We start from the raw sequence: 70762 nt of genomic DNA on the forward strand, positions 1-70762 counted from the left end.
AGGAAGAAAACCAGACCGCGAGGAACAAAAGCAGCCCTCGAGGAACAAAAACAGGGCCCGAGGAAAAAAAGGAGGGCCCGAGGAGCAAAACAAGAGCTGGAGAACAAAAACCAGACATCGAGGAACAAAACTGGAGCCCGAGGAACAAAACGAAGGCCCAAGGAGCAAAACCAGAGCCCGAGGAACAAAACCAGAGCTGGAGGAAAAAAAGAAGGCCCGAGAAACAAAACCAGAGCCCGAGGAACAAAACCAGAGCCCGAGGAAAAAAAACAGAGCCCGAAGAACAAAACCAGGGCCCGAGGCAGAGAACCAGAGCCCAAGGAACAAAACCAGAGCCCAAGGAACAAAAGGAGGGCCTGAGGAGAAAAACCAGTGCTGGAGGAATAAAACCAGGGCCCGAGAAACAAAACCAGAGCTAGAGGAAAAAAACCAGAGCCCGAGGAACAAAACCATAGCTAGAGGAACAAAACCACAGCTCGAGGAACAAAACCAGGGCCCGAGGAACAGAATCAGAGACCGAGGAAAAAAACCAGAGCCCGAGGAACAAAAGGAGGGCCTGAGGAACAAAACCAGAGCCCGTGGAACTAAACTAGAGTGCGAGGAACAAAACCAGGGTCCGAGGAACAAAACCAGAGCCCGAGGAACTAAACGACAGCCCGAGGAAGAAAACCAGAGCCTGAGGAAGAAAACCAGAGCCCGAAGAAGAAAACCAGAGCTGGAGGAAGAAAACCAGACCGCGAGGAACAAAAGCAGCCCTCGAGGAACAAAAACAGGGCCCGAGGAAAAAAAGGAGGGCCCGAGGAGCAAAACAAGAGCTGGAGGACAAAAGCCAGACATCGAGGAACAAAACTGGAGCCCGAGGAACAAAACGAAGGCCCAAGGAGCAAAACCAGAGCTGGAGGAACAAAACCAGAGCTGGAGGAAAAAAAGAAGGCCCGAGAAACAAAACCAGAGCCCGAGGAACAAAACCAGAGCCCGAGGAAAAAAAACAGAGCCCGAAGAAGAAAACCAGGGGCCGAGGCAGAGAACCAGAGCCCAAGGAACAAAACGAGAGCCCAAGGAACAAAAGGAGGGCCTGAGGAGAAAAACCAGTGCTGGAGGAATAAAACCAGGGCCTGAGAAACAAAACCAGAGCTAGAGGAAAAAAAACAGAGCCCGAGGAACAAATCCATAGCTAGAGGAACAAAACCACAGCTCGAGGAACAAAACCAGGGCCCGAGGAATAGAATCAGAGACCGAGGAAAAACACCAGAGCCCGAGGAACAAAAGGAGGGCCCGAGGAACAAAACCAGAGCCCGTGGAACTAAACTAGAGTGCGAGGAACAAAACCAGGGTCCGAGGAACAAAACCAGGGTCCGAGGAACAAAACCAGGGCCCGAGGAACAAAACCAGAGCTAGAGGAAAAAAAACAGAGCCCGAGGAACAAAACCAGAGCTAGAGGAACAAAACCACAGCTCGAGGAACAAAACCAGGGCCCGAGGAACAGAATCAGAGCCCGAGGAAAAAAACCAGAGCCCGAGGAACAAAACCAGAGCCCGAGGAAAAAAACCAGAGCTCGAGGAAGAAAACCAGAGCCCGAGGAACAAAAGGAGTGCCCGAGGAACAAACCCAGAGCCCGAGGAACAAAACGACAGCCCGAGGAACAAAACCAGAGCCTAAGGAAGAAAGCCAGATTCCGAAGAAGAAAACCAGAGCGTGAGGAAGTCAACCAGTTACCGCGAGGAACAAAAGCAGCCCTCGAGGAACAAAAACAGGGCCCGAGGAAAAAAAGGAGGGCCCGAGGAGCAAAACAAGAGCTGGAGGACAAAAACCAGACATCGAGGAACAAAACTGGAGCCCGAGGAACAAAACGAAGGCCCAAGGAGCAAAACCAGAGCTGGAGGAACAAAACCAGAGCTGGAGGAAAAAAACAAGGCCCGAGAAAAAAAACCAGAGCCCGAGGAACAAAAGGAGGGCCTGAGGAGAAAATCCAGCGCTGGAGGATGAAAACCAGGGCCCGAGGAACAAAACCAGACCCCGTGGAACTAAACCAGACCCCGTGGAACTAAACCAGGGTCCGGGGAAAAAAACCAGAGCCCGAGGAACAAAAAGAGAGCCCGAGGAAAAAAACCAGAGCCCGAGGAACAAAAACAGAGTCCGAGGAAAAAAAACGAGGGCCCAAGGAACAAAACCAGTGCCCAAGGAACGAAACCAGAGCCCGAGGAAAAAAAACAGAGCCCGAAGAACAAAACCAGGGCCCGAGGCAGAGAACCAGAGCCCAAGGAACAAAACGAGAGCCCAAGGAACAAAAGGAGGGCCTGAGGAGAAAAACCAGTGCTGGAGGAATAAAACCAGGGCCCGAGAAACAAAACCAGAGCTAGAGGAAAAAAAACAGAGCCCGAGGAACAAAACCATAGCTAGAGGAACAAAACCACAGCTCGAGGAACAAAACCAGGGCCCGAGGAACAGAATCAGAGACCGAGGAAAAAAACCAGAGCCCGAGGAACAAAAGGAGGGCCCGAGGAACAAAACCAGAGCCGGAGGAACAAAAGGAGGGCCCGAGAAACAAAACCAGAGCCTGTGGAACTAAACTAGAGTGCGAGGAACAAAACCAGGGTCCGAGGAACAAAACCAGGGCCCGAGGAACAAAACCAGAGCTAGAGGAAAAAAAACAGAGCCCGTGGAACAAAACCAGAGCTCGAGGAAGAAAACCAGAGCCCGAGGAACAAAAGGAGTGCCCGAGGAACAAAACCAGAGGCCGTGGAACTAAACTGCAGTGCGAGGAACAAAACCAGGGTCCGAGGAACAAAACCAGGGCCCGAGGAACAAAACCAGAGCTAGAGGAAAAAAAAACAGAGCCCGAGGAACAAAACCAGAGCTAGAGGAACAAAACCACAGCTCGAGGAACAAAACCAGGGCCCGAGGAACAGAATCAGAGCCCGAGGAACAAAACCAGAGCCCGAGGAACAAAACCAGAGCCCGTGGAACAAAACCAGAGCTCGAGGAAGAAAACCAGAGCCCGAGGAACAAAAGGAGTGCCCGAGGAACAAACCCAGAGCACGAGGAACTAAATGACAGCCCGAGGAACAAAACCAGTGCCTGAGGAAGAAAGCCAGAGCCCGAAGAAGAAAACCACAGCGCGAGGAAGAAAACCAGACCGCGAGGAACAAAAGCAGCCCTCGAGGAACAAAAACAGGGCCCGAGGAAAAAAAGGAGGGCCCGAGGAGCAAAACAAGAGCTGGAGGACAAAAACCAGACATCGAGGAACAAAACTGGAGCCCGAGGAACAAAACGAAGGCCCAAGGAGCAAAACCAGAGCCCGAGGAACAAAACCAGAGCTGGAGGAAAAAAAGAAGGCCCGAGAAACAAAACCAGAGCCCGAGGAACAAAACCAGAGCCCGAGGAAAAAAAACAGAGCCCGAAGAACAAAACCAGGGCCCGAGGCAGAGAACCAGAGCCCAAGGAACAAAACGAGAGCCCAAGGAACAAAAGGAGGGTCTGAGGAGAAAAACCAGTGCTGGAGGAATAAAACCAGGGCCCGAGAAACAAAACCAGAGCTAGAGGAAAAAAAACAGAGCCCGAGGAACAAAACCATAGCTAGAGGAACAAAACCACAGCTCGAGGAACAAAACCAGGGCCCGAGGAACAGAATCAGAGACCGAGGAAAAACACCAGAGCCCGAGGAACAAAAGGAGGGCCTGAGGAACAAAACCAGAGCCCGTGGAACTAAACTAGAGTGCGAGGAACAAAACCAGGGTCCGAGGAACAAAACCAGACCCTGAGGAATAAAAGCAGAGCCCAAGGAACAAAACCAGAGCCCGAGGAACAAAACCAGAGCCCGAGGAACAAAAGGAGTGCCCGAGGAACAAAACCAGAGCCCGTGGAACTAAACTAGAGTGCGAGGAACAAAACCAGGGTCCAAGGAACAAAAGGAGTGCCCGAGGAACAAAACCAGAGCCCGTGGAACTAAACTAGAGTGCGAGGAACAAAACCAGGGTCCGAGGAACAAAACCAGGGCCCGAGGAACAAAACCAGAGCTAGAGGAAAAAAAACCACAGCCCGAGGAACAAAACCAGAGCTAGAGGAACAAAACCACAGCTCGAGGAACAAAACCAGGGCCCGAGGAACAGAATCAGAGCCCGAGGAACAAAACCAGAGCCCGAGGAAAAATAACAGAGCCCGTGGAACTAAACTAGAGTGCGAGGAACAAAACCAGGGTCCGAGGAACAAAACCAGACCCTGAGGAATAAAAGCAGAGCCCAAGGAAAAAAACCAGAGCCCGAGGAAAAAAACCAGAGCCCGAGGAACAAAACCAGAGCTCGAGGAAGAAAACCAGAGCCCGAGGAACAAAAGGAGTGCCCGAGGAACAAACCCAGAGCACGAGGAACTAAACGACAGCCCGAGGAAGAAAACCAGAGCCTGAGGAAGAAAACCAGAGCCCGAAGAAGAAAACCAGAGCTGGAGGAAGAAAACCAGACCGCGAGGAACAAAAGCAGCCCTCGAGGAACAAAAACAGGGCCCGAGGAAAAAAAGGAGGGCCCGAGGAGCAAAACAAGAGCTGGAGGACAAAAGCCAGACATCGAGGAACAAAACTGGAGCCCGAGGAACAAAACGAAGGCCCAAGGAGCAAAACCAGAGCTGGAGGAACAAAACCAGAGCTGGAGGAAAAAAAGAAGGCCCGAGAAACAAAACCAGAGCCCGAGGAACAAAACCAGAGCCCGAGGAAAAAAAACAGAGCCCGAAGAAGAAAACCAGGGGCCGAGGCAGAGAACCAGAGCCCAAGGAACAAAACGAGAGCCCAAGGAACAAAAGGAGGGCCTGAGGAGAAAAACCAGTGCTGGAGGAATAAAACCAGGGCCTGAGAAACAAAACCAGAGCTAGAGGAAAAAAAACAGAGCCCGAGGAACAAAACCATAGCTAGAGGAACAAAACCACAGCTCGAGGAACAAAACCAGGGCCCGAGGAATAGAATCAGAGACCGAGGAAAAACACCAGAGCCCGAGGAACAAAAGGAGGGCCCGAGGAACAAAACCAGAGCCCGTGGAACTAAACTAGAGTGCGAGGAACAAAACCAGGGTCCGAGGAACAAAACCAGGGTCCGAGGAACAAAACCAGGGCCCGAGGAACAAAACCAGAGCTAGAGGAAAAAAAACAGAGCCCGAGGAACAAAACCAGAGCTAGAGGAACAAAACCACAGCTCGAGGAACAAAACCAGGGCCCGAGGAACAGAATCAGAGCCCGAGGAAAAAAACCAGAGCCCGAGGAACAAAACCAGAGCCCGAGGAAAAAAACCAGAGCTCGAGGAAGAAAACCAGAGCCCGAGGAACAAAAGGAGTGCCCGAGGAACAAACCCAGAGCCCGAGGAACAAAACGACAGCCCGAGGAACAAAACCAGAGCCTAAGGAAGAAAGCCAGATTCCGAAGAAGAAAACCAGAGCGTGAGGAAGTCAACCAGTTACCGCGAGGAACAAAAGCAGCCCTCGAGGAACAAAAACAGGGCCCGAGGAAAAAAAGGAGGGCCCGAGGAGCAAAACAAGAGCTGGAGGACAAAAACCAGACATCGAGGAACAAAACTGGAGCCCGAGGAACAAAACGAAGGCCCAAGGAGCAAAACCAGAGCTGGAGGAACAAAACCAGAGCTGGAGGAAAAAAACAAGGCCCGAGAAAAAAAACCAGAGCCCGAGGAACAAAAGGAGGGCCTGAGGAGAAAATCCAGCGCTGGAGGATGAAAACCAGGGCCCGAGGAACAAAACCAGACCCCGTGGAACTAAACCAGACCCCGTGGAACTAAACCAGGGTCCGGGGAAAAAAACCAGAGCCCGAGGAACAAAAAGAGAGCCCGAGGAAAAAAACCAGAGCCCGAGGAACAAAAACAGAGTCCGAGGAAAAAAAACGAGGGCCCAAGGAACAAAACCAGTGCCCAAGGAACGAAACCAGAGCCCGAGGAAAAAAAACAGAGCCCGAAGAACAAAACCAGGGCCCGAGGCAGAGAACCAGAGCCCAAGGAACAAAACGAGAGCCCAAGGAACAAAAGGAGGGCCTGAGGAGAAAAACCAGTGCTGGAGGAATAAAACCAGGGCCCGAGAAACAAAACCAGAGCTAGAGGAAAAAAACCAGAGCCCGAGGAACAAAACCATAGCTAGAGGAACAAAACCACAGCTCGAGGAACAAAACCAGGGCCCGAGGAACAGAATCAGAGACCGAGGAAAAAAACCAGAGCCCGAGGAACAAAAGGAGGGCCCGAGGAACAAAACCAGAGCCGGAGGAACAAAAGGAGGGCCCGAGAAACAAAACCAGAGCCTGTGGAACTAAACTAGAGTGCGAGGAACAAAACCAGGGTCCGAGGAACAAAACCAGGGCCCGAGGAACAAAACCAGAGCTAGAGGAAAAAAAACAGAGCCCGTGGAACAAAACCAGAGCTCGAGGAAGAAAACCAGAGCCCGAGGAACAAAAGGAGTGCCCGAGGAACAAAACCAGAGCCCGTGGAACTAAACTGGAGTGCGAGGAACAAAACCAGGGTCCGAGGAACAAAACCAGAGCCCGAGGAACAAAACCAGAGCCCGTGGAACAAAACCAGAGCTCGAGGAAAAAAACCAGAGCCCGAGGAACAAAAGGAGTGCCCGAGGAACAAACCCAGAGCACGAGGAACTAAATGACAGCCCGAGGAACAAAACCAGAGCCTGAGGAAGAAAGCCAGAGCCCGAAGAAGAAAACCACAGCGCGAGGAAGAAAACCAGACCGCGAGGAACAAAAGCAGCCCTCGAGGAACAATAACAGGGCCCGAGGAAAAAAAGGAGCGCCCGAGGAGCAAAACAAGAGCTGGAGGACAAAAACCAGACATCGAGGAACAAAACTGGAGCCCGAGGAACAAAACGAAGGCCCAAGGAGCAAAACCAGAGCTGGAGGAACAAAACCAGAGCTGGAGGAAAAAAAGAAGGCCCGAGAAACAAAACCAGAGCCCGAGGAACAAAACCAGAGCCCGAGGAAAAAAAACAGAGCCTGAAGAACAAAACCAGGGCCCGAGGCAGAGAACCAGAGCCCAAGGAACAAAACGAGAGCCCAAGGAACAAAAGGAGGGCCTGAGGAGAAAAACCAGTGCTGGAGGAATAAAACCAGGGCCCGAGAAACAAAACCAGAGCTAGAGGAAAAAAAACAGAGCCCGAGGAACAAAACCATAGTTAGAGGAACAAAACCATAGCTCGAGGAACAAAACCAGGGCCCGAGGAACAGAATCAGAGACCGAGGAAAAACACCAGAGCCCGAGGAACAAAAGGAGGGCCTGAGGAACAAAACCAGAGCCCGTGGAACTAAACTAGAGTGCGAGGAACAAAACCAGGGTCCGAGGAACAAAACCAGACCCTGAGGAATAAAAGCAGAGCCCAAGGAACAAAACCAGAGCCCGAGGAACAAAACCAGAGCCCGAGGAACAAAAGGAGTGCCCGAGGAACAAAACCAGAGCCCGTGGAACTAAACTAGAGTGCGAGGAACAAAACCAGGGTCCGAGGAACAAAACCAGGGCCCGAGGAACAAATCCAGAGCTAGAGGAAAAAAAAACAGAGCCCGAGGAACAAAACCAGAGCTAGAGGAACAAAACCACAGCTCGAGGAACAAAACCAGGGCCCGAGGAACAGAATCAGAGCCCGAGGAACAAAACCAGAGCCCGAGGAAAAATAACAGAGCCCGTGGAACTAAACTAGAGTGCGAGGAACAAAACCAGGGTCCGAAGAACAAAACCAGATCCTGAGGAATAAAAGCAGAGCCCAAGGAACAAAACCAGAGCCCGAGGAACAAAACCAGAGCCCGAGGAACAAAACCAGAGCTCGAGGAAGAAAACCAGAGCCCGAGGAACAATAGGAGTGCCCGAGGAACAAACCCAGAGCCCGAGGAACTAAACGACAGCCCGAGGAAGAAAACCAGAGCCTGAGGAAGAAAACCAGAGCCCGAAGAAGAAAACCAGAGCTGGAGGAAGAAAACCAGACCGCGAGGAACAAAAGCAGCCCTCGAGGAACAAAAACAGGGCCCGAGGAAAAAAAGGAGGGCCCGAGGAGCAAAACAAGAGCTGGAGGACAAAAGCCAGACATCGAGGAACAAAACTGGAGCCCGAGGAACAAAACGAAGGCCCAAGGAGCAAAACCAGAGCTGGAGGAACAAAACCAGAGCTGGAGGAAAAAAAGAAGGCCCGAGAAACAAAACCAGAGCCCGAGGAACAAAACCAGAGCCCGAAGAACAAAACCAGGGGCCGAGGCAGAGAACCAGAGCCCAAGGAACAAAACGAGAGCCCAAGGAACAAAAGGAGGGCCTGAGGAGAAAAAGCAGTGCTGGAGGAATAAAACCAGGGCCTGAGAAACAAAACCAGAGCTAGAGGAAAAAAAACAGAGCCCGAGGAACAAAACCATAGCTAGAGGAACAAAACCACAGCTCGAGGAACAAAACCAGGGCCCGAGGAACAGAATCAGAGACCGAGGAAAAACACCAGAGCCCGAGGAACAAAAGGAGGGCCCGAGGAACAAAACCAGAGCCCGTGGAACTAAACTAGAGTGCGAGGAACAAAACCAGGGTCCGAGGAACAAAACCAGGGCCCGAGGACAAAACCAGAGCTAGAGGAAAAAAAACAGAGCCCGTGGAACAAAACCAGAGCTCGAGGAAGAAAACCAGAGCCCGAGGAACAAAAGGAGTGCCCGAGGAACAAAACCAGAGCCCGTGGAACTAAACTGGAGTGCGAGGAACAAAACCAGGGTCCGAGGAACAAAACCAGGGCCCGAGGAACAAAACCAGAGCTAGAGGAAAAAAAAACAGAGCCCGAGGAACAAAACCAGAGCTAGTGGAACAAAACCACAGCTCGAGGAACAAAACCAGGGCCCGAGGAACAGAATCAGAGCCCGAGGAACAAAACCAGAGCCCGAGGAACAAAACCAGAGCCCGTGGAACAAAACGAGAGCCAAAGGAACAAAAGGAGGGCCTGAGGAGAAAAAGCAGTGCTGGAGGAATAAAACCAGGGCCTGAGAAACAAAACCAGAGCTAGAGGAAAAAAACCAGAGCCCGAGGAACAAAACCATAGCTAGAGGAACAAAACCACAGCTCGAGGAACAAAACCAGGGCCCGAGGAACAGAATCAGAGACCGAGGAAAAACACCAGAGCCCGAGGAACAAAAGGAGGGCCCGAGGAACAAAACCAGAGCCCGTGGAACTAAACTAGAGTGCGAGGAACAAAACCAGGGTCCGAGGAACAAAACCAGACCCTGAGGAATAAAAGCAGAGCCCAAGGAACAAAACCAGAGCCCGAGGAACAAAACCAGAGCCCGAGGAACAAAAGGAGTGCCCGAGGAACAAAACCAGAGCCCGTGGAACTAAACTAGAGTGCGAGGAACAAAACCAGGGTCCGAGGAACAAAACCAGGGCCCGAGGAACAAAACCAGAGCTAGAGGAAAAAAAAACAGAGCCCGAGGAACAAAACCAGAGCTAGAGGAACAAAACCACAGCTCGAGGAACAAAACCAGGGCCCGAGGAACAGAATCAGAGCCCGAGGAACAAAACCAGAGCCCGAGGAAAAAAAACAGAGCCCGTGGAACTAAACTAGAGTGCGAGGAACAAAACCAGGGTCCGAAGAACAAAACCAGATCCTGAGGAATAAAAGCAGAGCCCAAGGAAAAAAACCAGAGCCCGAGGAACAAAACCAGAGCCCGAGGAACAAAACCAGAGCTCGAGGAAGAAAACCAGAGCCCGAGGAACAATAGGAGTGCCCGAGGAACAAACCCAGAGCCCGAGGAACTAAACGACAGCCCGAGGAAGAAAACCAGAGCCTGAGGAAGAAAACCAGAGCCCGAAGAAGAAAACCAGAGCTGGAGGAAGAAAACCAGACCGCGAGGAACAAAAGCAGCCCTCGAGGAACAAAAACAGGGCCCGAGGAAAAAAAGGAGGGCCCGAGGAGCAAAACAAGAGCTGGAGGACAAAAGCCAGACATCGAGGAACAAAACTGGAGCCCGAGGAACAAAACGAAGGCCCAAGGAGCAAAACCAGAGCTGGAGGAACAAAACCAGAGCTGGAGGAAAAAAACAAGGCCCGAGAAACAAAACCAGAGCCCGAGGAACAAAAACAGAGCCCGAAGAACAAAACCAGGGGCCGAGGCAGAGAACCAGAGCCCAAGGAACAAAACGAGAGCCCAAGGAACAAAAGGAGGGCCTGAGGAGAAAAAGCAGTGCTGGAGGAATAAAACCAGGGCATGAGAAACAAAACCAGAGCTAGAGGAAAAAAAACAGAGCCCGAGGAACAAAACCATAGCTAGAGGAACAAAACCACAGCTCGAGGAACAAAACCAGGGCCCGAGGAACAGAATCAGAGACCGAGGAAAAACACCAGAGCCCGAGGAACAAAAGGAGGGCCCGAGGAACAAAACCAGAGCCCGTGGAACTAAACTAGAGTGCGAGGAACAAAACCAGGGTCCGAGGAACAAAACCAGGGCCCGAGGAACAAAACCAGAGCTAGAGGAAAAAAAACAGAGCCCGAGGAACAAAACCACAGCTCGAGGAACAAAACCAGGGCCCGAGGAAAAAAACCAGAGCTAGAGGAAAAAAAACAGAGCCCGAGGAACAAAACCAGAGACCGAGGAACTAAACTAGAGTGCGAGGAACAAAACCAGGGTCCGAGGAACAAAACCAGGGCCCGAGGAACAAAACCAGAGCTAGAGGAAAAAAAACAGAGCCCGAGGAACAAAACCACAGCTCGAGGAACAAAACCAGAGCCCATGGAACAAAACCAGAGCTCGAGGAAGAAAACCAGAGCCCGAGGAACAAAAGGAGTGCCCGAGGAACAAACCCAGAGCACGAGGAACTAAATGACAGCCCGAGGAACAAAACCAGAGCCTGAGGAAGAAAGCCAGAGCCCGAAGAAGAAAACCACAGCGCGAGGAAGAAAACCAGACCGCGAGGAACAAAAGCAGCCCTCGAGGAACAAAAACAGGGCCCGAGGAAAAAAAGGAGGGCCCGAGGAGCAAAACAAGAGCTGGAGGACAAAAACCAGACATCGAGGAACAAAACTGGAGCCCGAGGAACAAAACGAAGGCCCAAGGAGCAAAACCAGAGCTGGAGGAACAAAACCAGAGCTGGAGGAAAAAAAGAAGGCCCGAGAAACAAAACCAGAGCCCGAGGAACAAAACCAGAGCCCGAGGAAAAAAAACAGAGCCTGAAGAACAAAACCAGGGCCCGAGGCAGAGAACCAGAGCCCAAGGAACAAAACGAGAGCCCAAGGAACAAAAGGAGGGCCTGAGGAGAAAAACCAGTGCTGGAGGAATAAAACCAGGGCCCGAGAAACAAAACCAGAGCTAGAGGAAAAAAACCAGAGCCCGAGGAACAAAACCATAGCTAGAGGAACAAAACCACAGCTCGAGGAACAAAACCAGGGCCCGAGGAACAGAATCAGAGACCGAGGAAAAACACCAGAGCCCGAGGAACAAAAGGAGGGCCCGAGGAACAAAACCAGAGCCCGTGGAACTAAACTAGAGTGCGAGGAACAAAACCAGGGTCCGAGGAACAAAACCAGACCCTGAGGAATAAAAGCAGAGCCCAAGGAACAAAACCAGAGCCCGAGTAACAAAACCAGAGCCCGAGGAACAAAAGGAGTGCCCGAGGAACAAAACCAGAGCCCGTGGAACTAAACTAGAGTGCGAGGAACAAAACCAGGGTCCGAGGAACAAAACCAGGGCCCGAGGAACAAAACCAGAGCTAGAGGAAAAAAAAACAGAGCCCGAGGAACAAAACCAGAGCTAGAGGAACAAAACCACAGCTCGAGGAACAAAACCAGGGCCCGAGGAACAGAATCAGAGCCCGAGGAACAAAACCAGAGCCCGAGGAAAAAAAACAGAGCCCGTGGAACTAAACTAGAGTGCGAGGAACAAAACCAGGGTCCGAGGAACAAAACCAGAGCTAGAGGAAAAAAAACAGAGCCCGAGGAACAAAACCATAGCTAGAGGAACAAAACCACAGCTCGAGGAACAAAACCAGGGCCCGAGGAACAGAATCAGAGACCGAGGAAAAACACCAGAGCCCGAGGAACAAAAGGAGGGCCCGAGGAACAAAACCAGAGCCCGTGGAACTAAACTAGAGTGTGAGGAACAAAACCAGGGTCCGAGGAACAAAACCAGGGCCCGAGGAACAAAACCAGAGCTAGAGGAAAAAAAACAGAGCCCGAGGAACAAAACCAGAGCTAGAGGAACAAAACCACAGCTCGAGGAACAAAAGGAGTGCCCGAGGAACAAACCCAGAGCCCGAGGAACTAAACGACAGCCCGAGGAACAAAACCAGAGCCTGAGGAAGAAAGCCAGAGTCCGAAGAAGAAAACCAGAGCGCAAGGAAGTAAACCAGTTACCGCGAGGAACAAAAGCAGCCCTCGAGGAACAAAAACAGGGCCCGAGGAAAAAAAGGAGGGCCCGAGGAGCAAAACAAGAGCTGGAGGACAAAAACCAGACATCGAGGAACAAAACTGGAGCCCGAGGAACAAAACGAAGGCCCAAGGAGCAAAACCAGAGCTGGAGGAACAAAACCAGAGCTGGAGGAAAAAAACAAGGCCCGAGAAAAAAAACCAGAGCCCGAGGAACAAAAGGAGGGCCTGAGGAGAAAATCCAGCACTGGAGGATGAAAACCAGGGCCCGAGGAACAAAACCAGACCCCGTGGAACTAAACCAGACCCCGTGGAACTAAACCAGGGTCCGGGGAAAAAAACCAGACCCCGAGGAACTAAAAGAGAGCCCGAGGAAAAAAAGGAGGGCCCGAGGAACAAAACCAGAGCCCGAGGAACAAAACCAGAGCCCGAGGAAAAAAAACAGAGCCCGAGGAACAAAAACAGAGTCCGAGGAAAAAAAACGAGGGCCCAAGGAACAAAACCAGTGCCCGAGGAACGAAACCAGAGCCCGAGGAAAAAAAACAGAGCCCGAGGAAAAAAAACAGAGCCTGAAGAACAAAACCAGAGCCCGAGGCAGAGAACCAGAGCCCAAGGAACAAAACGAGAGCCCAAGGAACAAAAGGAGGGCCTGAGGAGAAAAACCAGTGCTGGAGGAATAAAACCAGGGCCCGAGAAACAAAACCAGAGCTAGAGGAAAAAAAACAGAGCCCGAGGAACAAAACCATAGCTAGAGGAAAAAAACCACAGCTCGAGGAACAAAACCAGGGCCCGAGGAACAGAATCAGAGACCGAGGAAAAACACCAGAGCCCGAGGAACAAAAGGAGGGCCCGAGGAACAAAACCAGAGCCCGTGGAACTAAACTAGAGTGCGAGGAACAAAACCAGGGTCCGAGGAACAAAACCAGGGTCCGAGGAACAAAACCAGACCCTGAGGAATAAAAGCAGAGCCCAAGGAACAAAACCAGAGCCCGAGGAACAAAACCAGAGCCCGAGGAACAAAAGGAGTGCCCGAGGAACAAAACCAGAGCCCGTGGAACTAAACTAGAGTGCGAGGAACAAAACCAGGGTCCGAGGAACAAAACCAGGGCCCGAGGAACAAAACCAGAGCTAGAGGAAAAAAAAACAGAGCCCGAGGAACAAAACCAGAGCTAGAGGAACAAAACCACAGCTCGAGGAACAAAACCAGGGCCCGAGGAACAGAATCAGAGCCCGAGGAACAAAACCAGAGCCCGAGGAAAAAAAACAGAGCCCGTGGAACTAAACTAGAGTGCGAGGAACAAAACCAGGGTCCGAGGAACAAAACCAGAGCTAGAGGAAAAAAAACAGAGCCCGAGGAACAAAACCATAGCTAGAGGAACAAAACCACAGCTCGAGGAACAAAACCAGGGCCCGAGGAACAGAATCAGAGACCGAGGAAAAACACCAGAGCCCGAGGAACAAAAGGAGGGCCCGAGGAACAAAACCAGAGCCCGTGGAACTAAACTAGAGTGCGAGGAACAAAACCAGGGTCCGAGGAACAAAACCAGGGCCCGAGGAACAAAACCAGAGCTAGAGGAAAAAAAACAGAGCCCGAGGAACAAAACCAGAGCTAGAGGAACAAAACGACAGCTCGAGGAACAAAAGGAGTGCCCGAGGAACAAACCCAGAGCCCGAGGAACTAAACGACAGCCCGAGGAACAAAACCAGAGCCTGAGGAAGAAAGCCAGAGTCCGAAGAAGAAAACCAGAGCGCAAGGAAGTAAACCAGTTACCGCGAGGAACAAAAGCAGCCCTCGAGGAACAAAAACAGGGCCCGAGGAAAAAAAGGAGGGCCCGAGGAGCAAAACAAGAGCTGGAGGACAAAAACCAGACATCGAGGAACAAAACTGGAGCCCGAGGAACAAAACGAAGGCCCAAGGAGCAAAACCAGAGCTGGAGGAACAAAACCAGAGCTGGAGGAAAAAAACAAGGCCCGAGAAAAAAAACCAGAGCCCGAGGAACAAAAGGAGGGCCTGAGGAGAAAATCCAGCACTGGAGGATGAAAACCAGGGCCCGAGGAACAAAACCAGACCCCGTGGAACTAAACCAGACCCCGTGGAACTAAACCAGGGTCCGGGGAACAAAACCAGACCCCGAGGAACTAAAAGAGAGCCCGAGGAAAAAAAGGAGGGCCCGAGGAACAAAACCAGAGCCCGAGGAACAAAACCAGAGCCCGAGGAAAAAAAACAGAGCCCGAGGAACAAAAACAGAGTCCGAGGAAAAAAAACGAGGGCCCAAGGAACAAAACCAGTGCCCGAGGAACGAAACCAGAGCCCGAGGAAAAAAAACAGAGCCCGAAGAACAAAACCAGGGCCCGAGGCAGAGAACCAGAGCCCAAGGAACAAAACGAGAGCCCAAGGAACAAAAGGAGGGCCTGAGGAGAAAAACCAGTGCTGGAGGAATAAAACCAGGGCCCGAGAAACAAAACCAGAGCTAGAGGAAAAAAAACAGAGCCCGAGGAACAAAACCAGAGCTAGAGGAACAAAACCACAGCTCGAGGAACAAAACCAGGGCCCGAGGAACAGAATCAGAGACCGAGGAAAAAAACCAGAGCCCGAGGAACAAAAGGAGGGCCCGAGGAACAAAACCAGAGCCGGAGGAACAAAAGGAGGGCCCGAGAAACAAAACCAGAGCCTGTGGAACTAAACTAGAGTGCGAGGAACAAAACCAGGGTCCGAGGAACAAAACCAGGGCCCGAGGAACAAAACCAGAGCTAGAGGAAAAAAAACAGAGCCCGAGGAACAAAACCAGAGCTCGAGGAAGAAAACCAGAGCCCGAGGAACAAAAGGAGTGCCCGAGGAACAAAACCAGAGCCCGTGGAACTAAACTGGAGTGCGAGGAACAAAACCAGGGTCCGAGGAACAAAACCAGGGCCCGAGGAACAAAACCAGAGCTAGAGGAAAAAAAAACAGAGCCCGAGGAACAAAACCAGAGCTAGAGGAACAAAACCACAGCTCGAGGAACAAAACCAGGGCCCGAGGAACAGAATCAGAGCCCGAGGAACAAAACCAGAGCCCGAGGAAAAAAAACAGAGCCCGTGGAACTAAACTAGAGTGCGAGGAAGAAAACCAGGGTCCGAGGAACAAAACCAGATCCTGAGGAATAAAAGCAGAGCCCAAGGAACAAAACCAGAGCCCGAGGAACAAAACCAGGGCCCGAGGAACAAAACCAGAGCTCGAGGAAGAAAACCAGAGCCCGAGGAACAATAGGAGTGCCCGAGGAACAAACCCAGAGCCCGAGGAACTAAACGACAGCCCGAGGAAGAAAACCAGAGCCTGAGGAAGAAAACCAGAGCCCGAAGAAGAAAACCAGAGCTGGAGGAAGAAAACCAGACCGCGAGGAACAAAAGCAGCCCTCGAGGAACAAAAACAGGGCCCGAGGAAAAAAAGGAGGGCCCGAGGAGCAAAACAAGAGCTGGAGGACAAAAGCCAGACATCGAGGAACAAAACTGGAGCCCGAGGAACAAAACGAAGGCCCAAGGAGCAAAACCAGAGCTGGAGGAACAAAACCAGAGCTGGAGGAAAAAAAGAAGGCCCGAGAAACAAAACCAGAGCCCGAGGAACAAAAACAGAGCCCGAAGAACAAAACCAGGGGCCGAGGCAGAGAACCAGAGCCCAAGGAACAAAACGAGAGCCCAAGGAACAAAAGGAGGGCCTGAGGAGAAAAAGCAGTGCTGGAGGAATAAAACCAGGGCCTGAGAAACAAAACCAGAGCTAGAGGAAAAAAACCAGAGCCCGAGGAACAAAACCATAGCTAGAGGAACAAAACCACAGCTCGAGGAACAAAACCAGGGCCCGAGGAACAGAATCAGAGACCGAGGAAAAACACCAGAGCCCGAGGAACAAAAGGAGGGCCCGAGGAACAAAACCAGAGCCCGTGGAACTAAACTAGAGTGCGAGGAACAAAACCAGGGTCCGAGGAACAAAACCAGACCCTGAGGAATAAAAGCAGAGCCCAAGGAACAAAACCAGAGCCCGAGGAACAAAACCAGAGCCCGAGGAACAAAAGGAGTGCCCGAGGAACAAAACCAGAGCCCGTGGAACTAAACTAGAGTGCGAGGAACAAAACCAGGGTCCGAGGAACAAAACCAGGGCCCGAGGAACAAAACCAGAGCTAGAGGAAAAAAAAACAGAGCCCGAGGAACAAAACCAGAGCTAGAGGAACAAAACCACAGCTCGAGGAACAAAACCAGGGCCCGAGGAACAGAATCAGAGCCCGAGGAACAAAACCAGAGCCCGAGGAAAAAAAACAGAGCCCGTGGAACTAAACTAGAGTGCGAGGAACAAAACCAGGGTCCGAGGAACAAAACCAGAGCTAGAGGAAAAAAAACAGAGCCCGAGGAACAAAACCATAGCTAGAGGAACAAAACCACAGCTCGAGGAACAAAACCAGGGCCCGAGGAACAGAATCAGAGACCGAGGAAAAACACCAGAGCCCGAGGAACAAAAGGAGGGCCCGAGGAACAAAACCAGAGCCCGTGGAACTAAACTAGAGTGCGAGGAACAAAACCAGGGTCCGAGGAACAAAACCAGGGCCCGAGGAACAAAACCAGAGCTAGAGGAAAAAGAACAGAGCCCGAGGAACAAAACCAGAGCTAGAGGAACAAAACCACAGCTCGAGGAACAAAAGGAGTGCCCGAGGAACAAACCCAGAGCCCGAGGAACTAAACGACAGCCCGAGGAACAAAACCAGAGCCTGAGGAAGAAAGCCAGAGTCCGAAGAAGAAAACCAGAGCGCAAGGAAGTAAACCAGTTACCGCGAGGAACAAAAGCAGCCCTCGAGGAACAAAAACAGGGCCCGAGGAAAAAAAGGAGGGCCCGAGGAGCAAAACAAGAGCTGGAGGACAAAAACCAGACATCGAGGAACAAAACTGGAGCCCGAGGAACAAAACGAAGGCCCAAGGAGCAAAACCAGAGCTGGAGGAACAAAACCAGAGCTGGAGGAAAAAAACAAGGCCCGAGAAAAAAAACCAGAGCCCGAGGAACAAAAGGAGGGCCTGAGGAGAAAATCCAGCACTGGAGGATGAAAACCAGGGTCCGAGGAACAAAACCAGACCCCGTGGAACTAAACCAGACCCCGTGGAACTAAACCAGGGTCCGGGGAACAAAACCAGACCCCGAGGAACTAAAAGAGAGCCCGAGGAAAAAAAGGAGGGCCCGAGGAACAAAACCAGAGCCCGAGGAACAAAACCAGAGCCCGAGGAAAAAAAACAGAGCCCGAGGAACAAAAACAGAGTCCGAGGAAAAAAAACGAGGGCCCAAGGAACAAAACCAGTGCCCGAGGAACGAAACCAGAGCCCGAGGAAAAAAAACAGAGCCCGAAGAACAAAACCAGGGCCCGAGGCAGAGAACCAGAGCCCAAGGAACAAAACGAGAGCCCAAGGAACAAAAGGAGGGCCTGAGGAGAAAAACCAGTGCTGGAGGAATAAAACCAGGGCCCGAGAAACAAAACCAGAGCTAGAGGAAAAAAAACAGAGCCCGAGGAACAAAACCAGAGCTAGAGGAACAAAACCACAGCTCGAGGAACAAAACCAGGGCCCGAGGAACAGAATCAGAGACCGAGGAAAAAAACCAGAGCCCGAGGAACAAAAGGAGGGCCCGAGGAACAAAACCAGAGCTGGAGGAACAAAAGGAGGGCCCGAGAAACAAAACCAGAGCCTGTGGAACTAAACTAGAGTGCGAGGAACAAAACCAGGGTCCGAGGAACAAAACCAGGGCCCGAGGAACAAAACCAGAGCTAGAGGAAAAAAAACAGAGCCCGTGGAACGAAACCAGAGCTCGAGGAAGAAAACCAGAGCCCGAGGAACAAAAGGAGTGCCCGAGGAACAAAACCAGAGCCCGTGGAACTAAACTGGAGTGCGAGGAACAAAACCAGGGTCCGAGGAACAAAACCAGGGCCCGAGGAACAAAACCAGAGCTAGAGGAAAAAAAAACAGAGCCCGAGGAACAAAACCAGAGTTAGTGGAACAAAACCACAGCTCGAGGAACAAAACCAGGGCCCGAGGAACAGAATCAGAGCCCGAGGAACAAAACCAGAGCCCGAGGAACAAAACCAGAGCCCGTGGAACAAAACCAGAGCTCGAGGAAGAAAACCAGAGCCCGAGGAACAAAAGGAGTGCCCGAGGAACAAAACCAGAGCCCGTGGAACTAAACTAGAGTGCGAGGAAGAAAACCAGGGTCCGAGGAACAAAACCAGATCCTGAGGAATAAAAGCAGAGCCCAAGGAACAAAACCAGAGCCCGAGGAACAAAACCAGGGCCCGAGGAACAAAACCAGAGCTCGAGGAAGAAAACCAGAGCCCGAGGAACAATAGGAGTGCCCGAGGAACAAACCCAGAGCCCGAGGAACTAAACGACAGCCCGAGGAAGAAAACCAGAGCCTGAGGAAGAAAACCAGAGCCCGAAGAAGAAAACCAGAGCTGGAGGAAGAAAACCAGACCGCGAGGAACAAAAGCAGCCCTCGAGGAACAAAAACAGGGCCCGAGGAAAAAAAGGAGGGCCCGAGGAGCAAAACAAGAGCTGGAGGACAAAAGCCAGACATCGAGGAACAAAACTGGAGCCCGAGGAACAAAACGAAGGCCCAAGGAGCAAAACCAGAGCTGGAGGAACAAAACCAGAGCTGGAGGAAAAAAACAAGGCCCGAGAAACAAAACCAGAGCCCGAGGAACAAAAACAGAGCCCGAAGAACAAAACCAGGGGCCGAGGCAGAGAACCAGAGCCCAAGGAACAAAACGAGAGCCCAAGGAACAAAAGGAGGGCCTGAGGAGAAAAAGCAGTGCTGGAGGAATAAAACCAGGGCCTGAGAAACAAAACCAGAGCTAGAGGAAAAAAACCAGAGCCCGAGGAACAAAACCATAGCTAGAGGAACAAAACCACAGCTCGAGGAACAAAACCAGGGCCCGAGGAACAGAATCAGAGACCGAGGAAAAACACCAGAGCCCGAGGAACAAAAGGAGGGCCCGAGGAACAAAACCAGAGCCCGTGGAACTAAACTAGAGTGCGAGGAACAAAACCAGGGTCCGAGGAACAAAACCAGGGCCCGAGGAACAAAACCAGAGCTAGAGGAAAAAAAACAGAGCCCGAGGAACAAAACCACAGCTCGAGGAACAAAACCAGGGCCCGAGGAAAAAAACCAGAGCTAGAGGAAAAAAAACAGAGCCCGAGGAACAAAACCAGAGACCGAGGAACTAAACTAGAGTGCGAGGAACAAAACCAGGGTCCGAGGAACAAAACCAGGGCCCGAGGAACAAAACCAGAGCTAGAGGAAAAAAAACAGAGCCCGAGGAACAAAACCACAGCTCGAGGAACAAAACCAGAGCCCATGGAACAAAACCAGAGCTCGAGGAAGAAAACCAGAGCCCGAGGAACAAAAGGAGTGCCCGAGGAACAAACCCAGAGCCCGAGGAACTAAATGACAGCCCGAGGAACAAAACCAGAGCCTGAGGAAGAAAGCCAGAGCCCGAAGAAGAAAACCACAGCGCGAGGAAGAAAACCAGACCGCGAGGAACAAAAGCAGCCCTCGAGGAACAAAAACAGGGCCCGAGGAAAAAAAGGAGGGCCCGAGGAGCAAAACAAGAGCTGGAGGACAAAAACCAGACATCGAGGAACAAAACTGGAGCCCGAGGAACAAAACGAAGGCCCAAGGAGCAAAACCAGAGCTGGAGGAACAAAACCAGAGCTGGAGGAAAAAAAGAAGGCCCGAGAAACAAAACCAGAGCCCGAGGAACAAAACCAGAGCCCGAGGAAAAAAAACAGAGCCTGAAGAACAAAACCAGGGCCCGAGGCAGAGAACCAGAGCCCAAGGAACAAAACGAGAGCCCAAGGAACAAAAGGAGGGCCTGAGGAGAAAAACCAGTGCTGGAGGAATAAAACCAGGGCCCGAGAAACAAAACCAGAGCTAGAGGAAAAAAAACAGAGCCCGAGGAACAAAACCATAGCTAGAGGAACAAAACCACAGCTCGAGGAACAAAACCAGGGCCCGAGGAACAGAATCAGAGACCGAGGAAAAACACCAGAGCCCGAGGAACAAAAGGAGGGCCAGAGGAACAAAACCAGAGCCCGTGGAACTAAACTAGAGTGCGAGGAACAAAACCAGGGTCCGAGGAACAAAACCAGACCCTGAGGAATAAAAGCAGAGCCCAAGGAACAAAACCAGAGCCCGAGGAACAAAACCAGACCCCGAGGAACAAAAGGAGTGCCCGAGGAACAAAACCAGAGCCCGTGGAACTAAACTAGAGTGCGAGGAACAAAACCAGGGTCCGAGGAACAAAACCAGGGCCCGAGGAACAAAACCAGAGCTAGAGGAAAAAAAACAGAGCCCGAGGAACAAAACCAGAGCTCGAGGAAGAAAACCAGAGCCCGAGGAACAAAAGGAGTGCCCGAGGAACAAAACCAGAGCCCGTGGAACTAAACTGGAGTGCGAGGAACAAAAACAGGGTCCGAGGAACAAAACCAGGGCCCGAGGAACAAAACCAGAGCTAGAGGAAAAAAAAACAGAGCCCGAGGAACAAAACCAGAGCTAGAGGAACAAAACCACAGCTCGAGGAACAAAACCAGGGCCCGAGGAACAGAATCAGAGCCCGAGGAACAAAACCAGAGCCCGAGGAAAAAAAACAGAGCCCGTGGAACTAAACTAGAGTGCGAGGAAGAAAACCAGGGTCCGAGGAACAAAACCAGATCCTGAGGAATAAAAGCAGAGCCCAAGGAACAAAACCAGAGCCCGAGGAACAAAACCAGGGCCCGAGGAACAAAACCAGAGCTCGAGGAAGAAAACCAGAGCCCGAGGAACAATAGGAGTGCCCGAGGAACAAACCCAGAGCCCGAGGAACTAAACGACAGCCCGAGGAAGAAAACCAGAGCCTGAGGAAGAAAACCAGAGCCCGAAGAAGAAAACCAGAGCTGGAGGAAGAAAACCAGACCGCGAGGAACAAAAGCAGCCCTCGAGGAACAAAAACAGGGCCCGAGGAAAAAAAGGAGGGCCCGAGGAGCAAAACAAGAGCTGGAGGACAAAAGCCAGACATCGAGGAACAAAACTGGAGCCCGAGGAACAAAACGAAGGCCCAAGGAGCAAAACCAGAGCTGGAGGAACAAAACCAGAGCTGGAGGAAAAAAAGAAGGCCCGAGAAACAAAACCAGAGCCCGAGGAACAAAAACAGAGCCCGAAGAACAAAACCAGGGGCCGAGGCAGAGAACCAGAGCCCAAGGAACAAAACGAGAGCCCAAGGAACAAAAGGAGGGCCTGAGGAGAAAAAGCAGTGCTGGAGGAATAAAACCAGGGCCTGAGAAACAAAACCAGAGCTAGAGGAAAAAAACCAGAGCCCGAGGAACAAAACCATAGCTAGAGGAACAAAACCACAGCTCGAGGAACAAAACCAGGGCCCGAGGAACAGAATCAGAGACCGAGGAAAAACACCAGAGCCCGAGGAACAAAAGGAGGGCCCGAGGAACAAAACCAGAGCCCGTGGAACTAAACTAGAGTGCGAGGAACAAAACCAGGGTCCGAGGAACAAAACCAGACCCTGAGGAATAAAAGCAGAGCCCAAGGAACAAAACCAGAGCCCGAGGAACAAAACCAGACCCCGAGGAACAAAAGGAGTGCCCGAGGAACAAAACCAGAGCCCGTGGAACTAAACTAGAGTGCGAGGAACATAACCAGGGTCCGAGGAACAAAACCAGGGCCCGAGGAACAAAACCAGAGCTAGAGGAAAAAAAAACAGAGCCCGAGGAACAAAACCAGAGCTAGAGGAACAAAACCACAGCTCGAGGAACAAAACCAGGGCCCGAGGAACAGAATCAGAGCCCGAGGAACAAAACCAGAGCCCGAGGAAAAAAAACAGAGCCCGTGGAACTAAACTAGAGTGCGAGGAACAAAACCAGGGTCCGAGGAACAAAACCAGAGCTAGAGGAAAAAAAACAGAGCCCGAGGAACAAAACCATAGCTAGAGGAACAAAACCACAGCTCGAGGAACAAAACCAGGGCCCGAGGAACAGAATCAGAGACCGAGGAAAAACACCAGAGCCCGAGGAACAAAAGGAGGGCCCGAGGAACAAAACCAGAGCCCGTGGAACTAAACTAGAGTGCGAGGAACAAAACCAGGGTCCGAGGAACAAAACCAGGGCCCGAGGAACAAAACCAGAGCTAGAGGAAAAAAAACAGAGCCCGAGGAACAAAACCAGAGCTAGAGGAACAAAACCACAGCTCGAGGAACAAAAGGAGTGCCCGAGGAACAAACCCAGAGCCCGAGGAACTAAACGACAGCCCGAGGAACAAAACCAGAGCCTGAGGAAGAAAGCCAGAGTCCGAAGAAGAAAACCAGAGCGCAAGGAAGTAAACCAGTTACCGCGAGGAACAAAAGCAGCCCTCGAGGAACAAAAACAGGGCCCGAGGAAAAAAAGGAGGGCCCGAGGAGCAAAACAAGAGCTGGAGGACAAAAACCAGACATCGAGGAACAAAACTGGAGCCCGAGGAACAAAACGAAGGCCCAAGGAGCAAAACCAGAGCTGGAGGAACAAAACCAGAGCTGGAGGAAAAAAACAAGGCCCGAGAAAAAAAAACAGAGCCCGAGGAACAAAAGGAGGGCCTGAGGAGAAAATCCAGCACTGGAGGATGAAAACCAGGGTCCGAGGAACAAAACCAGACCCCGTGGAACTAAACCAGACCCCGTGGAACTAAACCAGGGTCCGGGGAACAAAACCAGACCCCGAGGAACTAAAAGAGAGCCCGAGGAAAAAAAGGAGGGCCCGAGGAACAAAACCAGAGCCCGAGGAACAAAACCAGAGCCCGAGGAAAAAAAACAGAGCCCGAGGAACAAAAACAGAGTCCGAGGAAAAAAAACGAGGGCCCAAGGAACAAAACCAGTGCCCGAGGAACGAAACCAGAGCCCGAGGAAAAAAAACAGAGCCCGAAGAACAAAACCAGGGCCCGAGGCAGAGAACCAGAGCCCAAGGAACAAAACGAGAGCCCAAGGAACAAAAGGAGGGCCTGAGGAGAAAAACCAGTGCTGGAGGAATAAAACCAGGGCCCGAGAAACAAAACCAGAGCTAGAGGAAAAAAAACAGAGCCCGAGGAACAAAACCAGAGCTAGAGGAACAAAACCACAGCTCGAGGAACAAAACCAGGGCCCGAGGAACAGAATCAGAGACCGAGGAAAAAAACCAGAGCCCGAGGAACAAAAGGAGGGCCCGAGGAACAAAACCAGAGCCGGAGGAACAAAAGGAGGGCCCGAGAAACAAAACCAGAGCCTGTGGAACTAAACTAGAGTGCGAGGAACAAAACCAGGGTCCGAGGAACAAAACCAGGGCCCGAGGAACAAAACCAGAGCTAGAGGAAAAAAAACAGAGCCCGTGGAACAAAACCAGAGCTCGAGGAAGAAAACCAGAGCCCGAGGAACAAAAGGAGTGCCCGAGGAACAAAACCAGAGCCCGTGGAACTAAACTGGAGTGCGAGGAACAAAACCAGGGTCCGAGGAACAAAACCAGGGCCCGAGGAACAAAACCAGAGCTAGAGGAAAAAAAAACAGAGCCCGAGGAACAAAACCAGAGCTAGAGGAACAAAACCACAGCTCGAGGAACAAAACCAGGGCCCGAGGAACAGAATCAGAGCCCGAGGAACAAAACCAGAGCCCGAGGAACAAAACCAGAGCCCGTGGAACAAAACCAGAGCTCGAGGAAGAAAACCAGAGCCCGAGGAACAAAAGGAGTGCCCGAGGAACAAAACCAGAGCCCGTGGAACTAAACTAGAGTGCGAGGAAGAAAACCAGGGTCCGAGGAACAAAACCAGATCCTGAGGAATAAAAGCAGAGCCCAAGGAACAAAACCAGAGCCCGAGGAACAAAACCAGGGCCCGAGGAACAAAACCAGAGCTCGAGGAAGAAAACCAGAGCCCGAGGAACAATAGGAGTGCCCGAGGAACAAACCCAGAGCCCGAGGAACTAAACGACAGCCCGAGGAAGAAAACCAGAGCCTGAGGAAGAAAACCAGAGCCCGAAGAAGAAAACCAGAGCTGGAGGAAGAAAACCAGACCGCGAGGAACAAAAGCAGCCCTCGAGGAACAAAAACAGGGCCCGAGGAAAAAAAGGAGGGCCCGAGGAGCAAAACAAGAGCTGGAGGACAAAAGCCAGACATCGAGGAACAAAACTGGAGCCCGAGGAACAAAACGAAGGCCCAAGGAGCAAAACCAGAGCTGGAGGAACAAAACCAGAGCTGGAGGAAAAAAACAAGGCCCGAGAAACAAAACCAGAGCCCGAGGAACAAAAACAGAGCCCGAAGAACAAAACCAGGGGCCGAGGCAGAGAACCAGAGCCCAAGGAACAAAACGAGAGCCCAAGGAACAAAAGGAGGGCCTGAGGAGAAAAAGCAGTGCTGGAGGAATAAAACCAGGGCCTGAGAAACAAAACCAGAGCTAGAGGAAAAAAACCAGAGCCCGAGGAACAAAACCATAGCTAGAGGAACAAAACCACAGCTCGAGGAACAAAACCAGGGCCCGAGGAACAGAATCAGAGACCGAGGAAAAACACCAGAGCCCGAGGAACAAAAGGAGGGCCCGAGGAACAAAACCAGAGCCCGTGGAACTAAACTAGAGTGCGAGGAACAAAACCAGGGTCCGAGGAACAAAACCAGGGCCCGAGGAACAAAACCAGAGCTAGAGGAAAAAAAACAGAGCCCGAGGAACAAAACCAGGGTCCGAGGAACAAAACCAGGGCCCGAGGAAAAAAACCAGAGCTAGAGGAAAAAAAACAGAGCCCGAGGAACAAAACCAGAGACCGAGGAACTAAACTAGAGTGCGAGGAACAAAACCAGGGTCCGAGGAACAAAACCAGGGCCCGAGGAACAAAACCAGAGCTAGAGGAAAAAAAACAGAGCCCGAGGAACAAAACCAGGGCCCGAGGAACAAAACCAGAGCCCATGGAACAAAACCAGAGCTCGAGGAAGAAAACCAGAGCCCGAGGAACAAAAGGAGTGCCCGAGGAACAAACCCAGAGCACGAGGAACTAAATGACAGCCCGAGGAACAAAACCAGAGCCTGAGGAAGAAAGCCAGAGCCCGAAGAAGAAAACCACAGCGCGAGGAAGAAAACCAGACCGCGAGGAACAAAAGCAGCCCTCGAGGAACAAAAACAGGGCCCGAGGAAAAAAAGGAGGGCCCGAGGAGCAAAACAAGAGCTGGAGGACAAAAACCAGACATCGAGGAACAAAACTGGAGCCCGAGGAACAAAACGAAGGCCCAAGGAGCAAAACCAGAGCTGGAGGAACAAAACCAGAGCTGGAGGAAAAAAAGAAGGCCCGAGAAACAAAACCAGAGCCCGAGGAACAAAACCAGAGCCCGAGGAAAAAAAACAGAGCCTGAAGAACAAAACCAGGGCCCGAGGCAGAGAACCAGAGCCCAAGGAACAAAACGAGAGCCCAAGGAACAAAAGGAGGGCCTGAGGAGAAAAACCAGTGCTGGAGGAATAAAACCAGGGCCCGAGAAACAAAACCAGAGCTAGAGGAAAAAAAACAGAGCCCGAGGAACAAAACCATAGCTAGAGGAACAAAACCACAGCTCGAGGAACAAAACCAGGGCCCGAGGAACAGAATCAGAGACCGAGGAAAAACACCAGAGCCCGAGGAACAAAAGGAGGGCCCGAGGAACAAAACCAGAGCCCGTGGAACTAAACTAGAGTGCGAGGAACAAAACCAGGGTCCGAGGAACAAAACCAGACCCTGAGGAATAAAAGCAGAGCCCAAGGAACAAAACCAGAGCCCGAGGAACAAAACCAGAGCCCGAGGAACAAAAGGAGTGCCCGAGGAACAAAACCAGAGCCCGTGGAACTAAACTAGAGTGCGAGGAACAAAACCAGGGTCCGAGGAACAAAACCAGGGCCCGAGGAACAAAACCAGAGCTAGAGGAAAAAAAAACAGAGCCCGAGGAACAAAACCAGAGCTAGAGGAACAAAACCACAGCTCGAGGAACAAAACCAGGGCCCGAGGAACAGAATCAGAGCCCGAGGAACAAAACCAGAGCCCGAGGAAAAAAAACAGAGCCCGTGGAACTAAACTAGAGTGCGAGGAACAAAACCAGGGTCCGAGGAACAAAACCAGAGCTAGAGGAAAAAAAACAGAGCCCGAGGAACAAAACCATAGCTAGAGGAACAAAACCACAGCTCGAGGAACAAAACCAGGGCCCGAGGAACAGAATCAGAGACCGAGGAAAAACACCAGAGCCCGAGGAACAAAAGGAGGGCCCGAGGAACAAAACCAGAGCCCGTGGAACTAAACTAGAGTGCGAGGAACAAAACCAGGGTCCGAGGAACAAAACCAGGGCCCGAGGAACAAAACCAGAGCTAGAGGAAAAAAAACAGAGCCCGAGGAACAAAACCAGAGCTAGAGGAACAAAACCACAGCTCGAGGAACAAAAGGAGTGCCCGAGGAACAAACCCAGAGCCCGAGGAACTAAACGACAGCCCGAGGAACAAAACCAGAGCCTGAGGAAGAAAGCCAGAGTCCGAAGAAGAAAACCAGAGCGCAAGGAAGTAAACCAGTTACCGCGAGGAACAAAAGCAGCCCTCGAGGAACAAAAACAGGGCCCGAGGAAAAAAAGGAGGGCCCGAGGAGCAAAACAAGAGCTGGAGGACAAAAACCAGACATCGAGGAACAAAACTGGAGCCCGAGGAACAAAACGAAGGCCCAAGGAGCAAAACCAGAGCTGGAGGAACAAAACCAGAGCTGGAGGAAAAAAACAAGGCCCGAGAAAAAAAACCAGAGCCCGAGGAACAAAAGGAGGGCCTGAGGAGAAAATCCAGCACTGGAGGATGAAAACCAGGGCCCGAGGAACAAAACCAGACCCCGTGGAACTAAACCAGACCCCGTGGAACTAAACCAGGGTCCGGGGAAAAAAACCAGACCCCGAGGAACTAAAAGAGAGCCCGAGGAAAAAAAGGAGGGCCCGAGGAACAAAACCAGAGCCCGAGGAACAAAACCAGAGCCCGAGGAAAAAAAACAGAGCCCGAGGAACAAAAACAGAGTCCGAGGAAAAAAAACGAGGGCCCAAGGAACAAAACCAGTGCCCGAGGAACGAAACCAGAGCCCGAGGAAAAAAAACAGAGCCCGAGGAAAAAAAACAGAGCCTGAAGAACAAAACCAGAGCCCGAGGCAGAGAACCAGAGCCCAAGGAACAAAACGAGAGCCCAAGGAACAAAAGGAGGGCCTGAGGAGAAAAACCAGTGCTGGAGGAATAAAACCAGGGCCCGAGAAACAAAACCAGAGCTAGAGGAAAAAAAACAGAGCCCGAGGAACAAAACCATAGCTAGAGGAACAAAACCACAGCTCGAGGAACAAAACCAGGGCCCGAGGAACAGAATCAGAGACCGAGGAAAAACACCAGAGCCCGAGGAACAAAAGGAGGGCCCGAGGAACAAAACCAGAGCCCGTGGAACTAAACTAGAGTGCGAGGAACAAAACCAGGGTCCGAGGAACAAAACCAGACCCTGAGGAATAAAAGCAGAGCCCAAGGAACAAAACCAGATCCCGAGGAACAAAACCAGAGCCCGAGGAACAAAAGGAGTGCCCGAGGAACAAAACCAGAGCCCGTGGAACTAAACTAGAGTGCGAGGAACAAAACCAGGGTCCGAGGAACAAAACCAGGGCCCGAGGAACAAAACCAGAGCTAGAGGAAAAAAAAACAGAGCCCGAGGAACAAAACCAGAGCTAGAGGAACAAAACCACAGCTCGAGGAACAAAACCAGGGCCCGAGGAACAGAATCAGAGCCCGAGGAACAAAACCAGAGCCCGAGGAAAAAAAACAGAGCCCGTGGAACTAAACTAGAGTGCGAGGAACAAAACCAGGGTCCGAGGAACAAAACCAGAGCTAGAGGAAAAAAAACAGAGCCCGAGGAACAAAACCATAGCTAGAGGAACAAAACCACAGCTCGAGGAACAAAACCAGGGCCCGAGGAACAGAATCAGAGACCGAGGAAAAACACCAGAGCCCGAGGAACAAAAGGAGGGCCCGAGGAACAAAACCAGAGCCCGTGGAACTAAACTAGAGTGCGAGGAACAAAACCAGGGTCCGAGGAACAAAACCAGGGCCCGAGGAACAAAACCAGAGCTAGAGGAAAAAAAACAGAGCCCGAGGAACAAAACCAGAGCTAGAGGAACAAAACCACAGCTCGAGGAACAAAAGGAGTGCCCGAGGAACAAACCCAGAGCCCGAGGAACTAAACGACAGCCCGAGGAACAAAACCAGAGCCTGAGGAAGAAAGCCAGAGTCCGAAGAAGAAAACCAGAGCGCAAGGAAGTAAACCAGTTACCGCGAGGAACAAAAGCAGCCCTCGAGGAACAAAAACAGGGCCCGAGGAAAAAAAGGAGGGCCCGAGGAGCAAAACAAGAGCTGGAGGACAAAAACCAGACATCGAGGAACAAAACTGGAGCCCGAGGAACAAAACGAAGGCCCAAGGAGCAAAACCAGAGCTGGAGGAACAAAACCAGAGCTGGAGGAAAAAAACAAGGCCCGAGAAAAAAAAACAGAGCCCGAGGAACAAAAGGAGGGCCTGAGGAGAAAATCCAGCACTGGAGGATGAAAACCAGGGCCCGAGGAACAAAACCAGACCCCGTGGAACTAAACCAGACCCCGTGGAACTAAACCAGGGTCCGGGGAACAAAACCAGACCCCGAGGAACTAAAAGAGAGCCCGAGGAAAAAAAGGAGGGCCCGAGGAACAAAACCAGAGCCCGAGGAACAAAACCAGAGCCCGAGGAAAAAAAACAGACCCGAGGAACAAAAACAGAGTCCGAGGAAAAAAAACGAGGGCCCAAGGAACAAAACCAGTGCCCGAGGAACGAAACCAGAGCCCGAGGAAAAAAAACAGAGCCCGAAGAACAAAACCAGGGCCCGAGGCAGAGAACCAGAGCCCAAGGAACAAAACGAGAGCCCAAGGAACAAAAGGAGGGCCTGAGGAGAAAAACCAGTGCTGGAGGAATAAAACCAGGGCCCGAGAAACAAAACCAGAGCTAGAGGAAAAAAAACAGAGCCCGAGGAACAAAACCAGAGCTAGAGGAACAAAACCACAGCTCGAGGAACAAAACCAGGGCCCGAGGAACAGAATCAGAGACCGAGGAAAAAAACCAGAGCCCGAGGAACAAAAGGAGGGCCCGAGGAACAAAACCAGAGCCGGAGGAACAAAAGGAGGGCCCGAGAAACAAAACCAGAGCCTGTGGAACTAAACTAGAGTGCGAGGAACAAAACCAGGGTCCGAGGAACAAAACCAGGGCCCGAGGAACAAAACCAGAGCTAGAGGAAAAAAAACAGAGCCCGAGGAACAAAACCAGAGCTCGAGGAAGAAAACCAGAGCCCGAGGAACAAAAGGAGTGCCCGAGGAACAAAACCAGAGCCCGTGGAACTAAACTGGAGTGCTGGAACAAAACCAGGGTCCGAGGAACAAAACCAGGGCCCGAGGAACAAAACCAGAGCTAGAGGAAAAAAAAACAGAGCCCGAGGAACAAAACCAGAGCTAGAGGAACAAAACCACAGCTCGAGGAACAAAACCAGGGCCCGAGGAACAGAATCAGAGCCCGAGGAACAAAACCAGAGCCCGAGGAAAAAAAACAGAGCCCGTGGAACTAAACTAGAGTGCGAGGAAGAAAACCAGGGTCCGAGGAACAAAACCAGATCCTGAGGAATAAAAGCAGAGCCCAAGGAACAAAACCAGAGCCCGAGGAACAAAACCAGGGCCCGAGGAACAAAACCAGAGCTCGAGGAAGAAAACCAGAGCCCGAGGAACAATAGGAGTGCCCGAGGAACAAACCCAGAGCCCGAGGAACTAAACGACAGCCCGAGGAAGAAAACCAGAGCCTGAGGAAGAAAACCAGAGCCCGAAGAAGAAAACCAGAGCTGGAGGAAGAAAACCAGACCGCGAGGAACAAAAGCAGCCCTCGAGGAACAAAAACAGGGCCCGAGGAAAAAAAGGAGGGCCCGAGGAGCAAAACAAGAGCTGGAGGACAAAAGCCAGACATCGAGGAACAAAACTGGAGCCCGAGGAACAAAACGAAGGCCCAAGGAGCAAAACCAGAGCTGGAGGAACAAAACCAGAGCTGGAGGAAAAAAAGAAGGCCCGAGAAACAAAACCAGAGCCCGAGGAACAAAAACAGAGCCCGAAGAACAAAACCAGGGGCCGAGGCAGAGAACCAGAGCCCAAGGAACAAAACGAGAGCCCAAGGAACAAAAGGAGGGCCTGAGGAGAAAAAGCAGTGCTGGAGGAATAAAACCAGGGCCTGAGAAACAAAACCAGAGCTAGAGGAAAAAAACCAGAGCCCGAGGAACAAAACCATAGCTAGAGGAACAAAACCACAGCTCGAGGAACAAAACCAGGGCCCGAGGAACAGAATCAGAGACCGAGGAAAAACACCAGAGCCCGAGGAACAAAAGGAGGGCCCGAGGAACAAAACCAGAGCCCGTGGAACTAAACTAGAGTGCGAGGAACAAAACCAGGGTCCGAGGAACAAAACCAGACCCTGAGGAATAAAAGCAGAGCCCAAGGAACAAAACCAGAGCCCGAGGAACAAAACCAGAGCCCGAGGAACAAAAGGAGTGCCCGAGGAACAAAACCAGAGCCCGTGGAACTAAACTAGAGTGCGAGGAACAAAACCAGGGTCCGAGGAACAAAACCAGGGCCCGAGGAACAAAACCAGAGCTAGAGGAAAAAAAAACAGAGCCCGAGGAACAAAACCAGAGCTAGAGGAACAAAACCACAGCTCGAGGAACAAAACCAGGGCCCGAGGAACAGAATCAGAGCCCGAGGAACAAAACCAGAGCCCGAGGAAAAAAAACAGAGCCCGTGGAACTAAACTAGAGTGCGAGGAACAAAACCAGGGTCCGAGGAACAAAACCAGAGCTAGAGGAAAAAAAACAGAGCCCGAGGAACAAAACCATAGCTAGAGGAACAAAACCACAGCTCGAGGAACAAAACCAGGGCCCGAGGAACAGAATCAGAGACCGAGGAAAAACACCAGAGCCCGAGGAACAAAAGGAGGGCCCGAGGAACAAAACCAGAGCCCGTGGAACTAAACTAGAGTGCGAGGAACAAAACCAGGGTCCGAGGAACAAAACCAGGGCCCGAGGAACAAAACCAGAGCTAGAGGAAAAAAAACAGAGCCCGAGGAACAAAACCAGAGCTAGAGGAACAAAACCACAGCTCGAGGAACAAAAGGAGTGCCCGAGGAACAAACCCAGAGCCCGAGGAACTAAACGACAGCCCGAGGAACAAAACCAGAGCCTGAGGAAGAAAGCCAGAGTCCGAAGAAGAAAACTAGAGCGCAAGGAAGTAAACCAGTTACCGCGAGGAACAAAAGCAGCCCTCGAGGAACAAAAACAGGGCCCGAGGAAAAAAAGGAGGGCCCGAGGAGCAAAACAAGAGCTGGAGGACAAAAACCAGACATCGAGGAACAAAACTGGAGCCCGAGGAACAAAACGAAGGCCCAAGGAGCAAAACCAGAGCTGGAGGAACAAAACCAGAGCTGGAGGAAAAAAACAAGGCCCGAGAAAAAAAACCAGAGCCCGAGGAACAAAAGGAGGGCCTGAGGAGAAAATCCAGCACTGGAGGATGAAAACCAGGGTCCGAGGAACAAAACCAGACCCCGTGGAACTAAACCAGACCCCGTGGAACTAAACCAGGGTCCGGGGAACAAAACCAGACCCCGAGGAACTAAAAGAGAGCCCGAGGAAAAAAAGGAGGGCCCGAGGAACAAAACCAGAGCCCGAGGAACAAAACCAGAGCCCGAGGAAAAAAAACAGAGCCCGAGGAACAAAAACAGAGTCCGAGGAAAAAAAACGAGGGCCCAAGGAACAAAACCAGTGCCCGAGGAACGAAACCAGAGCCCGAGGAAAAAAAACAGAGCCCGAAGAACAAAACCAGGGCCCGAGGCAGAGAACCAGAGCCCAAGGAACAAAATGAGAGCCCAAGGAACAAAAGGAGGGCCTGAGGAGAAAAACCAGTGCTGGAGGAATAAAACCAGGGCCCGAGAAACAAAACCAGAGCTAGAGGAAAAAAACCAGAGCCCGAGGAACAAAACCAGAGCTAGAGGAACAAAACCACAGCTCGAGGAACAAAACCAGGGCCCGAGGAACAGAATCAGAGACCGAGGAAAAAAACCAGAGCCCGAGGAACAAAAGGAGGGCCCGAGGAACAAAACCAGAGCCGGAGGAACAAAAGGAGGGCCCGAGAAACAAAACCAGAGCCTGTGGAACTAAACTAGAGTGCGAGGAACAAAACCAGGGTCCGAGGAACAAAACCAGGGCCCGAGGAACAAAACCAGAGCTAGAGGAAAAAAAACAGAGCCCGTGGAACAAAACCAGAGCTCGAGGAAGAAAACCAGAGCCCGAGGAACAAAAGGAGTGCCCGAGGAACAAAACCAGAGCCCGTGGAACTAAACTGGAGTGCGAGGAACAAAACCAGGGTCCGAGGAACAAAACCAGGGCCCGAGGAACAAAACCAGAGCTAGAGGAAAAAAAAACAGAGCCCGAGGAACAAAACCAGAGCTAGAGGAACAAAACCACAGATCGAGGAACAAAACCAGGGCCCGAGGAACAGAATCAGAGCCCGAGGAACAAAACCAGAGCCCGAGGAACAAAACCAGAGCCCGTGGAACAAAACCAGAGCTCGAGGAAGAAAACCAGAGCCCGAGGAACAAAAGGAGTGCCCGAGGAACAAAACCAGAGCCCGTGGAACTAAACTAGAGTGCGAGGAAGAAAACCAGGGTCCGAGGAACAAAACCAGATCCTGAGGAATAAAAGCAGAGCCCAAGGAACAAAACCAGAGCCCGAGGAACAAAACCAGGGCCCGAGGAACAAAACCAGAGCTCGAGGAAGAAAACCAGAGCCCGAGGAACAATAGGAGTGCCCGAGGAACAAACCCAGAGCCCGAGGAACTAAACGACAGCCCGAGGAAGAAAACCAGAGCCTGAGGAAGAAAACCAGAGCCCGAAGAAGAAAACCAGAGCTGGAGGAAGAAAACCAGACCGCGAGGAACAAAAGCAGCCCTCGAGGAACAAAAACAGGGCCCGAGGAAAAAAAGGAGGGCCCGAGGAGCAAAACAAGAGCTGGAGGACAAAAGCCAGACATCGAGGAACAAAACTGGAGCCCGAGGAACAAAACGAAGGCCCAAGGAGCAAAACCAGAGCTGGAGGAACAAAACCAGAGCTGGAGGAAAAAAACAAGGCCCGAGAAACAAAACCAGAGCCCGAGGAACAAAACCAGAGCCCGAAGAACAAAACCAGGGGCCGAGGCAGAGAACCAGAGCCCAAGGAACAAAACGAGAGCCCAAGGAACAAAAGGAGGGCCTGAGGAGAAAAAGCAGTGCTGGAGGAATAAAACCAGGGCCTGAGAAACAAAACCAGAGCTAGAGGAAAAAAACCAGAGCCCGAGGAACAAAACCATAGCTAGAGGAACAAAACCACAGCTCGAGGAACAAAACCAGGGCCCGAGGAACAGAATCAGAGACCGAGGAAAAACACCAGAGCCCGAGGAACAAAAGGAGGGCCCGAGGAACAAAACCAGAGCCCGTGGAACTAAACTAGAGTGCGAGGAACAAAACCAGGGTCCGAGGAACAAAACCAGGGCCCGAGGAACAAAACCAGAGCTAGAGGAAAAAAAACAGAGCCCGAGGAACAAAACCACAGCTCGAGGAACAAAACCAGGGCCCGAGGAAAAAAACCAGAGCTAGAGGAATAAAAACAGAGCCCGAGGAACAAAACCAGAGACCGAGGAACTAAACTAGAGTGCGAGGAACAAAACCAGGGTCCGAGGAACAAAACCAGGGCCCGAGGAACAAAACCAGAGCTAGAGGAAAAAAAACAGAGCCCGAGGAACAAAACCACAGCTCGAGGAACAAAACCAGAGCCCATGGAACAAAACCAGAGCTCGAGGAAGAAAACCAGAGCCCGAGGAACAAAAGGAGTGCCCGAGGAACAAACCCAGAGCCCGAGGAACTAAATGACAGCCCGAGGAACAAAACCAGAGCCTGAGGAAGAAAGCCAGAGCCCGAAGAAGAAAACCACAGCGCGAGGAAGAAAACCAGACCGCGAGGAACAAAAGCAGCCCTCGAGGAACAAAAACAGGGCCCGAGGAAAAAAAGGAGGGCCCGAGGAGCAAAACAAGAGCTGGAGGACAAAAACCAGACATCGAGGAACAAAACTGGAGCCCGAGGAACAAAACGAAGGCCCAAGGAGCAAAACCAGAGCTGGAGGAACAAAACCAGAGCTGGAGGAAAAAAAGAAGGCCCGAGAAACAAAACCAGAGCCCGAGGAACAAAACCAGAGCCCGAGGAAAAAAAACAGAGCCTGAAGAACAAAACCAGGGCCCGAGGCAGAGAACCAGAGCCCAAGGAACAAAACGAGAGCCCAAGGAACAAAAGGAGGGCCTGAGGAGAAAAACCAGTGCTGGAGGAATAAAACCAGGGCCCGAGAAACAAAACCAGAGCTAGAGGAAAAAAAACAGAGCCCGAGGAACAAAACCATAGCTAGAGGAACAAAACCACAGCTCGAGGAACAAAACCAGGGCCCGAGGAACAGAATCAGAGACCGAGGAAAAACACCAGAGCCCGAGGAACAAAAGGAGGGCCAGAGGAACAAAACCAGAGCCCGTGGAACTAAACTAGAGTGCGAGGAACAAAACCAGGGTCCGAGGAACAAAACCAGACCCTGAGGAATAAAAGCAGAGCCCAAGGAACAAAACCAGAGCCCGAGGAACAAAACCAGACCCCGAGGAACAAAAGGAGTGCCCGAGGAACAAAACCAGAGCCCGTGGAACTAAACTAGAGTGCGAGGAACAAAACCAGGGTCCGAGGAACAAAACCAGGGCCCGAGGAACAAAACCAGAGCTAGAGGAAAAAAAAACAGAGCCCGAGGAACAAAACCAGAGCTAGAGGAACAAAACCACAGCTCGAGGAACAAAACCAGGGCCCGAGGAACAGAATCAGAGCCCGAGGAACAAAACCAGAGCCCGAGGAAAAAAAACAGAGCCCGTGGAACTAAACTAGAGTGCGAGGAACAAAACCAGGGTCCGAGGAACAAAACCAGAGCTAGAGGAAAAAAACCAGAGCCCGAGGAACAAAACCATAGCTAGAGGAACAAAACCACAGCTCGAGGAACAAAACCAGGGCCCGAGGAACAGAATCAGAGACCGAGGAAAAACACCAGAGCCCGAGGAACAAAAGGAGGGCCCGAGGAACAAAACCAGAGCCCGTGGAACTAAACTAGAGTGCGAGGAACAAAACCAGGGTCCGAGGAACAAAACCAGGGCCCGAGGAACAAAACCAGAGCTAGAGGAAAAAAAACAGAGCCCGAGGAACAAAACCAGAGCTAGAGGAACAAAACCACAGCTCGAGGAACAAAAGGAGTGCCCGAGGAACAAACCCAGAGCCCGAGGAACTAAACGACAGCCCGAGGAACAAAACCAGAGCCTGAGGAAGAAAGCCAGAGTCCGAAGAAGAAAACCAGAGCGCAAGGAAGTAAACCAGTTACCGCGAGGAACAAAAGCAGCCCTCGAGGAACAAAAACAGGGCCCGAGGAAAAAAAGGAGGGCCCGAGGAGCAAAACAAGAGCTGGAGGACAAAAACCAGACATCGAGGAACAAAACTGGAGCCCGAGGAACAAAACGAAGGCCCAAGGAGCAAAACCAGAGCTGGAGGAACAAAACCAGAGCTGGAGGAAAAAAACAAGGCCCGAGAAAAAAAACCAGAGCCCGAGGAACAAAAGGAGGGCCTGAGGAGAAAATCCAGCACTGGAGGATGAAAACCAGGGCCCGAGGAACAAAACCAGACCCCGTGGAACTAAACCAGACCCCGTGGAACTAAACCAGGGTCCGGGGAACAAAACCAGACCCCGAGGAACTAAAAGAGAGCCCGAGGAAAAAAAGGAGGGCCCGAGGAACAAAACCAGAGCCCGAGGAACAAAACCAGAGCCCGAGGAAAAAAACCAGAGCCCGAGGAACAAAAACAGAGTCCGAGGAAAAAAAACGAGGGCCCAAGGAACAAAACCAGTGCCCGAGGAACGAAACCAGAGCCCGAGGAAAAAAAACAGAGCCCGAAGAACAAAACCAGGGCCCGAGGCAGAGAACCAGAGCCCAAGGAACAAAACGAGAGCCCAAGGAACAAAAGGAGGGCCTGAGGAGAAAAACCAGTGCTGGAGGAATAAAACCAGGGCCCGAGAAACAAAACCAGAGCTAGAGGAAAAAAAACAGAGCCCGAGGAACAAAACCAGAGCTAGAGGAACAAAATCACAGCTCGAGGAACAAAACCAGGGCCCGAGGAACAGAATCAGAGACCGAGGAAAAAAACCAGAGCCCGAGGAACAAAAGGAGGGCCCGAGGAACAAAACCAGAGCCGGAGGAACAAAAGGAGGGCCCGAGAAACAAAACCAGAGCCTGTGGAACTAAACTAGAGTGCGAGGAACAAAACCAGGGTCCGAGGAACAAAACCAGGGCCCGAGGAACAAAACCAGAGCTAGAGGAAAAAAAACAGAGCCCGTGGAACAAAACCAGAGCTCGAGGAAGAAAACCAGAGCCCGAGGAACAAAAGGAGTGCCCGAGGAACAAAACCAGAGCCCGTGGAACTAAACTGGAGTGCGAGGAACAAAACCAGGGTCCGAGGAACAAAACCAGGGCCCGAGGAACAAAACCAGAGCTAGAGGAAAAAAAAACAGAGCCCGAGGAACAAAACCAGAGCTAGAGGAACAAAACCACAGCTCGAGGAACAAAACCAGGGCCCGAGGAACAGAATCAGAGCCCGAGGAACAAAACCAGAGCCCGAGGAACTAAACGACAGCCCGAGGAAGAAAACCAGAGCCTGAGGAAGAAAACCAGAGCCCGAAGAAGAAAACCAGAGCTGGAGGAAGAAAACCAGACCGCGAGGAACAAAAGCAGCCCTCGAGGAACAAAAACAGGGCCCGAGGAAAAAAAGGAGGGCCCGAGGAGCAAAACAAGAGCTGGAGGACAAAAGCCAGACATCGAGGAACAAAACTGGAGCCCGAGGAACAAAACGAAGGCCCAAGGAGCAAAACCAGAGCTGGAGGAACAAAACCAGAGCTGGAGGAAAAAAACAAGGCCCGAGAAACAAAACCAGAGCCCGAGGAACAAAAACAGAGCCCGAAGAACAAAACCAGGGGCCGAGGCAGAGAACCAGAGCCCAAGGAACAAAACGAGAGCCCAAGGAACAAAAGGAGGGCCTGAGGAGAAAAAGCAGTGCTGGAGGAATAAAACCAGGGCCTGAGAAACAAAACCAGAGCTAGAGGAAAAAAACCAGAGCCCGAGGAACAAAACCATAGCTAGAGGAACAAAACCACAGCTCGAGGAACAAAACCAGGGCCCGAGGAACAGAATCAGAGACCGAGGAAAAACACCAGAGCCCGAGGAACAAAAGGAGGGCCCGAGGAACAAAACCAGAGCCCGTGGAACTAAACTAGAGTGCGAGGAACAAAACCAGGGTCCGAGGAACAAAACCAGGGCCCGAGGAACAAAACCAGAGCTAGAGGAAAAAAAACAGAGCCCGAGGAACAAAACCACAGCTCGAGGAACAAAACCAGGGCCCGAGGGAAAAAAACAGAGTTAGAGGAAAAAAAACAGAGCCCGAGGAACAAAACCAGAGACCGAGGAACTAAACTAGAGTGCGAGGAACAAAACCAGGGTCCGAGGAACAAAACCAGGGCCCGAGGAACAAAACCAGAGCTAGAGGAAAAAAAACAGAGCCCGAGGAACAAAACCACAGCTCGAGGAACAAAACCAGAGCCCATGGAACAAAACCAGAGCTCGAGGAAGAAAACCAGAGCCCGAGGAACAAAAGGAGTGCCCGAGGAACAAACCCAGAGCCCGAGGAACTAAATGACAGCCCGAGGAACAAAACCAGAGCCTGAGGAAGAAAGCCAGAGCCGGAAGAAGAAAACCACAGCACGAGGAAGAAAACCAGACCGCGAGGAACAAAAGCAGCCCTCGAGGAACAAAAACAGGGCCCAAGGAAAAAAAGGAGCGCCCGAGGAGCAAAACAAGAGCTGGAGGACAAAAACCAGACATCGAGGAACAAAACTGGAGCCCGAGGAACAAAACGAAGGCCCAAGGAGCAAAACCAGAGCTGGAGGAACAAAACCAGAGCTGGAGGAAAAAAACAAGGCCCGAGAAACAAAACCAGAGCCCGAGGAACAAAACCAGAGCCCGAGGAAAAAAAACAGAGCCTGAAGAACAAAACCAGGGCCCGAGGCAGAGAACCAGAGACCAAGGAACAAAACGAGAGCCCAAGGAACAAAAGGAGGGCCTGAGGAGAAAAACCAGTGCTGGAGGAATAAAACCAGGGCCTGAGAAACAAAACCAGAGCTAGAGGAAAAAAAACAGAGCCCGAGGAACAAAACCATAGCTAGAGGAACAAAACCACAGCTCGAGGAACAAAACCAGGGCCCGAGGAACAGAATCAGAGACCGAGGAAAAACACCAGAGCCCGAGGAACAAAAGGAGGGCCCGAGGAACAAAACCAGAGCCCGTGGAACTAAACTAGAGTGCGAGGAACAAAACCAGGGTCCGAGGAACAAAACCAGACCCTGAGGAATAAAAGCAGAGCCCAAGGAACAAAACCAGATCCCGAGGAACAAAACCAGAGCCCGAGGAACAAAAGGAGTGCCCGAGGAACAAAACCAGAGCCCGTGGAACTAAACTAGAGTGCGAGGAACAAAACCAGGGTCCGAGGAACAAAACCAGGGCCCGAGGAACAAAACCAGAGCTAGAGGAAAAAAAAACAGAGCCCGAGGAACAAAACCATAGCTAGAGGAACAAAACCACAGCTCGAGGAACAAAAGGAGTGCCCGAGGAACAAACCCAGTGCCCGAGGAACTAAACGACAGCCCGAGGAACAAAACCAGAGCCTGAGGAAGAAAGCCAGAGTCCGAAGAAGAAAACCAGAGCGCAAGGAAGTAAACCAGTTACCGCGAGGAACAAAAGCAGCCCTCGAGGAACTAAAAACAGGGCCCAAGGAAAAAAAGGAGGGCCCGAGGAGCAAAACAAGAGCTGGAGGACAAAAACCAGACATCGAGGAACAAAACTGGAGCCCGAGGAACAAAACGAAGGCCCAAGGAGCAAAACCAGAGCTGGAGGAACAAAACCAGAGCTGGAGGAAAAAAACAAGGCCCGAGAAAAAAAACCAGAGCCCGAGGAACAAAAGGAGGGCCTGAGGAGAAAATCCAGCACTGGAGGATGAAAACCAGGGCCCGAGGAACAAAACCAGACCCCGTGGAACTAAACCAGACCCCGTGGAACTAAACCAGGGTCCGGGGAACAAAACCAGACCCCGAGGAACTAAAAGAGAGCCCGAGGAAAAAAAGGAGGGCCCGAGGAACAAAACCAGAGCCCGAGGAACAAAACCAGAGCCCGAGGAAAAAAACCAGAGCCCGAGGAACAAAAACAGAGTCCGAGGAAAAAAAACGAGGGCCCAAGGAACAAAACCAGTGCCCGAGGAACGAAACCAGAGCCCGAGGAAAAAAAACAGAGCCCGAAGAACAAAACCAGGGCCCGAGGCAGAGAACCAGAGCCCAAGGAACAAAACGAGAGCCCAAGGAACAAAAGGAGGGCCTGAGGAGAAAAACCAGTGCTGGAGGAATAAAACCAGGGCCCGAGAAACAAAACCAGAGCTAGAGGAAAAAAAACAGAGCCCGAGGAACAAAACCAGAGCTAGAGGAACAAAACCACAGCTCGAGGAACAAAACCAGGGCCCGAGGAACAGAATCAGAGACCGAGGAAAAAAACCAGAGCCCGAGGAACAAAAGGAGGGCCCGAGGAACAAAACCAGAGCCGGAGGAACAAAAGGAGGGCCCGAGAAACAAAACCAGAGCCTGTGGAACTAAACTAGAGTGCGAGGAACAAAACCAGGGTCCGAGGAACAAAACCAGGGCCCGAGGAACAAAACCAGAGCTAGAGGAAAAAAAACAGAGCCCGTGGAACAAAACCAGAGCTCGAGGAAGAAAACCAGAGCCCGAGGAACAAAAGGAGTGCCCGAGGAACAAAACCAGAGCCCGTGGAACTAAACTGGAGTGCGAGGAACAAAACCAGGGTCCGAGGAACAAAACCAGGGCCCGAGGAACAAAACCAGAGCTAGAGGAAAAAAAAACAGAGCCCGAGGAACAAAACCAGAGCTAGAGGAACAAAACCACAGCTCGAGGAACAAAACCAGGGCCCGAGGAACAGAATCAGAGCCCGAGGAACAAAACCAGAGCCCGAGGAACAAAACCAGAGCCCGTGGAACAAAACCAGAGCTCGAGGAAGAAAACCAGAGCCCGAGGAACAAAAGGAGTGCCCGAGGAACAAAACCAGAGCCCGTGGAACTAAACTAGAGTGCGAGGAAGAAAACCAGGGTCCGAGGAACAAAACCAGATCCTGAGGAATAAAAGCAGAGCCCAAGGAACAAAACCAGAGCCCGAGGAACAAAACCAGGGCCCGAGGAACAAAACCAGAGCTCGAGGAAGAAAACCAGAGCCCGAGGAACAATAGGAGTGCCCGAGGAACAAACCCAGAGCCCGAGGAACTAAACGACAGCCCGAGGAAGAAAACCAGAGCCTGAGGAAGAAAACCAGAGCCCGAAGAAGAAAACCAGAGCTGGAGGAAGAAAACCAGACCGCGAGGAACAAAAGCAGCCCTCGAGGAACAAAAACAGGGCCCGAGGAAAAAAAGGAGGGCCCGAGGAGCAAAACAAGAGCTGGAGGACAAAAGCCAGACATCGAGGAACAAAACTGGAGCCCGAGGAACAAAACGAAGGCCCAAGGAGCAAAACCAGAGCTGGAGGAACAAAACCAGAGCTGGAGGAAAAAAAGAAGGCCCGAGAAACAAAACCAGAGCCCGAGGAACAAAAACAGAGCCCGAAGAACAAAACCAGGGGCCGAGGCAGAGAACCAGAGCCCAAGGAACAAAACGAGAGCCCAAGGAACAAAAGGAGGGCCTGAGGAGAAAAAGCAGTGCTGGAGGAATAAAACCAGGGCCTGAGAAACAAAACCAGAGCTAGAGGAAAAAAACCAGAGCCCGAGGAACAAAACCATAGCTAGAGGAACAAAACCACAGCTCGAGGAACAAAACCAGGGCCCGTGGAACTAAACTAGAGTGCGAGGAAGAAAACCAGGGTCCGAGGAACAAAACCAGATCCTGAGGAATAAAAGCAGAGCCCAAGGAACAAAACCAGAGCCCGAGGAACAAAACCAGGGCCCGAGGAACAAAACCAGAGCTCGAGGAAGAAAACCAGAGCCCGAGGAACAATAGGAGTGCCCGAGGAACAAACCCAGAGCCCGAGGAACTAAACGACAGCCCGAGGAAGAAAACCAGAGCCTGAGGAAGAAAACCAGAGCCCGAAGAAGAAAACCAGAGCTGGAGGAAGAAAACCAGACCGCGAGGAACAAAAGCAGCCCTCGAGGAACAAAAACAGGGCCCGAGGAAAAAAAGGAGGGCCCGAGGAGCAAAACAAGAGCTGGAGGACAAAAGCCAGACATCGAGGAACAAAACTGGAGCCCGAGGAACAAAACGAAGGCCCAAGGAGCAAAACCAGAGCTGGAGGAACAAAACCAGAGCTGGAGGAAAAAAAGAAGGCCCGAGAAACAAAACCAGAGCCCGAGGAACAAAAACAGAGCCCGAAGAACAAAACCAGGGGCCGAGGCAGAGAACCAGAGCCCAAGGAACAAAACGAGAGCCCAAGGAACAAAAGGAGGGCCTGAGGAGAAAAAGCAGTGCTGGAGGAATAAAACCAGGGCCCGAGAAACAAAACCAGAGCTAGAGGAAAAAAACCAGAGCCCGAGGAACAAAACCATAGCTAGAGGAACAAAACCACAGCTCGAGGAACAAAACCAGGGCCCGAGGAACAGAATCAGAGACCGAGGAAAAACACCAGAGCCCGAGGAACAAAAGGAGGGCCCGAGGAACAAAACCAGAGCCCGTGGAACTAAACTAGAGTGCGAGGAACAAAACCAGGGTCCGAGGAACAAAACCAGGGCCCGAGGAACAAAACCAGAGCTAGAGGAAAAAAAACAGAGCCCGAGGAACAAAACCACAGCTCGAGGAACAAAACCAGGGCCCGAGGAACAAAACCAGAGCTAGAGGAAAAAAAACAGAGCCCGAGGAACAAAACCAGAGACCGAGGAACTAAACTAGAGTGCGAGGAACAAAACCAGGGTCCGAGGAACAAAACCAGGGCCCGAGGAACAAAACCAGAGCTAGAGGAAACAAAACAGAGCCCGAGGAACAAAACCACAGCTCGAGGAACAAAACCAGAGCCCATGGAACAAAACCAGAGCTCGAGGAAGAAAACCAGAGCCCGAGGAACAAAAGGAGTGCCCGAGGAACAAACCCAGAGCCCGAGGAACTAAATGACAGCCCGAGGAACAAAACCAGAGCCTGAGGAAGAAAGCCAGAGCCCGAAGAAGAAAACCACAGCGCGAGGAAGAAAACCAGACCGCGAGGAACAAAAGCAGCCCTCGAGGAACAAAAACAGGGCCCAAGGAAAAAAAGGAGGGCCCGAGGAGCAAAACAAGAGCTGGAGGACAAAAACCAGACATCGAGGAACAAAACTGGAGCCCGAGGAACAAAACGAAGGCCCAAGGAGCAAAACCAGAGCTGGAGGAACAAAACCAGAGCTGGAGGAAAAAAAGAAGGCCCGAGAAACAAAACCAGAGCCCGAGGAACAAAACCAGAGCCCGAGGAAAAAAAACAGAGCCTGAAGAACAAAACCAGGGCCCGAGGCAGAGAACCAGAGCCCAAGGAACAAAACGAGAGCCCAAGGAACAAAAGGAGGGCCTGAGGAGAAAAACCAGTGCTGGAGGAATAAAACCAGGGCCCGAGAAACAAAACCAGAGCTAGAGGAAAAAAAACAGAGCCCGAGGAACAAAACCATAGCTAGAGGAACAAAACCACAGCTCGAGGAACAAAACCAGGGCCCGAGGAACAGAATCAGAGACCGAGGAAAAACACCAGAGCCCGAGGAACAAAAGGAGGGCCCGAGGAACAAAACCAGAGCCCGTGGAACTAAACTAGAGTGCGAGGAACAAAACCAGGGTCCGAGGAACAAAACCAGACCCTGAGGAATAAAAGCAGAGCCCAAGGAACAAAACCAGAGCCCGAGGAACAAAACCAGAGCCCGAGGAACAAAAGGAGTGCCCGAGGAACAAAACCAGAGCCCGTGGAACTAAACTAGAGTGCGAGGAACAAAACCAGGGTCCGAGGAACAAAACCAGGGCCCGAGGAACAAAACCAGAGCTAGAGGAAAAAAAAACAGAGCCCGAGGAACAAAACCATAGCTAGAGGAACAAAACCACAGCTCGAGGAACAAAACCAGGGCCTGAGGAACAGAATCAGAGCCCGAGGAACAAAACCAGAGCCCGAGGAAAATAAACAGAGCCCGTGGAACTAAACTAGAGTGCGAGGAACAAAACCAGGGTCCGAGGAACAAAACCAGATCCTGAGGAATAAAAGCAGAGCCCAAGGAACAAAACCAGAGCCCGAGGAACAAAACCAGAGCCCATGGAACAAAACCAGAGCTCGAGGAAGAAAACCAGAGCCCGAGGAACAAAAGGAGTGCCCGAGGAACAAACCCAGAGCCCGAGGAACTAAACGACAGCCCGAGGAAGAAAACCAGAGCCTGAGGAAGAAAACCAGAGCCCGAAGAAGAAAACCAGAGCTGGAGGAAGAAAACCAGACCGCGAGGAACAAAAGCAGCCCTCGAGGAACAAAAACAGGGCCCGAGGAAAAAAAGGAGGGCCCGAGGAGCAAAACAAGAGCTGGAGGACAAAAGCCAGACATCGAGGAACAAAACTGGAGCCCGAGGAACAAAACGAAGGCCCAAGGAGCAAAACCAGAGCTGGAGGAACAAAACCAGAGCTGGAGGAAAAAAAGAAGGCCCGAGAAACAAAACCAGAGCCCGAGGAACAAAACCAGAGCCCGAGGAAAAAAAACAGAGCCCGAAGAACAAAACCAGGGGCCGAGGCAGAGAACCAGAGCCCAAGGAACAAAACGAGAGCCCAAGGAACAAAAGGAGGGCCTGAGGAGAAAAACCAGTGCTGGAGGAATAAAACCAGGGCCCGAGAAACAAAACCAGAGCTAGAGGAAAAAAAACAGACCCGAGGAACAAAACCATAGCTAGAGGAACAAAACCACAGCTCGAGGAACAAAACCAGGGCCCGAGGAACAGAATCAGAGACCGAGGAAAAACACCAGAGCCCGAGGAACAAAAGGAGGGCCCGAGGAACAAAACCAGAGCCCGTGGAACTAAACTAGAGTGCGAGGAACAAAACCAGGGTCCGAGGAACAAAACCAGGGCCCGAGGAACAAAACCAGAGCTAGAGGAAAAAAAACAGAGCCCGAGGAACAAAACCACAGCTCGAGGAACAAAACCAGGGCCCGAGGAACAAAACCAGAGCTAGAGGAAAAAAAACAGAGCCCGAGGAACAAAACCAGAGACCGAGGAACTAAACTAGAGTGCGAGGAACAAAACCAGGGTCCGAGGAACAAAACCAGGGCCCGAGGAACAAAACCAGAGCTAGAGGAAAAAAAACAGAGCCCGAGGAACAAAACCACAGCTCGAGGAACAAAACCAGAGCCCATGGAACAAAACCAGAGCTCGAGGAAGAAAACCAGAGCCCGAGGAACAAAAGGAGTGCCCGAGGAACAAACCCAGAGCCCGAGGAACTAAATGACAGCCCGAGGAACAAAACCAGAGCCTGAGGAAGAAAGCCAGAGCCCGAAGAAGAAAACCAGAGCTGGAGGAAGAAAACCAGACCGCGAGGAACAAAAGCAGCCCTCGAGGAACAAAAACAGGGCCCAAGGAAAAAAAGGAGCGCCCGAGGAGCAAAACAAGAGCTGGAGGACAAAAACCAGACATCGAGGAACAAAACTGGAGCCCGAGGAACAAAACGAAGGCCCAAGGAGCAAAACCAGAGCTGGAGGAACAAAACCAGAGCTGGAGGAAAAAAAGAAGGCCCGAGAAACAAAACCAGAGCCCGAGGAACAAAACCAGAGCCCGAGGAAAAAAAACAGAGCCTGAAGAACAAAACCAGGGCCCGAGGCAGAGAACCAGAGCCCAAGGAACAAAACGAGAGCCCAAGGAACAAAAGGAGGGCCTGAGGAGAAAAACCAGTGCTGGAGGAATAAAACCAGGGCCCGAGAAACAAAACCAGAGCTAGAGGAAAAAAAACAGAGCCCGAGGAACAAAACCATAGCTAGAGGAACAAAACCACAGCTCGAGGAACAAAACCAGGGCCCGAGGAACAGAATCAGAGACCGAGGAAAAACACCAGAGCCCGAGGAACAAAAGGAGGGCCCGAGGAACAAAACCAGAGCCCGTGGAACTAAACTAGAGTGCGAGGAACAAAACCAGGGTCCGAGGAACAAAACCAGACCCTGAGGAATAAAAGCAGAGCCCAAGGAACAAAACCAGAGCCCGAGGAACAAAACCAGAGCCCGAGGAACAAAAGGAGTGCCCGAGGAACAAAACCAGAGCCCGTGGAACTAAACTAGAGTGCGAGGAACAAAACCAGGGTCCGAGGAACAAAACCAGGGCCCGAGGAACAAAACCAGAGCTAGAGGAAAAAAAAACAGAGCCCGAGGAACAAAACCATAGCTAGAGGAACAAAACCACAGCTCGAGGAACAAAACCAGGGCCTGAGGAACAGAATCAGAGCCCGAGGAACAAAACCAGAGCCCGAGGAAAATAAACAGAGCCCGTGGAACTAAACTAGAGTGCGAGGAACAAAACCAGGGTCCGAGGAACAAAACCAGATCCTGAGGAATAAAAGCAGAGCCCAAGGAACAAAACCAGAGCCCGAGGAACAAAACCAGAGCCCATGGAACAAAACCAGAGCTCGAGGAAGAAAACCAGAGCCCGAGGAACAAAAGGAGTGCCCGAGGAACAAACCCAGAGCCCGAGGAACTAAACGACAGCCCGAGGAAGAAAACCAGAGCCTGAGGAAGAAAACCAGAGCCCGAAGAAGAAAACCAGAGCTGGAGGAAGAAAACCAGACCGCGAGGAACAAAAGCAGCCCTCGAGGAACAAAAACAGGGCCCGAGGAAAAAAAGGAGGGCCCGAGGAGCAAAACAAGAGCTGGAGGACAAAAGCCAGACATCGAGGAACAAAACTGGAGCCCGAGGAACAAAACGAAGGCCCAAGGAGCAAAACCAGAGCTGGAGGAACAAAACCAGAGCTGGAGGAAAAAAAGAAGGCCCGAGAAACAAAACCAGAGCCCGAGGAACAAAACCAGAGCCCGAGGAAAAAAAACAGAGCCCGAAGAACAAAACCAGGGGCCGAGGCAGAGAACCAGAGCCCAAGGAACAAAACGAGAGCCCAAGGAACAAAAGGAGGGCCTGAGGAGAAAAACCAGTGCTGGAGGAATAAAACCAGGGCCCGAGAAACAAAACCAGAGCTAGAGGAAAAAAAACAGACCCGAGGAACAAAACCATAGCTAGAGGAACAAAACCACAGCTCGAGGAACAAAACCAGGGCCCGAGGAACAGAATCAGAGACCGAGGAAAAACACCAGAGCCCGAGGAACAAAAGGAGGGCCCGAGGAACAAAACCAGAGCCCGTGGAACTAAACTAGAGTGCGAGGAACAAAACCAGGGTCCGAGGAACAAAACCAGACCCTGAGGAATAAAAGCAGAGCCCAAGGAACAAAACCAGAGCCCGAGGAACAAAACCAGAGCCCGAGGAACAAAAGGAGTGCCCGAGGAACAAAACCAGAGCCCGTGGAACTAAACTAGAGTGCGAGGAACAAAACCAGGGTCCGAGGAACAAAACCAGGGCCCGAGGAACAAAACCAGAGCTAGAGGAAAAAAAAACAGAGCCCGAGGAACAAAACCAGAGCTAGAGGAACAAAACCACAGCTCGAGGAACAAAACCAGGGCCCGAGGAACAGAATCAGAGCCCGAGGAACAAAACCAGAGCCCGAGGAAAAAAAACAGAGCCCGTGGAACTAAACTAGAGTGCGAGGAACAAAACCAGGGTCCGAGGAACAAAACCAGAGCTAGAGGAAAAAAAACAGAGCCCGAGGAACAAAACCATAGCTAGAGGAACAAAACCACAGCTCGAGGAACAAAACCAGGGCCCGAGGAACAGAATCAGAGCCCGAGGAAAAAAACCAGAGCCCGAGGAAAAAAACCAGAGCCCGTGGAACAAAACCAGAGCTCGAGGAAGAAAACCAGAGCCCAAGGAACAAAAGGAGTGCCCGAGGAACAAACCCAGAGCCCGAGGAACTAAACGACAGCCCGAGGAACAAAACCAGAGCCTGAGGAAGAAAGCCAGAGTCCGAAGAAGAAAACCAGAGCGCAAGGAAGTAAACCAGTTACCGCGAGGAACAAAAGCAGCCCTCGAGGAACAAAAACAGGGCCCGAGGAAAAAAAGGAGGGCCCGAGGAGCAAAACAAGAGCTGGAGGACAAAAACCAGACATCGAGGAACAAAACTGGAGCCCGAGGAACAAAACGAAGGCCCAAGGAGCAAAACCAGAGCTGGAGGAACAAAACCAGAGCTGGAGGAAAAAAACAAGGCCCGAGAAAAAAAACCAGAGCCCGAGGAACAAAAGGAGGGCCTGAGGAGAAAATCCAGCGCTGGAGGATGAAAACCAGGGCCCGAGGAACAAAACCAGACCCCGTGGAACTAAACCAGACCCCGTGGAACTAAACCAGGGTCCGGGGAACAAAACCAGACCCCGAGGAACTAAAAGAGAGCCCGAGGAAAAAAAGGAGGGCCCGAGGAACAAAACCAGAGCCCGAGGAACAAAACCAGAGCCCGAGGAACAAAAGGAGTGCCCGAGGAACAAAACCAGAGCCCGTGGAACTAAACTAGAGTGCGAGGAACAAAACCAGGGTCCGAGGAACAAAACCAGGGCCCGAGGAACAAAACCAGAGCTAGAGGAAAAAAAAACAGAGCCCGAGGAACAAAACCAGAGCTAGAGGAACAAAACCACAGCTCGAGGAACAAAACCAGGGCCCGAGGAACAGAATCAGAGCCCGAGGAACAAAACCAGAGCCCGAGGAAAAAAAACAGAGCCCGTGGAACTAAACTAGAGTGCGAGGAACAAAACCAGGGTCCGAGGAACAAAACCAGAGCTAGAGGAAAAAAAACAGAGCCCGAGGAACAAAACCATAGCTAGAGGAACAAAACCACAGCTCGAGGAACAAAACCAGGGCCCGAGGAACAGAATCAGAGCCCGAGGAAAAAAACCAGAGCCCGAGGAAAAAAACCAGAGCCCGTGGAACAAAACCAGAGCTCGAGGAAGAAAACCAGAGCCCAAGGAACAAAAGGAGTGCCCGAGGAACAAACCCAGAGCCCGAGGAACTAAACGACAGCCCGAGGAACAAAACCAGAGCCTGAGGAAGAAAGCCAGAGTCCGAAGAAGAAAACCAGAGCGCAAGGAAGTAAACCAGTTACCGCGAGGAACAAAAGCAGCCCTCGAGGAACAAAAACAGGGCCCGAGGAAAAAAAGGAGGGCCCGAGGAGCAAAACAAGAGCTGGAGGACAAAAACCAGACATCGAGGAACAAAACTGGAGCCCGAGGAACAAAACGAAGGCCCAAGGAGCAAAACCAGAGCTGGAGGAACAAAACCAGAGCTGGAGGAAAAAACCAAGGCCCGAGAAAAAAAACCAGAGCCCGAGGAACAAAAGGAGGGCCTGAGGAGAAAATCCAGCGCTGGAGGATGAAAACCAGGGCCCGAGGAACAAAACCAGACCCCGTGGAACTAAACCAGACCCCGTGGAACTAAACCAGGGTCCGGGGAACAAAACCAGACCCCGAGGAACTAAAAGAGAGCCCGAGGAAAAAAAGGAGGGCCCGAGGAACAAAACCAGAGCCCGAGGAACAAAACCAGAGCCCGAGGAAAAAAAACAGAGCCCGAGGAACAAAAACAGAGTCCGAGGAAAAAAAACGAGGGCCCAAGGAACAAAACCAGTGCCCGAGGAACGAAACCAGAGCCCGAGGAAAAAAAACAGAGCCCGAAGAACAAAATCAGGGCCCGAGGCAGAGAACCAGAGCCCAAGGAACAAAACGAGAGCCCAAGGAACAAAAGGAGGGCCTGAGGAGAAAAACCAGTGCTGGAGGAATAAAACCAGGGCCCGAGAAACAAAACCAGAGCTAGAGGAAAAAAAACAGAGCCCGAGGAACAAAACCAGAGCTAGAGGAACAAAACCACAGCTCGAGGAACAAAACCAGGGCCCGAGGAACAGAATCAGAGACCGAGGAAAAAAACCAGAGCCCGAGGAACAAAAGGAGGGCCCGAGGAACAAAACCAGAGCCGGAGGAACAAAAGGAGGGCCCGAGAAACAAAACCAGAGCCTGTGGAACTAAACTAGAGTGCGAGGAACAAAACCAGGGTCCGAGGAACAAAACCAGGGCCCGAGGAACAAAACCAGAGCTAGAGGAAAAAAAACAGAGCCCGTGGAATGAAACCAGAGCTCGAGGAAGAAAACCAGAGCCCGAGGAACAAAAGGAGTGCCCGAGGAACAAAACCAGAGCTAGAGGAAAAAAAACAGAGCCCGAGGAACAAAACCAGAGACCGAGGAACTAAACTAGAGTGCGAGGAACAAAACCAGGGTCCGAGGAACAAAACCAGAGCTAGAGGAAAAAAAACAGAGCCCGCGGAACAAAACCACAGCTCGAGGAACAAAACCACAGCTCGAGGAACAAAACCAGAGCCCATGGAACAAAACCAGAGCCCGAGGAACAAAACCAGAGCCCGAGGAACAAAAGGAGTGCCCGAGGAACAAACCCAGAGCCCGAGGAACTAAATGACAGCCCGAGGAACAAAACCAGAGCATGAGGAAGAAAGCCAGAGCCCGAAGAAGAAAACCACAGCGCGAGGAAGAAAACCAGACCGCGAGGAACAAAAGCAGCCCTCGAGGAACAAAAACAGGGCCCAAGGAAAAAAAGGAGCGCCCGAGGAGCAAAACAAGAGCTGGAGGACAAAAACCAGACATCGAGGAACAAAACTGGAGCCCGAGGAACAAAACGAAGGCCCAAGGAGCAAAACCAGAGCTGGAGGAACAAAACCAGAGCTGGAGGAAAAAAAGAAGGCCCGAGAAACAAAACCAGAGCCCGAGGAACAAAACCAGAGCCCGAGGAAAAAAAACAGAGCCTGAAGAACAAAACCAGGGCCCGAGGCAGAGAACCAGAGCCCAAGGAACAAAACGAGAGCCCAAGGAACAAAAGGAGGGCCTGAGGAGAAAAACCAGTGCTGGAGGAATAAAACCAGGGCCCGAGAAACAAAACCAGAGCTAGAGGAAAAAAAACAGAGCCCGAGGAACAAAACCATAGCTAGAGGAACAAAACCACAGCTCGAGGAACAAAACCAGGGCCCGAGGAACAGAATCAGAGACCGAGGAAAAACACCAGAGCCCGAGGAACAAAAGGAGGGCCCGAGGAACAAAACCAGAGCCCGTGGAACTAAACTAGAGTGCGAGGAACAAAACCAGGGTCCGAGGAACAAAACCAGACCCTGAGGAATAAAAGCAGAGCCCAAGGAACAAAACCAGAGCCCGAGGAACAAAACCAGAGCCCGAGGAACAAAAGGAGTGCCCGAGGAACAAAACCAGAGCCCGTGGAACTAAACTAGAGTGCGAGGAACAAAACCAGGGTCCGAGGAACAAAACCAGGGCCCGAGGAACAAAACCAGAGCTAGAGGAAAAAAAAACAGAGCCCGAGGAACAAAACCATAGCTAGAGGAACAAAACCACAGCTCGAGGAACAAAACCAGGGCCTGAGGAACAGAATCAGAGCCCGAGGAACAAAACCAGAGCCCGAGGAAAATAAACAGAGCCCGTGGAACTAAACTAGAGTGCGAGGAACAAAACCAGGGTCCGAGGAACAAAACCAGATCCTGAGGAATAAAAGCAGAGCCCAAGGAACAAAACCAGAGCCCGAGGAACAAAACCAGAGCCCGAGGAACAAAACCAGAGCTCGAGGAAGAAAACCAGAGCCCGAGGAACAAAAGGAGTGCCCGAGGAACAAACCCAGAGCCCGAGGAACTAAACGACAGCCCGAGGAAGAAAACCAGAGCCTGAGGAAGAAAACCAGAGCCCGAAGAAGAAAACCAGAGCTGGAGGAAGAAAACCAGACCGCGAGGAACAAAAGCAGCCCTCGAGGAACAAAAACAGGGCCCGAGGAAAAAAAGGAGGGCCCGAGGAGCAAAACAAGAGCTGGAGGACAAAAGCCAGACATCGAGGAACAAAACTGGAGCCCGAGGAACAAAACGAAGGCCCAAGGAGCAAAACCAGAGCTGGAGGAACAAAACCAGAGCTGGAGGAAAAAAAGAAGGCCCGAGAAACAAAACCAGAGCCCGAGGAACAAAACCAGAGCCCGAGGAAAAAAAACAGAGCCCGAAGAACAAAACCAGGGGCCGAGGCAGAGAACCAGAGCCCAAGGAACAAAACGAGAGCCCAAGGAACAAAAGGAGGGCCTGAGGAGAAAAACCAGTGCTGGAGGAATAAAACCAGGGCCCGAGAAACAAAACCAGAGCTAGAGGAAAAAAAACAGAGCCCGAGGAACAAAACCATAGCTAGAGGAACAAAACCACAGCTCGAGGAACAAAACCAGGGCCCGAGGAACAGAATCAGAGACCGAGGAAAAACACCAGAGCCCGAGGAACAAAAGGAGGGCCCGAGGAACAAAACCAGAGCCCGTGGAACTAAACTAGAGTGCGAGGAACAAAACCAGGGTCCGAGGAACAAAACCAGACCCTGAGGAATAAAAGCAGAGCCCAAGGAACAAAACCAGAGCCCGAGGAACAAAACCAGAGCCCGAGGAACAAAAGGAGTGCCCGAGGAACAAAACCAGAGCCCGTGGAACTAAACTAGAGTGCGAGGAACAAAACCAGGGTCCGAGGAACAAAACCAGGGCCCGAGGAACAAAACCAGAGCTAGAGGAAAAAAAAACAGAGCCCGAGGAACAAAACCAGAGCTAGAGGAACAAAACCACAGCTCGAGGAACAAAACCAGGGCCCGAGGAACAGAATCAGAGCCCGAGGAACAAAACCAGAGCCAGAGGAAAAAAAACAGAGCCCGTGGAACTAAACTAGAGTGCGAGGAACAAAACCAGGGTCCGAGGAACAAAACCAGAGCTAGAGGAAAAAAAACAGAGCCCGAGGAACAAAACCATAGCTAGAGGAACAAAACCACAGCTCGAGGAACAAAACCAGGGCCCGAGGAACAGAATCAGAGCCCGAGGAAAAAAACCAGAGCCCGAGGAAAAAAACCAGAGCCCGTGGAACAAAACCAGAGCTCGAGGAAGAAAACCAGAGCCCAAGGAACAAAAGGAGTGCCCGAGGAACAAACCCAGAGCCCGAGGAACTAAACGACAGCCCGAGGAACAAAACCAGAGCCTGAGGAAGAAAGCCAGAGTCCGAAGAAGAAAACCAGAGCGCAAGGAAGTAAACCAGTTACCGCGAGGAACAAAAGCAGCCCTCGAGGAACAAAAACAGGGCCCGAGGAAAAAAAGGAGGGCCCGAGGAGCAAAACAAGAGCTGGAGGACAAAAACCAGACATCGAGGAACAAAACTGGAGCCCGAGGAACAAAACGAAGGCCCAAGGAGCAAAACCAGAGCTGGAGGAACAAAACCAGAGCTGGAGGAAAAAACCAAGGCCCGAGAAAAAAAACCAGAGCCCGAGGAACAAAAGGAGGGCCTGAGGAGAAAATCCAGCGCTGGAGGATGAAAACCAGGGCCCGAGGAACAAAACCAGACCCCGTGGAACTAAACCAGACCCCGTGGAACTAAACCAGGGTCCGGGGAACAAAACCAGACCCCGAGGAACTAAAAGAGAGCCCGAGGAAAAAAAGGAGGGCCCGAGGAACAAAACCAGAGCCCGAGGAACAAAACCAGAGCCCGAGGAAAAAAAACAGAGCCCGAGGAACAAAAACAGAGTCCGAGGAAAAAAAACGAGGGCCCAAGGAACAAAACCAGTGCCCGAGGAACGAAACCAGAGCCCGAGGAAAAAAAACAGAGCCCGAAGAACAAAACCAGGGCCCGAGGCAGAGAACCAGAGCCCAAGGAACAAAACGAGAGCCCAAGGAACAAAAGGAGGGCCTGAGGAGAAAAACCAGTGCTGGAGGAATAAAACCAGGGCCCGAGAAACAAAACCAGAGCTAGAGGAAAAAAAACAGAGCCCGAGGAACAAAACCAGAGCTAGAGGAACAAAACCACAGCTCGAGGAACAAAACCAGGGCCCGAGGAACAGAATCAGAGACCGAGGAAAAAAACCAGAGCCCGAGGAACAAAAGGAGGGCCCGAGGAACAAAACCAGAGCCGGAGGAACAAAAGGAGGGCCCGAGAAACAAAACCAGAGCCTGTGGAACTAAACTAGAGTGCGAGGAACAAAACCAGGGTCCGAGGAACAAAACCAGGGCCCGAGGAACAAAACCAGAGCTAGAGGAAAAAAAACAGAGCCCGTGGAATGAAACCAGAGCTCGAGGAAGAAAACCAGAGCCCGAGGAACAAAAGGAGTGCCCGAGGAACAAAACCAGAGCCCGTGGAACTAAACTAGAGTGCGAGGAACAAAACCAGGGTCCGAGGAACAAAACCAGGGCCCGAGGAACAAAACCAGAGCTAGAGGAAAAAAAAACAGAGCCCGAGGAACAAAACCAGAGCTAGAGGAACAAAACCACAGCTCGAGGAACAAAACCAGGGCCCGAGGAACAGAATCAGAGCCCGAGGAACAAAACCAGAGCCCGAGGAACAAAACCAGAGCCCGTGGAACAAAACCAGAGCTCGAGGAAGAAAACCAGAGCCCGAGGAACAAAAGGAGTGCCCGAGGAACAAAACCAGAGCCCGTGGAACTAAACTAGAGTGCGAGGAAGAAAACCAGGGTCCGAGGAACAAAACCAGACCCTGAGGAATAAAAGCAGAGCCCAAGGAACAAAACCAGAGCCCGAGTAAAAAAAACAGAGCCCGATGAACAAAACCAGAGCTCGAGGAAGAAAACCAGAGCCCGAGGAACAAAAGGAGTGCCCGAGGAACAAACCCAGAGCCCGAGGAACTAAACGACAGCCCGAGGAAGAAAACCAGAGCCTGAGGAAGAAAACCAGAGCCCGAAGAAGAAAACCAGAGCTGGAGGAAGAAAACCAGACCGCGAGGAACAAAAGCAGCCCTCGAGGAAAAAAAACAGGGCCCGAGGAAAAAAAGGAGGGCCCGAGGAGCAAAACAAGAGCTGGAGGACAAAAACCAGACATCGAGGAACAAAACTGGAGCCCGAGGAACAAAACGAAGGCCCAAGGAGCAAAACCAGAGCTGGAGGAACAAAACCAAAGCTGGAGGAAAAAAAGAAGGCCCGAGAAACAAAACCAGAGCCCGAGGAACAAAACCAGAGCCTGAGGAAAAAAAACAGAGCCCGAAGAACAAAACCAGGGCCCGAGGCAGAGAACCAGAGCCCAAGGAACAAAACGAGAGCCCAAGGAACAAAAGGAGGGCCTGAGGAGAAAAACCAGAGCTGGAGGAAAAAAACAAGGCCCGAGAAAAATAACCAGAGCCCGAGGAACAAAAGGAGGGCCTGAGGAGAAAATCCAGCGCTGGAGGATGAAAACCAGGGCCCGAGGAACAAAACCAGACCCCGTGGAACTAAACCAGACCCCGTGGAACTAAACCAGGGTCCGGGGAACAAAACCAGACCCCGAGGAACTAAAAGAGAGCCCGAGGAAAAAAAGGAGGGCCCGAGGAACAAAACCAGAGCCCGAGGAACAAAACCAGAGCCCGAGGAAAAAAACCAGAGCCCGAGGAACAAAAACAGAGTCCGAGGAAAAAAAACGAGGGCCCAAGGAACAAAACCAGTGCCCGAGGAACGAAACCAGAGCCCGAGGAAAAAAAACAGAGCCCGAAGAACAAAACCAGGGCCCGAGGCAGAGAACCAGAGCCCAAGGAACAAAACGAGAGCCCAAGGAACAAAAGGAGGGCCTGAGGAGAAAAACCAGTGCTGGAGGAATAAAACCAGGGCCCGAGAAACAAAACCAGAGCTAGAGGAAAAAAACCAGAGCCCGAGGAACAAAACCATAGCTAGAGGAACAAAACCACAGCTCGAGGAACAAAACCAGGGCCCGAGGAACAGAATCAGAGACCGAGGAAAAACACCAGAGCCCGAGGAACAAAAGGAGGGCCCGAGGAACAAAACCAGAGCCCGTGGAACTAAACTAGAGTGCGAGGAACAAAACCAGGGTCCGAGGAACAAAACCAGGGCCCGAGGAACAAAACCAGAGCTAGAGGAAAAAAAACAGAGCCCGAGGAACAAAACCAGAGCTAGAGGAACAAAACCACAGCTCGAGGAACAAAACCAGGGCCCGAGGAACAAAACCAGAGCTAGAGGAAAAAAAACAGAGCCCGAGGAACAAAACCAGGGTCCGAGGAACAAAACCAGAGCTCGAGGAAGAAAACCAGAGCCCGAGGAACAAAAACAGAGTCCGAGGAAAAAAAACGAGGGCCCAAGGAACAAAACCAGTGCCCGAGGAACGAAACCAGATCCCGAGGAAAAAAAACAGAGCCTGGAGAACAAAACCAGGGCCCGAGGCAGAGAACCAGAGCCCAAGGAACAAGACGAGAGCCCAAGGAACAAAAGGAGGGCCTGAGGAGAAAAACCAGTGCTGGAGGAATAAAACCAGGGCCCGAGAAACAAAACCAGAGCTAGAGGAAAAAAAACAGAGCCCGAGGAAAAAAACCAGAGCTAGAGGAACAAAACCACAGCTCGAGGAACAAAACCAGGGCCCGAGGAACAGAATCAGAGACCGAGGAAAAAAACCAGAGCCCGAGGAACAAAAGGAGGGCCCGAGGAACAAAACCAGAGCCGGAGGAACAAAAGGAGGGCCCGAGAAACAAAACCAGAGCCTGTGGAAGTAAACGAGAGTGCGAGGAACAAAACCAGGGTCCGAGGAACAAAACCAGGGCCCGAGGAACAAAACCAGAGCTAGAGGAAAAAAAACAGAGCCCGAGGAAAAAAAACAGAGCTCGAGGAAGAAAACCAGAGCCCGAGGAACAAAAGGAGTGCCCGAGGAACAAAACCAGAGCCCGTGGAACTAAACTGGAGTGCGAGGAACAAAACCAGGGTCCGAGGAACAAAACCAGGGCCCGAGGAACAAAACCAGAGCTAGAGGAAAAAAAAACAGAGCCCGAGGAACAAAACCAGAGCTAGAGGAACAAAACCACAGCTCGAGGAACAAAACCAGGGCCCGAGGAACAGAATCAGAGCCCGAGGAACAAAACCAGAGCCCGAGGAACAAAACCAGAGCCCGTGGAACAAAACCAGAGCTCGAGGAAGAAAACCAGAGCCCGAGGAACAAAAGGAGGGCCCGAGGAACAAAACCAGAGCCCGTGGAACTAAACTAGAGTGCGAGGAAGAAAACCAGGGTCCGAGGAACAAAACCAGACCCTGAGGAATAAAAGTAGAGCCCAAGGAACAAAACCAGAGCCCGAGGAACAAAACCAGAGCCCGAGGAACAAAACCAGAGCTCGAGGAAGAAAACCAGAGCCCGAGGAACAAAAGGAGTGCCCGAGGAACAAACCCAGAGCCCGAGGAACTAAACGACAGCCCGAGGAAGAAAACTAGAGCCTGAGGAAGAAAACCAGAGCCCGAAGAAGAAAACCAGAGCTGGAGGAAGAAAACCAGACCGCGAGGAACAAAAGCAGCCCTCGAGGAACAAAAACAGGGCCCGAGGAAAAAAAGTAGGGCCCAAGGAGCAAAACCAGAGCTGGAGGAACAAAACCAGAGCTGGAGGAAAAAAAGAAGGCCCGAGAAACAAAACCAGAGCCCGAGGAACAAAACCAGAGCCCGAGGAAAAAAAACAGAGCCCGAAGAACAAAACCAGGGGCCGAGGCAGAGAACCAGAGCCCAAGGAACAAAACGAGAGCCCAAGGAACAAAAGGAGGGCCTGAGGAGAAAAACCAGTGCTGGAGGAATAAAACCAGGGCCTGAGAAACAAAACCAGAGCTAGAGGAAAAAAAACAGAGCCCGAGGAACAAAACCATAGCTAGAGGAACAAAACCACAGCTCGAGGAACAAAACCAGGGCCCGAGGAACAGAATCAGAGACCGAGGAAAAACACCAGAGCCCGAGGAACAAAAGGAGGGCCCGAGGAACAAAACCAGAGCCCGTGGAACTAAACTAGAGTGCGAGGAACAAAACCAGGGTCCGAGGAACAAAACCAGGGCCCGAGGAACAAAACCAGAGCTAGAGGAAAAAAAACAGAGCCCGAGGAACAAAACCAGAGCTAGAGGAAAAAAAACAGAGCCCGAGGAACAAAACCACAGCTCGAGGAACAAAACCAGGGCCCGAGGAACAGAATCAGAGCCCGAGGAACAAAACCAGAGCCCGAGGAACAAAACCAGAGCCCATGGAACAAAACCAGAGCTCGAGGAAGAAAACCAGAGCCCGAGGAACAAAAGGAGTGCCCGAGGAACAAACCCAGAGCCCGAGGAACTAAACGACAGCCCGAGGAACAAAACCAGAGCCTGAGGAAGAAAGCCAGAGTCCGAAGAAGAAAACCAGAGCGCGAGGAAGTAAACCAGTTACCGCGAGGAACAAAAGCAGCCCTCGAGGAACAAAAACAGGGCCCGAGGAAAAAAAGGAGGGCCCGAGGAGCAAAACAAGAGCTGGAGGACAAAAACCAGACATCGAGGAACAAAACTGGAGCCCGAGGAACAAAACGAAGGCCCAAGGAGCAAAACCAGAGCTGGAGGAACAAAACCAGAGCTGGAGGAAAAAACCAAGGCCCGAGAAAAAAAACCAGAGCCCGAGGAACAAAAGGAGGGCCTGAGGAGAAAATCCAGCGCTGGAGGATGAAAACCAGGGCCCGAGGAACAAAACCAGACCCCGTGGAACTAAACCAGACCCCGTGGAACTAAACCAGGGTCCGGGGAACAAAACCAGACCCCGAGGAACTAAAAGAGAGCCCGAGGAAAAAAAGGAGGGCCCGAGGAAAAAAACCAGAGCCCGAGGAACAAAACCAGAGCCCGAGGAAAAAAACCAGAGCCCGAGGAACAAAAACAGAGTCCGAGGAAAAAAAACGAGGGCCCAAGGAACAAAACCAGTGCCCGAGGAACGAAACCAGAGCCCGAGGAAAAAAAACAGAGCCCGAAGAACAAAACCAGGGGCTGAGGCAGAGAACCAGAGCCCAAGGAACAAGACGAGAGCCCAAGGAACAAAAGGAGGGGCTGAGGAGAAAAACCAGTGCTGGAGGAATAAAACCAGGGCCCGAGAAACAAAACCAGAGCTAGAGGAAAAAAAACAGAGCCCGAGGAACAAAACCAGAGCTAGAGGAACAAAACCACAGCTCGAGGAACAAAACCAGGGCCCGAGGAACAGAATCAGAGCCCGAGGAACAAAACCAGAGCCCGAGGAACAAAACCAGAGCCCGTGGAACAAAACCAGAGCTCGAGGAAGAAAACCAGAGCCCGAGGAACAAAAGGAGGGCCCGAGGAACAAAACCAGAGCCCGTGGAACTAAACTAGAGTGCGAGGAAGAAAACCAGGGTCCGAGGAACAAAACCAGACCCTGAGGAATAAAAGCAGAGCCCAAGGAACAAAATCAGATCCCGAGGAAAAAAACCAGAGCCCGATGAACAAAACCAGAGCTCGAGGAAGAAAACCAGAGCCCGAGGAACAAAAGGAGTGCCCGAGGAACAAACCCAGAGCCCGAGGAACTAAACGACAGCCCGAGGAAGAAAACTAGAGCCTGAGGAAGAAAACCAGAGCCCGAAGAAGAAAACCAGAGCTGGAGGAAGAAAACCAGACCGCGAGGAACAAAAGCAGCCCTCGAGGAACAAAAACAGGGCCCGAGGAAAAAAAGTAGGGCCCAAGGAGCAAAACCAGAGCTGGAGGAACAAAACCAGAGCTGGAGGAAAAAAAGAAGGCCCGAGAAACAAAACCAGAGCCCGAGGAACAAAACCAGAGCCCGAGGAAAAAAAACAGAGCCCGAAGAACAAAACCAGGGGCCGAGGCAGAGAACCAGAGCCCAAGGAACAAAACGAGAGCCCAAGGAACAAAAGGAGGGCCTGAGGAGAAAAACCAGTGCTGGAGGAATAAAACCAGGGCCTGAGAAACAAAACCAGAGCTAGAGGAAAAAAAACAGAGCCCGAGGAACAAAACCATAGCTAGAGGAACAAAACCACAGCTCGAGGAACAAAACCAGGGCCCGAGGAACAGAATCAGAGACCGAGGAAAAACACCAGAGCCCGAGGAACAAAAGGAGGGCCCGAGGAACAAAACCAGAGCCCGTGGAACTAAACTAGAGTGCGAGGAACAAAACCAGGGTCCGAGGAACAAAACCAGGGCCCGAGGAACAAAACCAGAGCTAGAGGAAAAAAAACAGAGCCCGAGGAACAAAACCAGAGCTAGAGGAAAAAAAACAGAGCCCGAGGAACAAAACCACAGCTCGAGGAACAAAACCAGGGCCCGAGGAACAGAATCAGAGCCCGAGGAAAAAAACCAGAGCCCGAGGAACAAAACCAGAGCCCATGGAACAAAACCAGAGCTCGAGGAAGAAAACCAGAGCCCGAGGAACAAAAGGAGTGCCCGAGGAACAAACCCAGAGCCCGAGGAACTAAACGACAGCCCGAGGAACAAAACCAGAGCCTGAGGAAGAAAGCCAGAGTCCGAAGAAGAAAACCAGAGCGCGAGGAAGTAAACCAGTTACCGCGAGGAACAAAAGCAGCCCTCGAGGAACAAAAACAGGGCCCGAGGAAAAAAAGGAGGGCCCGAGGAGCAAAACAAGAGCTGGAGGACAAAAACCAGACATCGAGGAACAAAACTGGAGCCCGAGGAACAAAACGAAGGCCCAAGGAGCAAAACCAGAGCTGGAGGAACAAAACCAGAGCTGGAGGAAAAAACCAAGGCCCGAGAAAAAAAACCAGAGCCCGAGGAACAAAAGGAGGGCCTGAGGAGAAAATCCAGCGCTGGAGGATGAAAACCAGGGCCCGAGGAACAAAACCAGACCCCGTGGAACTAAACCAGACCCCGTGGAACTAAACCAGGGTCCGGGGAACAAAACCAGACCCCGAGGAACTAAAAGAGAGCCCGAGGAAAAAAAGGAGGGCCCGAGGAAAAAAACCAGAGCCCGAGGAACAAAACCAGAGCCCGAGGAAAAAAACCAGAGCCCGAGGAACAAAAACAGAGTCCGAGGAAAAAAAACGAGGGCCCAAGGAACAAAACCAGTGCCCGAGGAACGAAACCAGAGCCCGAGGAAAAAAAACAGAGCCCGAAGAACAAAACCAGGGCCCGAGGCAGAGAACCAGAGCCCAAGGAACAAAACGAGAGCCCAAGGAACAAAAGGAGGGCCTGAGGAGAAAAACCAGTGCTGGAGGAATAAAACCAGGGCCCGAGAAACAAAACCAGAGCTAGAGGAAAAAAAACAGAGCCCGAGGAACAAAACCATAGCTAGAGGAACAAAACCACAGGTCGAGGAACAAAACCAGGGCCCGAGGAACAGAATCAGAGACCGAGGAAAAACACCAGAGCCCGAGGAACAAAAGGAGGGCCCGAGGAACAAAACCAGAGCCGGAGGAACAAAAGGAGGGCCCGAGAAACAAAACCAGAGCCTGTGGAAATAAACTAGAGTGCGAGGAACAAAACCAGGGTCCGAGGAACAAAACCAGGGCACGAGGAACAAAACCAGAGCTAGAGGAAAAAAAACAGAGCCCGTGGAACGAAACCAGAGCTCGAGGAAGAAAACCAGAGCCCGAGGAACAAAAGGAGTGCCCGAGGAACAAAACCAGAGCCCGTGGAACTAAACTAGAGTGCGAGGAACAAAACAAGGGTCCGAGGAACAAAACCAGGGCCCGAGGAACAAAACCAGAGCTAGAGGAAAAAAAAACAGAGCCCGAGGAACAAAACCAGAGCTAGAGGAACAAAACCACAGCTCGAGGAACAAAACCAGGGCCCGAGGAACAGAATCAGAGCCCGAGGAACAAAACCAGAGCCCGAGGAACAAAACCAGAGCCCATGGAACAAAACCAGAGCTCGAGGAAGAAAACCAGAGCCCGAGGAACAAAAGGAGGGCCCGAGGAACAAAACCAGAGCCCGTGGAACTAAACTAGAGTGCGAGGAAGAAAACCAGGGTCCGAGGAACAAAACCAGACCCTGAGGAATAAAAGTAGAGCCCAAGGAACAAAACCAGAGCCCGAGGAAAAAAACCAGAGCCCGATGAACAAAACCAGAGCTCGAGGAAGAAAACCAGAGCCCGAGGAACAAAAGGAGTGCCCGAGGAACAAACCCAGAGCCCGAGGAACTAAACGACAGCCCGAGGAACAAAACCAGAGCCTGAGGAAGAAAACCAGAGCTGGAGGAAGAAAACCAGACCGCAAGGAACAAAAGCAGCCCTCGAGGAACAAAAACAGGGCCCGAGGAAAAAAAGGAGGGCCCGAGGAGCAAAACAAGAGCTGGAGGACAAAAACCAGACATCGAGGAACAAAACTGGAGCCCGAGGAACAAAACGAAGGCCCAAGGAGCAAAACCAGAGCTGGAGGAACAAAACCAGAGCTGGAGGAAAAAAAGAAGGCCCGAGAAACAAAACCAGAGCCCGAGGAACAAAACCAGAGCCTGAGGAAAATAAACAGAGCCCGAAGAACAAAACCAGGGGCCGAGGCAGAGAACCAGAGCCCAAGGAACAAAACGAGAGCCCAAGGAACAAAAGGAGGGCCTGAGGAGAAAAACCAGTGCTGGAGGAATAAAACCAGGGCCTGAGAAACAAAACCAGAGCTAGAGGAAAAAAAACAGAGCCCGAGGAACAAAACCATAGCTAAAGGAACAAAACCACAGCTCGAGGAACAAAACCAGGGCCCGAGGAACAGAATCAGAGACCGAGGAAAAACACCAGAGCCCGAGGAACAAAAGGAGGGCCCGAGGAACAAAACCAGAGCCCGTGGAACTAGAGTGCGAGGAAGAAAACCAGGGTCCGAGGAACAAAACCAGGGCCCGAGGAACAAAACCAGAGCTAGAGGAAAAAAAACAGAGCCCGAGGAACAAAACCAGAGCCCGTGGAACAAAACCACAGCTCGAGGAACAAAACCAGAGCCCGAGGAACAAAAACAGAGTCCGAGGAAAAAAAACGAGGGCCCAAGGAACAAAACCAGTGCCCGAGGAACGAAACCAGAGCCCGAGGAAAAAAAACAGAGCCCGAAGAACAAAACCAGGGCCCGAGGCAGAGAACCAGAGCCCAAGGAACAAGACGAGAGCCCAAGGAACAAAAGGAGGGCCTGAGGAGAAAAACCAGTGCTGGAGGAATAAAACCAGGGCCCGAGAAACAAAACCAGAGCTAGAGGAAAAAAACCAGAGCCCGAGGAACAAAACCATAGCTAGAGGAACAAAACCACAGCTCGAGGAACAAAACCAGGGCCCGAGGAACAGAATCAGAGACCGAGGAAAAAAACCAGAGCCCGAGGAACAAAAGGAGGGCCCGAGGAACAAAACCAGAGCCGGAGGAACAAAAGGAGGGCCCGAGAAACAAAACCAGAGCCTGTGGAACTAAACGAGAGTGCGAGGAACAAAACCAGGGTCCGAGGAACAAAACCAGGGCCCGAGGAACAAAACCAGAGCTAGAGGAAAAAAAACAGAGCCCGTGGAACGAAACCAGAGCTCGAGGAAGAAAACCAGAGCCCGAGGAACAAAAGGAGTGCCCGAGGAACAAAACCAGAGCCCGTGGAACTAAACTAGAGTGCGAGGAACAAAACAAGGGTCCGAGGAACAAAACCAGGGCCCGAGGAACAAAACCAGAGCTAGAGGAAAAAAAAACAGAGCCCGAGGAACAAAACCAGAGCTAGAGGAACAAAACCACAGCTCGAGGAACAAAACCAGGGCCCGAGGAACAGAATCAGAGCCCGAGGAACAAAACCAGGGCCCGAGGAACAAAACCAGAGCCCATGGAACAAAACCAGAGCTCGAGGAAGAAAACCAGAGCCCGAGGAACAAAAGGAGGGCCCGAGGAACAAAACCAGAGCCCGTGGAACGAAACTAGAGTGCGAGGAACAAAACCAGGGTCCGAGGAACAAAACCAGACCCTGAGGAATAAAAGTAGAGCCCAAGGAACAAAACCAGAGCCCGAGGAAAAAAACCAGAGCCCGATGAACAAAACCAGAGCTCGAGGAAGAAAACCAGAGCCCGAGGAACAAAAGGAGTGCCCGAGGAACAAACCCAGAGCCCGAGGAACTAAACGACAGCCCGAGGAACAAAACCAGAGCCTGAGGAAGAAAACCAGAGCCCGAAGAAGAAAACCAGAGCTGGAGGAAGAAAACCAGACCGCGAGGAACAAAAGCAGCCCTCGAGGAACAAAAACAGGGCCCGAGGAAAAAAAGGAGGGCCCGAGGAGCAAAACAAGAGCTGGAGGACAAAAGCCAGACATCGAGGAACAAAACTGGAGCCCGAGGAAAAAAAAGAAGGCCCAAGGAGCAAAACCAGAGCTGGAGGAACAAAACCAGAGCTGGAGGAAAAAAACAAGGCCCGAGAAACAAAACCAGAGCCAGAGGAACAAAACCAGAGCCTGAGGAAAAAAAACAGAGCCCGAAGAACAAAACCAGGGGCTGAGGCAGAGAACCAGAGCCCAAGGAACAAAACGAGAGCCCAAGGAACAAAAGGAGGGCCTGAGGAGAAAAAGCAGTGCTGGAGGAATAAAACCAGGGCCTGAGAAACAAAACCAGAGCTAGAGGAAAAAAAACAGAGCCCGAGGAACAAAACCATAGCTAGAGGAACAAAACCACAGCTCGAGGAACAAAACAAGGGCCCGAGGAACAGAATCAGAGACCGAGGAAAAACACCAGAGCCCGAGGAACAAAAGGAGGGCCCGAGGAACAAAACCAGAGCCCGTGGAACTAAACTAGAGTGCGAGGAACAAAACCAGGGTCCGAGGAACAAAACCAGGGCCCGAGGAACAAAAGGAGGGCCCGAGGAACAAAACCAGAGCCCGTGGAACTAAACTAGAGTGCGAGGAACAAAACCAGGGTCCGAGGAACAAAACCAGGGCCCGAGGAACAAAACCAGAGCTAGAGGAAAAAAAACAGAGCCCGAGGAACAAAACCAGAGCTCGAGGAAGAAAACCAGAGCCCGAGGAACAAAAGGAGTGCCCGAGGAACAAAACCAGAGCCCGTGGAACTAAACTAGAGTGCGAGGAACAAAACCAGGGTCCGAGGAACAAAACCAGGGCCCGAGGAACAAAACCAGAGCTAGAGGAAAAAAAAACAGAGCCCGAGGAACAAAACCAGAGCTAGAGGAACAAAACCACAGCTCGAGGAACAAAACCAGGGCCCGAGGAACAGAATCAGAGCCCGAGGAACAAAACCAGAGCCCGAGGAACAAAACCAGAGCCCGTGGAAGAAAACCAGAGCCCGAGGAACAAAAGGAGGGCCCGAGGAACAAAACCAGAGCCCGTGGAACTAAACTAGAGTGCGAGGAAGAAAACCAGGGTCCGAGGAACAAAACCAGACCCTGAGGAATAAAAGCAGAGCCCAAGGAACAAAACCAGAGCCCGAGGAAAAAAACCAGAGCCCGATGAACAAAACCAGAGCTCGAGGAAGAAAACCAGAGCCCGAGGAACAAAAGGAGTGCCCGAGGAACAAACCCAGAGCCCGAGTAACTAAACGACAGCCCGAGGAAGAAAACAAGAGCCTGAGGAAGAAAACCAGAGCCCGAAGAAGAAAACCAGAGCTGGAGGAAGAAAACCAGACCGCGAGGAACAAAAGCAACCCTCGAGGAACAAAAACAGGGCCCGAGGAAAAAAAGGAGGGCCCAAGGAGCAAAACCAGAGCTGGAGGAACAAAACCAGAGCTGGAGGAAAAAAAGAAGGCCCGAGAAACAAAACCAGAGCCCGAGGAACAAAACCAGAGCCTGAGGAAAAAAAACAGAGCCCGAAGAACAAAACCAGGGGCCGAGGCAGAGAACCAGAGCCCAAGGAACAAAACGAGAGCCCAAGGAACAAAAGGAGGGCCTGAGGAGAAAAACCAGTGCTGGAGGAATAAAACCAGGGCCTGAGAAACAAAACCAGAGCTAGAGGAAAAAAAACAGAGCCCGAGGAACAAAACCATAGCTAGAGGAACAAAACCACAGCTCGAGGAACAAAACCAGGGCCCGAGGAACAGAATCAGAGACCGAGGAAAAACACCAGAGCCCGAGGAACAAAAGGAGGGCCCGAGGAACAAAACCAGAGCCCGTGGAACTAAACTAGAGTGCGAGGAACAAAACCAGGGTCCGAGGAACAAAACCAGGGCCCGAGGAACAAAACCAGAGCTAGAGGAAAAAAAACAGAGCCCGAGGAACAAAACCAGAGCTAGAGGAACAAAACCACAGCTCGAGGAACAAAACCAGGGCCCGAGGAACAGAATCAGAGCCCGAGGAAAAAAACCAGAGCCCGAGGAACAAAACCAGAGCCCGTGGAACAAAACCAGAGCTCGAGGAAGAAAACCAGAGCCCGAGGAACAAAAGGAGTGCCCGAGGAACAAACCCAGAGCCCGAGGAACTAAACGACAGCCCGAGGAACAAAACCAGAGCCTGAGGAAGAAAGCCAGAGTCCGAAGAAGAAAACCAGAGCGCGAGGAAGTAAACCAGTTACCGCGAGGAACAAAAGCAGCCCTCGAGGAACAAAAACAGGGCCCGAGGAAAAAAAGGAGGGCCCGAGGAGCAAAACAAGAGCTGGAGGACAAAAACCAGACATCGAGGAACAAAACTGGAGCCCGAGGAACAAAACGAAGGCCCAAGGAGCAAAACCAGAGCTGGAGGAACAAAACCAGAGCTGGAGGAAAAAAACAAGGCCCGAGAAAAAAAACCAGAGCCCGAGGAACAAAAGGAGGGCCTGAGGAGAAAATCCAGCGCTGGAGGATGAAAACCAGGGCCCGAGGAACAAAACCAGACCCCGTGGAACTAAACCAGACCCCGTGGAACTAAACCAGGGTCCGGGGAACAAAACCAGACCCCGAGGAACTAAAAGAGAGCCCGAGGAAAAAAAGGAGGGCCCGAGGAACAAAACCAGAGCCCGAGGAACAAAACCAGAGCCCGAGGAAAAAAAACAGAGCCCGAGGAACAAAAACAGAGTCCGAGGAAAAAAAACGAGGGCCCAAGGAACAAAACCAGTGCCCGAGGAACGAAACCAGAGCCCGAGGAAAAAAAACAGAGCCCGAAGAACAAAACCAGGGCCCGAGGCAGAGAACCAGAGCCCAAGGAACAAGACGAGAGCCCAAGGAACAAAAGGAGGGCCTGAGGAGAAAAACCAGTGCTGGAGGAATAAAACCAGGGCCCGAGAAACAAAACCAGAGCTAGAGGAAAAAAAACAGAGCCCGAGGAACAAAACCAGAGCTAGAGGAACAAAACCACAGCTCGAGGAACAAAACCAGGGCCCGAGGAACAGAATCAGAGACCGAGGAAAAAAACCAGAGCCCAAGGAACAAAAGGAGGGCCCGAGGAACAAAACCAGAGCCGGAGGAACAAAAGGAGGGCCCGAGAAACAAAACCAGAGCCTGTGGAACTAAACTAGAGTGCGAGGAACAAAACCAGGGTCCGAGGAACAAAACCAGGGCCCGAGGAACAAAACCAGCGCTAGAGGAAAAAAAACAGAGACCGTGGAACGAAACCAGAGCTTGAGGAAGAAAACCAGAGCCCGAGGAACAAAAGGAGTGCCCGAGGAACAAAACCAGAGCCCGTGGAACTAAACTAGAGTGCGAGGAACAAAACAAGGGTCCGAGGAACAAAACCAGGGCCCGAGGAACAAAACCAGAGCTAGAGGAAAAAAAAACAGAGCCCGAGGAACAAAACCAGAGCTAGAGGAACAAAACCACAGCTCGAGGAACAAAACCAGGGCCCGAGGAACAGAATCAGAGCCCGAGGAACAAAACCAGAGCCCGAGGAACAAAACCAGAGCCCGTGGAACAAAACCAGAGCTCGAGGAAGAAAACCAGAGCCCGAGGAACAAAAGGAGGGCCCGAGGAACAAAACCAGAGCCCGTGGAACTAAACTAGAGTGCGAGGAACAAAACCAGGGTCCGAGGAACAAAACCAGACCCTGAGGAATAAAAGTAGAGCCCAAGGAACAAAACCAGAGCCCGAGGAAAAAAACCAGAGCCCGATGAACAAAACCAGAGCTCGAGGAAGAAAACCAGAGCCCGAGGAACAAAAGGAGTGCCCGAGGAACAAACCCAGAGCCCGAGGAACTAAACGACAGCCCGAGGAAGAAAACCAGAGCCTGAGGAAGAAAACCAGAGCCCGAAGAAGAAAACCAGAGCTGGAGGAAGAAAACCAGACCGCGAGGAACAAAAGCAGCCCTCGAGGAACAAAAACAGGGCCCGAGGAAAAAAAGGAGGGCCCGAGGAGCAAAACAAGAGCTGGAGGACAAAAGCCAGACATCGAGGAACAAAACTGGAGCCCGAGGAACAAAACGAAGGCCCAAGGAGCAAAACCAGAGCTGGAGGAACAAAACCAGAGCTGGAGGAAAAAAAGAAGGCCCGAGAAACAAAACCAGAGCCCGAGGAACAAAACCAGAGCCTGAGGAAAAAAAACAGAGCCCGAAGAACAAAACCAGGGGCCGAGGCAGAGAACCAGAGCCCAAGGAACAAAACGAGAGCCCAAGGAACAAAAGGAGGGCCTGAGGAGAAAAACCAGTGCTGGAGGAATAAAACCAGGGCCTGAGAAACAAAACCAGAGCTAGAGGAAAAAAAACAGAGCCCGAGGAACAAAACCATAGCTAGAGGAACAAAACCACAGCTCGAGGAACAAAACCAGGGCCCGAGGAACAGAATCAGAGACCGAGGAAAAACACCAGAGCCCGAGGAACAAAAGGAGGGCCCGAGGAACAAAACCAGAGCCCGTGGAACTAAACTAGAGTGCGAGGAACAAAACCAGGGTCCGAGGAACAAAACCAGGGCCCGAGGAACAAAACCAGAGCTAGAGGAAAAAAAACAGAGCCCGAGGAACAAAACCAGAGCTAGAGGAACAAAACCACAGCTCGAGGAACAAAACCAGGGCCCGAGGAACAGAATCAGAGCCCGAGGAAAAAAACCAGAGCCCGAGGAACAAAACCAGAGCCCGTGGAACAAAACCAGAGCTCGAGGAAGAAAACCAGAGCCCGAGGAACAAAAGGAGTGCCCGAGGAACAAACCCAGAGCCCGAGGAACTAAACGACAGCCCGAGGAACAAAACCAGAGCCTGAGGAAGAAAGCCAGAGTCCGAAGAAGAAAACCACAGCGCGAGGAAGTAAACCAGTTACCGTGAGGAACAAAAGCAGCCCTCGAGGAACAAAAACAGGGCCCGAGGAAAAAAAGGAGGGCCCGAGGAGCAAAACAAGAGCTGGAGGACAAAAACCAGACATCGAGGAACAAAACTGGAGCCCGAGGAACAAAAACGAAGGCCCAAGGAGCAAAACCAGAGCTGGAGGAACAAAACCAGAGCTGGAGGAAAAAAACAAGGCCCGAGAAACAAAACCAGAGCCCGAGGAACAAAAGGAGGGCCTGAGGAGAAAATCCAGCGCTGGAGGATGAAAACCAGGGCCCGAGGAACAAAACCAGACCCCGTGGAACTAAACCAGACCCCGTGGAACTAAACCAGGGTCCGGGGAACAAAACCAGACCCCGAGGAACTAAAAGAGAGCCCGAGGAAAAAAAACGAGGGCCCAAGGAACAAAACCAGTGCCCGAGGAACGAAACCAGAGCCCGAGGAAAAAAAACAGAGCCCGAAGAACAAAACCAGGGCCCGAGGCAGAGAACCAGAGCCCAAGGAACAAGACGAGAGCCCAAGGAACAAAAGGAGGGCCTGAGGAGAAAAACCAGTGCTGGAGGAATAAAACCAGGGCCCGAGAAACAAAACCAGAGCCTGTGGAACTAAACGAGAGTGCGAGGAACAAAACCAGGGTCCGAGGAACAAAACCAGGGCCCGAGGAACAAAACCAGAGCTAGAGGAAAAAAAACAGAGCCCGTGGAACGAAACCAGAGCTCGAGGAAGAAAACCAGAGCCCGAGGAACAAAAGGAGTGCCCGATGAACAAAACCAGAGCCCGTGGAACTAAACTAGAGTGCGAGGAACAAAACCAGGGTCCGAGGAACAAAACCAGGGCCCGAGGAACAAAACCAGAGCTAGAGGAAAAAAAAACAGAGCCCGAGGAACAAAACCAGAGCTAGAGGAACAAAACCACAGCTCGAGGAACAAAACCAGGGCCCGAGGAACAGAATCAGAGCCCGAGGAACAAAACCAGAGCCCGAGGAACAAAACCAGAGCCCGTGGAACAAAACCAGAGCTCGAGGAAGAAAACCAGAGCCCGAGGAACAAAAGGAGGGCCCGAGGAACAAAACCAGAGCCCGTGGAACTAAACTAGAGTGCGAGGAAGAAAACCAGGGTCCGAGGAACAAAACCAGACCCTGAGGAATAAAAGCAGAGCCCAAGGAACAAAACCAGAGCCCGAGGAAAAAAACCAGAGCCCGATGAACAAAACCAGAGCTCGAGGAAGAAAACCAGAGACCGAGGAACAAAAGGAGTGCCCGAGGAACAAACCCAGATCCCGAGGAACTAAACGACAGCCCGAGGAAGAAAATTAGAGCCTGAGGAAGAAAACCAGAGCCCGAAGAAGAAAACCAGAGCTGGAGGAAGAAAACCAGACCGCGAGGAACAAAAGCAGCCCTCGAGGAACAAAAACAGGGCCCGAGGAAAAAAAGGAGGGCCCAAGGAGCAAAACCAGAGCTGGAGGAACAAAACCAGAGCTGGAGGAAAAAAAGAAGGCCCGAGAAACAAAACCAGAGCCCGAGGAACAAAACCAGAGCCTGAGGAAAAAAAACAGAGCCCGAAGAACAAAACCAGGGCCCGAGGCAGAGAACCAGAGCCCAAGGAACAAAACGAGAGCCCAAGGAACAAAAGGAGGGCCTGAGGAGAAAAACCAGTGCTGGAGGAATAAAACCAGGGCCTGAGAAACAAAACCAGAGCTAGAGGAAAAAAAACAGAGCCCGAGGAACAAAACCATAGCTAGAGGAACAAAACCACAGCTCGAGGAACAAAACCAGGGCCCGAGGAACAGAATCAGAGACCGAGGAAAAACACCAGAGCCCGAGGAACAAAAGGAGGGCCCGAGGAACAAAACCAGAGCCCGTGGAACTAAACTAGAGTGCGAGGAACAAAACCAGGGTCCGAGGAACAAAACCAGGGCCCGAGGAACAAAACCAGAGCTAGAGGAAAAAAAACAGAGCCCGAGGAACAAAACCAGAGCTAGAGGAACAAAACCACAGCTCGAGGAACAAAACCAGGGCCCGAGGAACAGAATCAGAGCCCGAGGAAAAAAACCAGAGCCCGAGGAACAAAACCAGAGCCCGTGGAAGAAAACCAGAGCTCGAGGAAGAAAACCAGAGCCTGAGGAACAAAAGGAGTGCCCGAGGAACAAACCCAGAGCCCGAGGAACTAAACGACAGCCCGAGGAACAAAACCAGAGCCTGAGGAAGAAAGCCA

This window comes from Calonectris borealis, chromosome 19 (genome assembly GCF_964195595.1).
Source record: "Calonectris borealis chromosome 19, bCalBor7.hap1.2, whole genome shotgun sequence".
Classification (NCBI taxonomy): domain Eukaryota; kingdom Metazoa; phylum Chordata; class Aves; order Procellariiformes; family Procellariidae; genus Calonectris; species Calonectris borealis.